The sequence below is a fragment of the Lagenorhynchus albirostris genome, chromosome 3 (genome assembly GCF_949774975.1).
Source record: "Lagenorhynchus albirostris chromosome 3, mLagAlb1.1, whole genome shotgun sequence".
Taxonomy (NCBI): Eukaryota; Metazoa; Chordata; class Mammalia; order Artiodactyla; family Delphinidae; genus Lagenorhynchus; species Lagenorhynchus albirostris.
This window is the reverse complement of record NC_083097.1, coordinates 156,427,269-156,499,357: the sequence shown is the minus strand read 5'-3', so window position 1 is coordinate 156,499,357 and position 72,089 is coordinate 156,427,269. Positions and strand designations below refer to the sequence as shown.

At 42.5% G+C, this 72,089-nt stretch overlaps 1 protein-coding gene across 6 annotated transcripts; it reads right to left on the bottom strand.

Annotated features, from left to right (window-relative positions):
- Positions 1–27,409: 27,409 nt before the first annotated feature.
- Positions 27,410–64,420, bottom strand: LYPD8 (LY6/PLAUR domain containing 8). Of its 6 annotated transcripts, XM_060144508.1 has the most exons (8): positions 40,203–40,362; positions 39,532–39,558; positions 38,839–38,915; positions 34,734–34,834; positions 34,217–34,336; positions 32,235–32,390; positions 30,578–30,715; positions 27,410–28,462 (listed from the first exon to the last, which is right to left on the bottom strand). In XM_060144508.1, exons 2-8 carry the CDS (start codon positions 39,556–39,558, stop codon positions 28,224–28,226), a joined length of 858 nt encoding a protein of 285 aa, XP_060000491.1. In that variant the 5' UTR covers positions 40,203–40,362; the 3' UTR covers positions 27,410–28,223. The 6 variants fall into 6 exon arrangements, with proteins under 6 accessions (XP_060000491.1, XP_060000495.1, XP_060000493.1 ...); XM_060144512.1 differs by lacking the exons at positions 38,839–38,915; positions 39,532–39,558; positions 40,203–40,362 and adding exons at positions 42,727–42,756; positions 64,247–64,344; XM_060144510.1 differs by lacking the exon at positions 30,578–30,715 and having other exon boundaries at positions 40,203–40,361.
- Between the last annotated feature and the right edge of the window lie 7,669 nt (positions 64,421–72,089).

Here is a 72,089-nt window from a genome sequence, read left to right as displayed (position 1 = left end):
TACAATTCAATGGTTTTTAGTATAGTCTCAGAGTTGTACAATCATCACTACTATCAGTTTTAGAACGTTTTCCCCACCCCAAAAGAACTGTGCACCTTTAGTCATCACCACCCTGTCCCCCTACCCCCCACCACCAGCCCTAGACAAACATTAATCTACTTTCTGTCTCTATATATTTGCCTGTCTGGACATTCCACATAAATGGAATTATACAATATGTGGTCTTTGTGTTTAGTTTCTTTCACTTAGCATAAAGTTTTCAAGATTCATTTATGTTTTAGCACTTATCAGGACTTCATTTCTTTTTATAACTGAATATTATGCCACTCTATGAATAGACCAGATTTTATTTATCCATCAATTGATGGACAGTTGGGTTGTTTCCACTTTTTGACAATTACGAATGTTTTTATGCTGTTATGTTATGAATGTTATATTGTTAGGTTGTTATGAACATTCATGTACAAGTTTTTGTGTAAATATATGTTTTCAAATATCTTGAGTATATACGTAGAAAAGGAGTTGCTGGGTCATGTGGTGACTCTATGTTTAACTGTTTATGAAACTGTAGACTGTTTTCCAAAGTAGTTGTATCATTTTCAATTCCCACCAGCAGTGTATGAGGGTTATAATTTCTCTACAACCTCACCAACCCTTGTTATTCTTTGTCTTTTTTATTATAGCCATCCAAGTGGGTGTGAAGTGGTATCTCATTGTGGTTTTGATTTGTATTACCCTAATGGCTAATGATGTTGAACATCTTTTCACAGGCTTATTGGCCATTTGTATATCTTTTTTGGAGAATGTAAAAGTATTTTGTTAACTAATTTTCTTTTTGTTTATTTTAATAGTTAAACATAATCATGTTTTAAAGCCTTATCTGAGAAAAGCAATGCCTTAAAATCACACATCAATAATGAAATGAAACTATGCTCCGAATAACTTTACTGATATTGTTCTTTGCACTCAGAAGTGCCAGTGTTCTGTGAATGTCTACAGACACTACAGAGTGAAGTGCAGAAAACACAGGAATAATGTGTTTAGGTCACATTGTACACTGAGTTTTGTGATGGGTGACAAGAACACAATTTTGTGTCTTATTTGGGGAAGTTTAAAACAAAAGATAAGATCAGTCTACTGACCGAGTGGCAACTTAGTCTTGCTTCATCTGCCAGGTGTCCTGCAGAACTTTCACTAGATTATAAGGAAATACTTTTTCAAGACCAGCAACAGCAGCAGTACCCACAGCCTTTTTGGAGGGAATTTTAAAGGCTTTCCTTTTTGGGCAATCAATTTTCAAAACTGAATTGCTGACAATATTATATGCATTTCAAAAAGAAGGCTAGCTACATTTAGGGTAGTGGCAGAAACCTTCTTTTCAAAGAAAAAAAGAAAACAAGCAAACCTGAACAACTGAAGCAATCTCAAGCAACTCTTTATTTTGATGATATATTTTATAAGTAAACAAATATCCAGGGGATTAGAAATGTATATATCTGGGTGAAATCAGGCATGAGAAACAATAGAAATTTTTAGTGTGCGTAACATTTCAGTTTGAGATGATGAAAAAGCTCCAGAGATGAACAGTGGTGATAGTTGCACAGCGCTGTGAACATACTTTATGTCACTGAATTGTTCACTTTAAAATGGTTAAAATGGTAAGTTCTATGTTATGTATATTTTACCACAAAAAAATTTAAAGAAATAATATAATTCATTTTATTTTATTTTTGTAACATCTTTATTGGAGTATAATTGCTTTACAATGGTGTGTTAGTTTCTGCTTTATAACAAAGTGAATCAGTTATACATATACATATGTTTCCATATCTCTTCCCTCTTGCGTCTCCCTCCCTCCCACACTCCCTATCCCACCCCTCTAGGTGGTCACAAAGCACCGAGCTGATCTCCCTGTGCTATGCGGCTGCTTCCCACTCGCTATCTATTTTACGTTTGGTAGTGCATATATGTCACAGACCTACTAGAGAATGGACTTGAGGATATGGGGAGGGGGAAGGGTAAGCTGTGACAAAGTGAGAGAGTGGCATGGACATATAATTCATTTTAAAAGACAGTGTTAATGCTTAGAATCAAAGCTAAAGGGAGAGCTGAAATACAGCCAAGAATGAGAGAACAGAATGTCCCCTACTGGAAACGCCTGGCATGGACACTAAGCATGAATAAGACGGTCGTAGTCATCTGTGAGTGTCAGATCCTTGACTATAAGCTTTGCATGTTGTAAAAGGGAGGAAACAGCTCAATCCCAGTCAGTTCAACCACAGACCAAAGTCTTTGTTTTAAAAAATAGACCTTGTGTTTCAGCTTCATCTGCCATTCTATGTGAAGACATACAAATAAGCTATGACATGTTTTATGAATAAAATCTATTTGGATTTCTTGAATATATATATTTTTATATATAACCAAAACTTAAAGAACTCAAGGAAATTGGAAGACCTGGGATATTAAAAGACCTGGAAATTTAGAAAATTTGAATCAGAAATCAGCTTATTGGCATTCAAGAGTCTGTGGGTGGAAATAGTACACAGAAAAATAGACAAATAGCAGAGAATGTGAGAATGTGGAGGGACCAAATTGAGAGGAAAACACTAAGACACCAATGGATGGAGGGCCAAGATATGAGCAGAACAAGAAACCCAAGGGTGGGGGTGAGGGTACAGGGGGGAAACATTTACATCCATCCCAGTAAAGGTCTGGAGATTTAAACCATGTGCTACTTCCTTCCGCCAAATGAGTGAAGCTTGCTAGTGTTGCTGTTAAATTGTTACTCTACTAGAAGCCTTACTACTGGTTCAGGAGCTTCCAGACCCTGCTGAGAGCAGAAATTGAACAGACAGCCTATAAATCAAGAATCTTAAAAGGTTTCTACATTCTAATTAAATACTCCCACTTCAGGGAATCTATTCTATGCAGAGAAAGCTTGTGCACTACTGTTTATCCCAGAACTGCATGGTTGTCACCCAAGACCCTGAGGGGTCACAGAAGGAAAACTATGGGCATGGTTGAAGGATGCAAAGTGCCTTTAACAGCAAAGGTGGCAGGACATCTAGGGAAGGTCATGCAAAGCAGGAGCTGAGAGCACCTGAGCTCAGGCAGAGATCCCCATGCCAGGGTTCCTAAAGCACCCCAGGAGCTCAGATACTGAACACATGGCCCTTGTCAAGTAAAGATCCCAGCAGAATGAGAGGTCTTGGAAAATGGAGCCATGTGCCTGCCTCCTAGCCAGGTACAAGTACCTAGTGCCAAACTACCCTGCCAGATGGTTAAGACCTACTTCAGGAAGGGGAAGATATCTCTCTCCAGCAGTCCACTGTCTGGAACCCACTCTGGGAAGCATCCCTGTCATGACCAGTAATTAAGAGCAACCAATATTCCCAATCAGAAGATAACGAGTAAACTACAGGACACCTATGTGATGGAATTAATACCATCATGAGGAGGTACTAATACGTATGCAGCAAAGCTCATGGGACATTATTAAGATTAGAGATCAGGATACAAAACTCTATTTAAACAATTGAAGTCAACTGATTCAAAAATAAGTAGAAGAGACTAAAAAAACATACTGAAATTTCAGGAGTGATTATCTGAGCTTATGGTAGTTATTTTCTTCTTTTAGTTGTCTATTTCATTTTTAAAGTTTAAAAGAATTTTGCAGAACTTACATAAGCTTAATAAAGCAATTTATTTTTAAAATATTTGTAAATAATTCATGTTTTTGAAAGTAAAGGCTATTTCCAAGAAAGCATTCTCGATGGTGACAAATGTTGAGGTACACTCCAGGATGGGTTACTGGCGGTGAGACCAGGACTGTCTGTACATACCCAGGGCAGAGCTCCTGGGCACACGATACCCTCATCATGCATGGCTGTTGTGATGACTATTATAGGGGAAAACTGAAGGTCAGTGGAGATTGGAAGATGAGAAGGCTTGGAGGGCTAGCTGGGTGCAGATTGTGTGGTGTATCTGCCCCAAGGTAACAAGGGTTTAGCCATATGCATAGCAAACCAAGGAAGAACATTTGCGAAGGAGGTGGGTGGAGGCTGGGCAGGGCTCACACACCAAAGGAGCTCTGAGGCAAGGAGAGGCGCAGGAGTCAGTGCAGGAACCTGGATCTGGTGCCTATCTCAGAGCATCTGAGGCAGCCCTGAGCAGACCACTCCAGTGGCAGCATAGGGAAGTGGCCAGAATGAGTTCAGACGTGGGAGAAGATCCAGGTTGGCTGGTGGGACTGAGGGAAATGCACCGGTGGGAAGGACAGAGGAGCAGGGGCCCTCTTCCCTGTCTAGAAGTGCACACTGGCCAGGCTGGAATCAAGGGGGAGGAGAAGAGAAGGGAGAGAAGCAAAAGGGTGACCAAACCAGGCCTCTGTGAGCTGCAGCAGGCCTCTGCCTAGCATCCTCCCCTCTCCTGCCCGCTTCATCACTCTGGTCAGAAAACTATAGTGCCTATGGATAAAAATACTACATTATACAGTTAACATTTGCAAAGAGCATAGATCTTATGTTGTGTTGTTACCACACATAAAAAATAATAATTTTGAAGGGGGCAGGAAGAAACTTTGGGAGGTGATGTGTATGTTTATGACTTTGATGTTGGTGACGAACCCTAAACTCACAGAGTTGTATATGTTAAATACACATAGCTTTTTACATGTCAATCATACTTCAATGAAATGATTTTCAAAAAAAAAGAGGAAGAAGAAAGAAAGAAAACCAGTTCTTCAAGAATCCACAGGGCACATACAACCTGCTGGAGGCCTGCAGCTCTCCCTGTCCCCTCCCAGGACTCAAGGGACACAGATCCATGCATGCCCACACATGCCCCCACACAAGCCCTCCCACAACAGGTGGTCTCCACTGCGGAGCTCCCCTACTTGGTGTGTTTCAAACTCTGCCTCCCCACTGCCTGAGCTGCTGCTTTTCTTTCTAGTCTTTCCTCTTCTTTATTCCTGTTTCTCAGCCATCTAGGCCCAGCTGCTCTTGCCCTTTCACCTCCAAAATCACCTGTCTTTACATCTAGGTCTGGGGATGAGCTCAGGAGCTTTCAAACTCCCTGAAATTATACGCGTAAGTGTGTGTATGAGAACAACAGGCACTGAACAGGGTGGCCTTGCCATTCCCCTCAGGTTGACTAAACTTTAGCAGGTTTCCTCCAGACCCTAGGCCCCTGACCTCCCTTTTCTCAGAGCATTTACTTTAGAAAACTTGCCATTGTAAATCATTTCTCTTTACAAGAGATGTACATCTTTTTAAAAGCCTATTGACAATTTTACAACCCAGAAAAGTTTTTCTCAAGGTTTTGGAGCCATCCCTTTGAAATGTCATCATCGATGGAGACAGCACGCCTATTTCCCAGTCTCTCTGGTGAGTGGGTGCCTTGCTCGGAATTGCAAAACTACCTCCTGACACAAAGGCAGAAGTTTGTTTTACCTCAGGATAAAGCCAATTAGCAAACACAAATGGCTCTGGCTTCTCTCTAATGTACTCCAGTACTTTCCCACTAAGTCACCCGAGCACTTAAAAACTCTTCCCCCTCTGCCTCAATGGAGTTGAGTTCAGACTGAGTTCTGGCCTCTCTCCCCTATGGTGATAGCTATGAATAAAGTATTGGTTGCCTGTTTAACCTTCTCTGATGCAATTTTTGCTTTGAAAATACATAGATGCCTTCTTCTGAAGAGAAGAGCTTGGCTTCCACCAGACTCTCCCATGGGCAGTGACAATAGCTGGGTTCTCCAGTACCCACTGGCACCACTCCTGGGATAAATAACAAACTCTGTTTCAAGTCCATGCTTTATTCTGCAGGTTTGGGAAGTAAAATGTGCTGTCTTTTCTCTAGGTGTCCATTCATTCAAAATTCATTCCTCCCACCTGTTGTGGGCCAGACATACCCCAGGGATAGTGGAGCTCAGGCTATGAACACAGAAGCAAATGCACGCCTGATACACTGGAGGCTGACCAGTGTAGGGGAAGGAAACTGAGTGAGGGAAGTGGGGGGAGGGGGTCCCCTAGACCATCCCCTTTCTGTCCCTGCCTCTCTGAAACGGACATTAGAGCCAACCTACAGAAATGGAGAGGTGAGCCCTGCAGACACGTGGGGAGGAATGTTCTGGCAGAAGCACTCTGAGTACAGAGGGTCTGAGGAGGAAGCAAGTGTGGTGTGTTCTGGAGATGTCAGGAAGACTGGGGCAGAGTGGGGTGAGGCAAGGTGTGGTCTAAGAGAGACTCGTGGGCAGCAGTGCAGGGCCACATGGGCCAAGGAAGGAGCTGTGGATTTTATTTTGAATCTCTGGGAGGTTTTGAGCAAGGGAGTGTTCCTGATGACCAGAGGCTTTAGAAGGATCTGGGTGGTCTATGCAGAATGGATTGCAAGAGGAAAGGCATGTGAGAGGATAGGTGGTGATGGCAAATGGAAAGGGCATTGTTTTTTAATGCCCTAACTTGGTGAAACAAAAAGTTGGCAAATTAACGATAATTCTCATAGTTAACATTTATTGAGCATCTGTTATATGCCAAACACTGTTCCAAACACTTCCATGTATTAACTTCTTTAATCCTCATATTAACACTATTAGGTGGGTTCTACTGTGACTCACATTCTATAAATGAGGCTAAAGAAGTTACAAGGCTATGAAGCTAGTACATGGTAGAGTTTCTAACAGACGGCACAAGCAGACCCGGATAGGCATTCATTGGGAAACACCAGTGGGAGAAGTCAGGAGTGACACAGGGAAGGGAAAGTCACTGGTAAAGTGTGGGTTACTGAGCCAGCTACTACTCTACAGAGCCCACTTGAGACTTAGGCCTACCGAGGGGCACTTCTCTACCAGCTCTCATCCCACGGTAATGGAGGCTGGTCTCAGTATGAAGTCCCCAGCACTTCCAGCTGGCCCTGACTATGTGTGGAATGGGCCTGTTGAGCTCTCAGGTAGAGAGCCACATGGAGAATCTAGGTGGGTAGTCTTGGAGATCTGGCACCACATTCTCACTCTTTGTTTATTTTTCCCTGCAGCTCTTCCTCAAAGTTCTTTTTACTGGTCTCTAAAACCAAGAATCTGGGAACTTCCTCTCCATCATTGGGTCCCATCTCCTTCTTTCTTGGTCTCTGTCTGCCTCAGCTTTCACCAAGAGTCCAAAGGATGCAAAGGAAGCAAAAGTCCAAGGCATCTCCACAGAAGGTGATGACTACATCATGTCTCACTGAACAAATCCCTGAAGAGAGTGGAGGGCAAAGGCACCCAGTGAGGAGCACTTGAGTGTTTGGTGTGTGTTATATAAATGGGCCAAAGATGGCCTCTGTGTATCAGCTCCTAGGTTGTTTATTTCTTCACAGCAGGCTGCTACCCTTAGCTTAGAAGCCTGTGATCATGAAATTCAAATTTTTAATTATTTTTAAAATAGCCCAAACAAGCAAAGTTTTAGACATTCAGAGATTGCCTTTGTATACCTCCTTGAAACCTCATCCAACATCATTTAGATAAGGTCTTGCAGTTATAAGGCCCCAAGCTACTAAAGCACTTCAGAGTTCTCTGATCTAGAGACTCTCCATCATGTTGCTAAGTGACATCACCTAAACACATAAGTCCCTCCTCTGATCCCCTTCCCCCTCAGGAGTTCCTTTGTCTTCCTTCCCTTCTGGATAGGGGCCCCCATGCCATAAGCCTTTGGACAACCTCATACTGGGAGAGATTTCCACTTGCATGTGGCCTTATTCATCCACTGTCAATAAAGCCTTTTATGTGTTACTGCTTCCCCACGGTCACCTTTTTCCTTGATCAGCCCCAAATCCCTTGAATGTTCTGAAGTGTGGGTAGCAGAAAGGATACATATTTTGCTGGAGGAGAAGTGGGAAGGACAGACCCCACTCCTTTCCCTATTTTTCCATCCACCGTAGCAAGGGATGGGAGCCCCTCACAAATGGGAAGGGAGGCAGAGTTAGGGTCTGGTCCCTGGCCTCCCTACCAAGAAGGAGAGCAAAGCAAAGAGTTCAGACTCCAGCCATATGTCCGACTGACTTTTGCTGATTGTATGTGATGAGATAAATTACTGTGTGTCCTGGACAATACCCCTGACCGTGTGCGAAAGGCAGCAATAAGTTTACAAGATGGATGGCTCAGTAAATATGGAAATGTAGGGTTGCCTGGAGGGAAACAAAATGCTCACATAAGCAGACATTTGATCATAAAATTATCATGTCCAATAATGTTGTTCCAGGGAAATCTGGAGCAGAACACCCCAAAATCCAATTGTGTTGACTACTGATCAAAAGTCAAAAATAATATACCATAAACAAATGATGGTGTGTCCCTGTATAATGAAATGAATGAACCTCTGCTACATGTAGCAACATGGATGAAACTCAAAAACATTATACTGAGGAAAAGAAGTCAGACACAAAACAGTACACAATGTATGATGTCATTTATATAAAGCCCCAAAACAAGCCAATCTATCTAATCCAGTTGTTTTCAATTGGGACAACTGGCCTCCCAGGAGATATGTGACACTGCCTAGAGATATTATGGGTTATTACAACTGGGGATGCTACTGGCTTCTAGTAGGAAGAGGTCAGGGATACAGCTAAACATACTAAAAGACACTAGACAACAGGACAGCCCCCCACCACAGAGACTCATCTAGCGTCACATATCAATAGTGTGAGGTTGAGACCTCCAATCTAATCCATAGTGTCAAAAAGCAAATCAGGGTTGTGTGGGTTGATGATTGACTGAAAGAACATCAAGATCCCCTCTGGGGTGTTGGATATATTTCACTTCTTGATTGTGGTGGTCATCACACAATTATAAACACATGTCAAAATTCACTGAACTGTGTATCTCAGTTCACTGTATGCAAAGTATAACTTAATAATGTTGATTTTTAAAAATAACATAGACTTCTGTATAACTAAAGACAGTGAGGCCACTTACCTAGGTGTCTCCCAGTATATCTTCCCAAATCAATACAAAAAAAGAAAAAATTAAATCTACACAAAACCATGCCATCAGCATAATTTGAAGGCAGAGAATGTCAAAATTTCAAAGGAACTGTAAACTAAAAGAAGAAAATATTAGAGTTGATAAATGAATTCAGCAAAATTGCAGGATACAAGATCAACATACAAAAATCAATTGTATTTCTACACACTAGCAAAAAACAATCCAAAAGAAAAGAAATTAAGAGAACAATTCCATTTACAATAGCATTAAAAAGATTTAAAAACCTATGAATAGCCAAGGCAATCTTGAGAAAGAAAAACTGAGCTGGAGGTATAATGCTCCCTGACTTCAGACTATATTACAAAGCTACAGTAATCAAACAGTAGGATACTGGCACAAAAACAGATACATAGATCAATGGAACAGAATAGAGAGCCCAAAAATAAATGCACACACTTATGGTCAATTAATCTATGACAAAGGAGGCAAGAATATACAATGGAGAAAAGACAGTCTCTTCAATAAGTGGTGCTGGGAAAACTGGACAGCTACATGACAAAGAATGAAATTAGAACATTTTCTTTTACCATATACAAAAAATAAACTCAAAATGGATTAAAGGCCTAAGTGTAAGACAAGAAACTATACAACTCTAGAAGAACTCATAGGCAGAACACTTTTTGACATAAACTGTACAAATATTTTCTTAGATTTGTCTCCTAAGGCAAAGAAACAAAAGCAAAAATAAACAAATGAAACCTAATTAAACTTAAAATATTTGCACAGCAAAAGAAACCATCAACAAAACAAAAAGAAAACCTACCACATGGGAGAAAATATTTGCAAGTGATATGATCTATAAGGGGTTAATATATAAAATATATAGAGTTCACACAGCTCAATATCAAAAGAAAAAAACAACCCAAATAAAAAATGGGCAGAAGACCTGAATAGACATTTTTCCATAGAATGCATACAAATGGGCAATAGGCACATAAAAAATGCTCAACATTGCTAATCATCAGAGAAATGCAAATCAAAACATCAATGAGGTATCACCTCAAACCTGTCAGAATGGCTATCATCAAAAAGTCTACAAATAACAAATGTTGGCAAGGCTGTGGAGAAAAGGGAACCCTAGTTCACTGTGGGAATGTAAATTGGTGCAGCCACTATGGAAAAGAGTATGGAGGTTTCTCAAAAAACTAAGAATAGAAATACCATATGATCTAGCAGTTCTACCACTGGGTGTATATCCAAAGGAAAGAAAAACATTAATTCGAGAAGACACATGCACCCCAATGTTCATAGCAGCATTATTTACAATTGCCAAGATATGAAAGCAACCTAAGTGTCCATGAACAGATGAATGGATAAACAGTGAAATACTGCTCAGCCATAAAAAAGAATGAAATTCTGCTATTTGCAACATGGATGGACCTGGAGGGTATTATGCTTAGTGAAATAAATCAGACAGAGAAAGACAAATACCATACGTTATCACTTGTATGTGGAATCTAAAGAATAAAACAAACTAGTGGGGCTTCCCTGGTGGCGCAGTGGTTGGGAGTCCGCCTGCCGATGCAGGGGACACGGGTTCGTGCCCCGGTCCGGGAAGATCCCACGTGCTGCGGAGCGGCTGGGCCTGTGAGCCGTGGCCGCTGAGCCTGTGCGTCCAGAGCCTGTGCTCCGCAACGGGAGAGGCCACAGCAGTGAGAGGCCCGCGTACCGCAAAAAGAAAATAAAAACAAAAACAAAACAAACTAGTGAATATAACAAAACAGAAACAGACCCACAGATATAGAGAACAAACTAGTGGTTACCAGTGGGGAGAAGAAGGGTGAGAGGGGCATGAAAAGGATAGAGGATTAAAAGGTACAAACTACTATGTATAAAATAAATAAGCAACAAGGATATATATTGTCCAGCTCAGGGAATATAACCAATATTTTATAAAAATTTTAAATAGAGTATAATCTATAAAAATTTTGAATCACTATGTTGTACACATGAAACTAATATAATATTGTAACTCAACTATTTTTCAATATTAATTAATTAATTAATTTTTTAAAAAAACTAGGAATAAATTAGGCAAGGAGGAACAATACTTGCACACTGAAAACTACAAAATATCACTGAAAGAAATTAAAGAAGGCCTAATAAATGGAAATACATTCCATGTTGATGAACTGGAAAACAATATAAGATAGCAATACTTCCCAAAGTGATGTACACATTCAATGCAATTCTTATCAAAATCCCAACAGCCTTTTTTTTCAAAAATGGAAAATCCAATACTAAAATCCATCTGAAGTAGTAAGAGAGTCAAATAGCCAAAGAAGTCTTGGAAAAAAATAAAAGTTGGAGGCTCACACACCATCTAATTTCAAAACTTTCTACAAAGCTATTAATTATTGCCACTTACTACAAAACTTACTACACATCAAAACAATATGGTACTGGCATAAGGATAGACATATATATCAATGGATTAGAATTGAGAGTCCAGAAATATGCTCATAAACTATAGTCACTTGGTTTTTGACAAGACTATTTAATGAGGAAAGAATAGTCTCTTCAACAAATGGTTCTGGGATCACTGTATATCCCAAACAAAAGAATGAAGTTGGACCCCTACCTCACACCTTATACACAAATTAACTCAAAATAGATCAGAAACCTAAATATAAGACCTAAAACTATTAAACTCTTAGATGAAAACATAGGGGTAGATTTTCATGACCTTGGCAATGGTTTCTTAAATATGACAAAAAGGCACTAACAACAAAAGGAAAAGGTGATGAATTGGACTTCATCAAAATTAAACACTTTTGTGCATCAATGGACAGTATCAAGAGAGTGAAAAGACAACCCACAGAATGGCAGAAAATATTTGTAAATCACATATCTGGTTAAGGATCTAATAGCTAGAATAAATAAAGAACTTTTACAACTGAACAACAAAAAGACAACACAATTTAAAAATGAGCAAAGGACTTGAATAGACATTTCTCTGAAGAAGATATATAAATAACCAACAAGCACATGAAAAAATGTTCAACAACACTAATCATTAGGTAAATGCAAATCAAAACAACAGGGAGATACTACTACATACCTAATACTTAGAATGACCATAATTTAAAAAAAAAAGTATTGACAAGAATGTTGAAACATCATGTTTCAAGTGGGAATGTAAAATGGTGCAGTCACTGTGGAAAACAGTTTGGTGGTTCCTCAATAAGTTAAAAATAGAATTGCCATATGACCCAGAAATTCCCCGTGTGGGTATATACCGTAAAGAATTAAAAACAGGGGTTTGAACTTGTGCCTGATATGTGCATAATAACACTGCCATGATAGTCATAATTGTTACTGAACCAAACTTGGGTCCAGTCATCCACACATAGTTAAGCCGATCTACTGACAACGGCTTATGGTGAAGGAAAGTGCAGCATTAATTGTAAGGCACCAAACAAGTAGTCCGCACAGCTGATTCTCAAAAGACCTGAACTCCCCAATGGGTTTCAGGGAAGTTTTTTTTTTTTTTTTTGGCTGCATTGGGTCCCAACTACTGTGTGAGAGCCCTCCTCAGCTGTGGCAATTGGGGGCCACTCTTCATTACAGAGTTCAGGCTTCTCACCGTGGTGGCTTCTCTTGCTGTGGAGCATGGGCTTCAGTAGTTGCAGGCTTCTGTAGCTGTGGCTCACAGGCTCTAGAGCACAGGCTCAGCCGTTGTGGCGCACAGGCCTAGTTGCTCCATGGCATGTGGGATCTTCCCGGACCAGGGCTCAAACACGTGTCCCCTGCACTGGCAGGCAGACTCCCAACCACTGTGCCACCAGGGAAGCCCCCAGGGAAGCAGTTTTAAAGGCAAGGTGAGGGAGGGGAGTCTCAGGGTGTGTGATCAGCTTATTCACAATTCTCTGATTGGCTGATGGTGGGGTAACAGGGTGGTGTCACAGGGGTTAACATTATCAGGCTCCAGCCAGTCTGGGAGCTATGTGCCCATGGGCATCATGCAATTAACTTCTTCCATTTGGTAGGGGCTTTAGTATCTGAAAAACAAGTCAGGAATGTGCATCAAATACTGTTATATATGTACTTCAGGGAGAAACTAAAGATTCTGAGACTCCCATATGGCTGATTTACTGTTTAAATTGTCACTAGTTCTCCTGGCCCAACTGCTATTTTTGTCACTACATATTCACATCCTTTCAATCTTTAATTCTTGAACCAGGCTTTGGTGACTAAGGGGAGGCTTTGGTGATTCAGGGGAGGCCTGGGAGATTTTCTACAAATGAGAGGAAGACAGAGGATTTGGCGGGGGCAGGGGGGTGGTGGTCTGTCTCAGGAAAGCCTCTTAGGGTCCTGCTCAGTTAAAAAAGGTGGCAAAAACTCAAATGTCTGTTAACAGAGGAATGGCTAGACAAAATATGTTATAACCAGACAGTGGAATATTATTCAGCCATAAAAAAGAATGACACACAGGTACATGCTACAATAGATGGATCTTGAAAACACTATGGTAAGTGAAAGAAATCAGATACAAAAGACCACATAGTAAATGATTCCATTTATATGAAATAGCCAGAATAGGCAACTCCATAGAGACAGAAGACAGATTTGTAATTGCCAGGGGCTAGGGAAGGAGGAGAATGAGCAATGACTGCTTAATGAGTATGGGCTTTCTTTCTGGAGTGATGAAGGTATTCTGGAACTAGATAGTGGTGACAGTTGCACAACATCGTGAATGTACTTAATAGCACTGGCTACAATGGCTAATTTTTTTTTAATTTGTTAATGCAGAGTTCTTGACTATAGGATTTTATCCATATATCTATTCCTACATTAGTTATAGAAAGAGAACTATAGTTTTCATTTAACTGATTAGGAAAACACAGTATTTCAAAAAATAGAAACAAATGACTCACATAATATGGGATGTTAAAAACATAAATATTCTAATTTCCCAAAGTTTACCTTTTGCTAAAAGATTATTAGAAATATTAATATTATAATAATTAAATTGACCATTATTGGCATTTATTTAATGTTTAGTAGCTTGTTAAGTTGTGCAGATTAGTGACCAATTGTGCATTATTTCATTTAATCCTCACAAATCCCCAATAATGTAGATTTTTTATTAATTGTATATCACAATCATCTTATGAAGATTGAATGAGATAAAGTATGTACTGTACTTTTGTAAACTTAGAAGTGAAAGATATACTCCTGATATGATTATAAAATTTGTTTCTGCACCTATTAAATCAAAATGAAAAAAACAATTTAAAACAAAGAAACAAAATTTCCTAGAAAAGTAGAAAAAGGACATGAACGGACAAAATATGTGAGATCTATATAAAATCTTAGTGGTCTTTAAACATTTGAAAAAATATTCATCCAACTCCATAATTAGAGAAATGCAAATTAAAATACCACTGAGGGGCTTCCCTGGTGGCGCAGTGGTTGGAAGTCCGCCTGCTGATGCAGGGGACACGGGTTCGTATCCCGGTCCGGGAGGATCCCACATGCCGTGGAGCGGCTGGGCCCATGAGCCATGGCCGCTAGGCCTGCGCGTCCGGAGCCTGTGCTCCGCAACGGGAGAGGCCACAGCGGTGAGAGGCCCACGTACCGCAAAAACAAACAAACAAATAAACAAAACACCACTGAGATACTATTTCTCACCTGTAGACTAGCAAACATTAAAATGTAAGACAACACATTCTTTGGCGAGGCCGTGGTGAAACATATCCCCTCATAAACTGCTGGTGAGGATGCAGAATAACACAGCTCTTCAAGAGCAGAATTCAGTAAACCTAACAAAAAAAACTATTATATGCAGATACATTTCTTTGACTCACTTCCAGGAATCTACCCTGAAGATGTACCTCTAGCAATATAAAAATACATATGGACAAAGGTATTCATTGAAACATTGTGATTTCAAAATATAGGAACAACCTAAATGCCCATACAGCATGAAGAGGTTAAAAAGACACACTCTGGAATCCTGAGCACCCCTAGAACAGGACGGGAGACTCCATGAACAAGTGCAGAGCGATTTCCAGGATATATTGTGAGGTGAGAAAATCAAAGTTGCAGAAAAGTAATTTATAATAGGCTGCTCTGTGTGGGCTGCTCTTAACTGGTTGGTGTCTATTAATCCAAGATGACCAGATGGGATGCCCTGGACAAAAGACAGGTCCAAGAGAGGCCTCAGTCCCCAAGGAGGTCCTTCACTGATGGGGACTGTGCCCCCTCCAAAGTGCAGACAGGCTTCTTCTGGAAGGGCACCCTGGGCCCTCAAGCAGAGCACAAAGCCTCTGTAGCTCAGCCTGAACCATTTCCATGCTCCCGGGTGTGCTTGGGTCTCAAAAGGGGTGGTGTTTGGGTGGGGGGACAGAGAATCCTTTTGTCAAGAAGGTCTCTGACCCTCAGGAGGAAAATACATAATAAACAAGCAAACAAACAAATAAAAGCTTAATTCATCCAGATAAAACAGTAAATAATTTACAGAGAAACCATAGAAATTATTCATTTTAAGAAATGAAAAAGTTAAACTTTAGTTCTGTTCTGTGTCCAGTTCAGAGGGGAAGAAAGTGGAAGCAAGTGAGATGGGCTGGGGGAACACAAATTACATAGTGAACTCCAAGAAAAAAGACAAAAAGTGAAACGAAGAGCTGAAGGCAGGAAGAAAGACAGCTGGGAGTATGCTCTTAGCCGACACCAGGACTGAGTGCCCCAGGGCAGGGACAATGGGTCTCAAGCCGGCCCCTCAGTTGAGGAAGAAGCTTGGCCTTGTCCAGGCTCCCAGGCCAGTGTGCTCACTTGAGATCTCAAGTTCTTCCAAGTTCTCCGTTGCCCCTTCACACCCGCCTTGAAGCCTGAAGAGGATGATGCCTGAACCCAAGCCCTCACCGTGGATATAACGTTCTAAAGGGACACAGATGGGAAGGAATCTGAGGGATCCTGAAGCCAGGAGAGTCGACTTGCTCAGGGACCCAGCCACCCACACCCAGTCAGTAAGAAAGCAGTAACAGCTCACCTTGGCTCTTCCTTGATTTTCGATTTTCGTGGTGAGGGAGAACTTGATCCGATCCCAGGACCTGTGTAGATAGCTGTGTGTAAGGCATCTGGCCTTTGAAAGCCTCAGTCTGCTCAGCTGGACAAATAATACCCTACCTCCTGAAAATAAAGTGTGACACAAAGCCAGCTGCTCAGAGGGAGCGTTGACTTTGGTATCATCACCACCGTTACCATCCTTGTGGCTTCTGATATTGAGTTGATGCCAAATCACACAGAAGTGGGGTCTGGGCTTATTGGTGTGTCTCGGGGACCCTCGATCCCCTGATTTAGTCTTCATATCTACCTCTGTCACAGACTCTTGCTCGTTTTCTCACCTACCATCTGGTTCAATTTCCTCACAATCTCCACATCTAGGTAGCATCTCCAATAAGGTGTAAAGTGATGGTCATTACAATTAGTTCATGGGAAATAGGTGGCTCTAAGCACCAAGAGAGTGGCTGCAATTTGAGACTGCGACAGTCCCTGGGGAAATATGGGCAACAGGGGACCCTGCTTTCTCTGTGTCAGCCAAGCCCTGCCACCACTATTAATCTACATATGACTTCCACCTCTGAAGCCAGGGTCAGGGACCTACCTCCAGCTTCAGGGTTGATGTTCAAGGAAGCCCCCCCACCTCATCCTTTTGGAATTGTGAATCACTACATTGTACACCTGTAACTTACATAATATTGTACATCAACTATATTTCAATAAAAAATAATAATGGAAAACCACTTCTGGGAATGATTCACTGTGAGACCTTGGCATCAGAGATCCAACTGGTCACTATTCCCTTTCCTAGGATGCTATGCTTGACCTTACTTCTCTTGGTAACTTGGCTGATGGGAGCACTCTTGTGTTTGAACATTTTTTTTTTTATTGGAGCAAAATTCCTTTACAATATTTTGTTAGTTTCTGCTGTACAATGAAGTGAATCTGCTATATGTATACCTATATCCCCTCCCTCTTGGACGTCCCTTCCAACCCCTGATCCCACCCATCTAGTTGTCAAAGAGCACCGAGCTGAGCTCCCTGTGATATACAGCAGGTTCCCACTACCTACCTATTTTACACATGGTAGTGTATTTATGTCAAAACTAATCTCCAAATTTGTCCCACTCTCCCCTTCCCCCTCTGTGTCCACATGTCTGCTCTCTACATCTATGTCTCTATTCCTGCCCTACAAATAGGTTCATCTGTACCATTTTTCTGGATTCCACATATATGTGTTAATATATGATATTTGTTTTTCTCTTTCTGGCTTACTTCACTCTGTATTACAGACTCTAGGTCCATCCACATCTCTACAAATGACCCAATTTCGTTCCTTTTTATGACTGAGTAATATTCCATTGTATATATGTGCCACATCTTCTTTACCCATTCATCAATTGTTGGACATTTAGGTTGTTTCCATGATCTGGCTATTGTAAATTGCGCTGCAATGAACATTGGGGTACATGTGTCCTTTTGAATTATGGTTTTCTCAGGGCATATGCCCAGGAGTGGGATAGCTGAGTCATATGGTAGTTCTATTTTTACCTTTTTAAAGAACCTCCATACTGTTCTCCATAGTGGCTGTATCAATTTACATTCCCACCAACAGTGCAGAAGGGTTCCCTCTTCTCCATACACTCTCCAGCATTTATTGTTTGTAGATTTTTTGATGATGGCCATTCTGACCGGTGTGAGGTGATACCTCATTGTAGTTTTGATTTACATTTCTCTAATAATTAGTGATGTTGAGTATATTTTCATGTGCCTCTTGGCCATCTGTATGTCTTCTTTGGTGAAATGTCTATTTAGATCTTTTGCCCATTTCTTAATTGGATTTTTTTTTATATTGAGCTCCATGAGCTGTTTGTATAATTAGGAGATTAATCATTTGTCTGTTAATTAATTTGCAAATATTTTCTTCCATTCTGAGAGTTGTCTTCTCATCTTGTTTATAGTTTCCTCAGCTGTGCAAAAGCTTGTAAGTTTCATTAGGTCCCATTTGTTTATTTTTGTTTTTATTTTCATTACTCTAGGAGGTGGGTCAAAAAATAACTTATGGTGGTTTATGTCAAAGAGTGTTTTTTCCTATGTTTTCCTCTAAGAGTTTTATAGTTTCCGATCTTACATTTAGCTCTTTAATCCATTTTGAGTTTATTTTTGTGTATCATGTTAGAGAATGTTCTAATTTCATCCTTTTACATGTAGCTGTCCAGTTTTCCCAGCACCACTTATTGAAGAGGCTGTGTTTTCTCCATTGTATGTTCTTGCCTCCTTTGTCATAAATTAGGTGACCGTATGTATGTGGGTTTATCTTTGGGCTTTCCACCCTGTACCAGTGATCTGTATTTCTTTTTTTGTGCCAGTACCATACAGTCTTGATTGCTGTAGCTTTGTAGTATACTTTGAAGTCAGGTAGCCTGATTCCTCCAGCTCTGTTTTCCTTTCTCAAGATTGCTTTGGCTATTCGGGGTCTTGTGTGTTTCCATACCAACTGTAAATTTTTTTGTTCTAATTCTATGAAGAATGCCATTGGTAGTTTGATAGGGATTGCATTGAATCTGTAGATTGCTTTGGATAGTATAGTCATTTTCACAATATTGATTCTTCCAATCCAAGAACATGGTGTATTTCTCCATCTGTTTATATCACCTTTGATTTCTTTCATCAGTGTTTTATAGTTTTATGAATACAAGTCTTTTGCCTACTAAAGTAGGTTTAGTCCTAGGTATTTTATTCTTTTTGTTGCAATGGTAAATGGGAGTGTTTCCATAATTTCTCTTTCATATTTTTCAACATTAGTGTATAGGAATGCAAGAGATTTCTGTGCATTAATTTTGTATCCTGCAACTTTACCAAATTCATTGATTAGCTCTAGTAGTTTTCTGGTGACATTTTTAGGAATCTCTATGTATAGTATCATGTCATCTGCAAACAGTGACAGTTTTACTTCTTCTTTTCCAATTTGGATTCCTTTTATTTCTTTTTCTTCTCTGATTGCCGTGGCTGGAATTCCAAAACTATGTTGAATAATAACGGTGAGAGTGGACATCCTTGTCTCGTTCCTGATCTTAGAGGAAATGCTTTCAGTTTTTCGCCATTGAGTATGATGTTTGCTGTGGGTTTGTCATATATGATCCTTATTATGTCGAGGTAGGTTCCCTCTATGCCCATTTTCTGGAGAGTTTTTATCATAAATCGGTGTTGAATTTTGGCAAAAGCTTTTTATGCATCTCTTGAGATGATCATATGTTTTTTCCCTTAATTTTTTAATATGGTGCATCACATCAATTGATTTGCATATATTAAAGAATCCTTGCATTCCTGGGATAAATCTCACTTGATCATGGTGTAAGATCCTTTTAATGTGTTGTTGGATTCTGTTTGCTAGTATTTTGCTGAGGATTTTTGCATCTATGTTCATCAGTGATATTAGCCTGTAATTTTCTTTTTTTGTGTGATGTCTTTGTCTGATTTGGTATCCGGGTGATGTTGACTTCATAGAACGAATTTGGTAGTGTTCCTCCCTCTCCAATTTTTGGAAGAGTTTGAGAAGGATAGGTGTTAATTCTTCTCTAAATGTTTTATAGAATTCACCTGTGAAGCCATCTTGTCCTGGACTTTTGTTTGTTGGATGATTTTAATTATGGTTTCTGTTGCATTACTTGTGATAAGCCTTTTTATATTTTCTAATTCTTCCTGGTTCCATCTTGAAAAATTGTACCTTTTCAAGAATTTGTCCATTTTATTGGCATATAGTTGTTTGTAGTAGGCTCTTATAATCCTTTGTATTTCTGTGGTGTCAGTTGTTATTTCTCTTTTTCATTTCTAATTTTATTGATCTGCATTCTCTCTCTTTTATTCTTGATGAGTCTGGATAAAGGTTTATCAATTTTGTTTATCTTCTCAAAGGACCAACTTTTAGTTTTACTGACTTTTGCTATTGTTTTCTTCATTTCTATTTCATTTATTTCTGCTCTGATCTTTATGATTTCTTTCCTTATACTCATTTTGGGTTTCCTTTGTTCTTCTTGTTCTAGTTGCTTTAGGTGTAAGGTTAGATTATTTATTTAAGTTTTTTCTTGTTTCTTGAGGTGAGAATGAACTGCTCTAAACTTCCCTCTTAGAACTGCTTTTGCTGCATCCCCTAGGTTTTGGGTCGTCTTGTTTTCATTGTCATTAGTTTCTATGTATTTTTTTTTCTTCGTTGACTTCTTTGGTGATCTCTTGGTTATTTAGTAGTGCACTGTTTAGCCTCCATGTATTTGGTTTTTTACAGTTTTTTTTCCTGTAATTGATTTCCAATCTCATAGTGTTGTGGTCAGAAAAGATGCTTGATACGGTTTCAATTTTGTTAAATTTTCCGAGACCTTATTTGTGACCCAAGATGTGATCTATACTGGAGAATGTTCCATGTGAACTTGAGAAGAAAGTGTATTCTGCAACTTTCAGGTGGAATGTCCTATAAATATAGATTAAATCTATCTGGTCTATTATGTCATTTAAAGCTTGTGTTTCCTTATTTATTTTCTGTTTGGATGATCCGACCATTGGTGTAAGTGGGGTGTTAAAGTCCTCTACTGTTATTGTGTTACTGTCGATTTCCCTGTTTATGGTTGTTAGCATTTGCCTTATGTGTTGAGGTGCTCCTACGCTGGGTGCATAAATATTTACAATTGTTATATCTTCTTCTTGGATTGATCCATTGATCATTATGTAGTGTCTTTCCTTATCTCTTGTAACAGTCTTTATTTTAAAGTCTATTTATTGGATACAAGTATTGCTACTCCAGCTTTCTTTTGATTTCCATTTGCATGGAATATCTTTTTCCATCCCTTCACTTTCAGTCTGTTTGTGTCCCTAGGTCTGAAGTGGGTCTCTTGTAGACAGCATATATATGGGTCTTGTTTTTGTATCCATTCAGCCAGTCTGTGTCTTTTGCTTGGAGCATTTAATCCATTTACATTCAAAGTTATTATTGATATGTATGTTCCTATTACCATTTTCTTAATTGTTTTGGGTTTGTTTTTGTGGGTCTTTTTCTTCTCTTGTGTTTCATGTCTAGAGAAGTTCCTTTAGCATTTGTTGTAAATCTGGTTTGGTGGTGCTGAATTCTCTTAGTTTTTGCTTGTCTGAAAAACTTTTGATTTCTCTGTCAAATCTGAATGAGATCCTTGCTGGGTATAATAATCTTGGTTGTAGGTTTTTCTCTTTCATCACCTTAAGTATATCCTGCTACTACCTTCTGACCTGCAGAGTTTCTGCTGAAAAATCAGCTCAAAACCTCATGGGGATTCCTTTGTATGTTATATTTTGCTTTTCCCTTGCTGCTTTTAATATTTTTTCTTTGTATTTAATTTTTGTTAGTTTGATTAATATGTGTCTTGGTGTGTTTTTCCTAGGATTTATCCTGAATGGGACTCTCTGCACTTTTTGGAATTGCATGACTATTTCCTTTCCCATGTTAGGGAAGTTTTCCACTATAATCTCTTCAAATATTTTCTCAGACCCTATCTTTTTCTCTTCTTCTTCTAGGACCCCTATAATTCAAATGTTGGTGCGTTTAGTGTTGTCTCAGAGGTCTCTGTGATTGTCTTCAATTCTTTTCATTCTTTTTTCTTTATTCTGCTCCTCAGCAGTTATTTCCACCATTCTGTCATCCAACTCACGTATTCATTCTTCTGTCTCAGTTATTCTGTTATTGATTCCTTCTAGTGTATTTTTCATTTCAGTAATTGTGTTGTTCATCTCTGTTTGTTTGTTCTTTAGTTCTTCTAGATCTTAGTTAAACTTTTCTTGTATTTTCTCAATCTGTGCCTCCATTCTATGTCCGAGATTCTGGATCATCTTTACTATCATTACTCTGAATTCTTTTTCAGGTAGGTTGCCTATTTCCTCTTCATTTATTTGGTCTTGTAGGTTTTTACCTTTCTCCTTCATCTGTGACATAATTTTTGTCATCTCATTTTTTTTTTTTTTTGGTGGGTGCGATTGTGTTCCTGTCTTGCTGGTTGTTTGGCCTGAGGTTTTCAGCACTGGAATTTGTAGGCTGTTGGGTAGAGCTGGGTCTTGGTGCCAAGATGAGGACCTCCAGGAGACCTCACTCCAGTGAATATTCACTGGACTCTGAAGTTCTCTGTTAGTCCAGTGGTTCAGACTCAGAGTTCCCACTGCAGGAGCTTCAGCTCAACCCCAGGCTTGTAAGCCAAGATCCCACAAGGTGCATGGGGCAGCCAAAAAAAAAAAAGAAAAAAGAAAAGGAGCAGAACAATAACAAAAGTAAAAAATAAAATTAAATTAGAAAGCAAACATGTATGTTAGAAAGAATAAAAAAGTATATATATAGATGAAACAACTGGAAGGTAAAACAGAACCACAATAGTAAAAAAAGAAAAGAAAAAGAAAAAAAAAAGCAGGAAAAAAGGCCTTGGCTGTGGGGGGTGGGGAGGCGGGGCTTAAGTAGGGGTAGGGTTTAGGTGGTGGATGGGGCCTATGCTTAGGACCCACAGGGCCAGAAAATGCCCTGAGGGGGTAGGGGGTGGGGCTTAAGCTCAATGCAGCCAGAGAGAACCAGGTGTGCCTCTGGCCTTGGAGGGGAGAGGATTGGGTCCAGGAGCCCAGCAGGCTTCCCAGGGCCAGGTGGGTGGGGGAAATGCCCAAGGCACCTCCCCTGATCCCCTGACCCCACATGGTCCCTGCTGCCCACCTCTCCTCCTCTTCCCCACTCTTCCCTCTGTCCTACACCCTTAGTATCCCCACAGCCGAGGGGGCCTCAGACGGCAGAGGACCAGGCGCAGGAGCACAGCAGGCTTCCTGGGGCCTGAGTGGGTGGGGGAAACACCCTCTGCACCTCCCCTGATCCTCCAATCCCAGAGACCCCCCCACACCCGCCTCTGCTCTTCTTCCCCCACCTCCCTCCTATGCCCCTAGGACCATTTCGTCCTGGAAGGGGCCTCTGAGGGCGGAGGACCTGGACCAGGAGCCCTGCAGGCTTCCTGGGGCCTGACTGGGCCAGGGAGATGCTAGGTGCACTCCCCCATGATCCTCCAAGCCCCTGAGGGTCCCTCCAGGCATGGGAACACCTCCCCCCTCTCAGCTACCCCTCAGGGGCACTTGCTTGTCCTGTCCAGCCTCCACTTCTTCTCTCCCCTCACTCTCCCCTCATCCTACCCAGTTGCTTGGGGGTTACTACCATCTCCTTGGGTGTTGTGGTCCCTCACCAGTATCCAGCAGGTGCCCTAGGTGTGGGGAGATGGGACCTCCACATCCTCCCCTGCCACCGCCTTGACTCCACCCCTGATGGGAGCACTTTTGGGTACACCAGAATCCCTGGAATTACTTGATCCAAGTAGCTGGTCTCCCCAGCATAAGAGCAACCATGTCCCGAGCCCACAGCCCATCTTGCTTGGGTCCTTCCTTCTCTCAACCTTCCTCACTCCCATGCTCACATCTACAGTCACACTTGGATGCTTAAGGCTCCTGCAGAATATATCAAGACAGCATTCTTCTCATAGTCCCCTGGGGCATATTCACTCATCCAGTTAAAAACAGATATTGAAAAGATTCATAGTGATTAGTGGTTTTAGCTTTGGTTCAGTTCATATTTCAGATCAAGAATTATCTGAAGATCTAGTTCAGATGGTAGTTCAACTGAGAGGTGTGTGAACAAAGAATATTGCCTGCCACTTCAGTTAACAAAGGATGTTGTGACCATAAAGCCATCAGCCACTGCACCCACCCTTCTCCCCATCCCCACCACCCCACCCCGCCATAGTGTATCCTGAGGGGAATTCAGGAAGGAGAAAAACAGGATTCTGGCCTTAGATAGTTAAGGTGCATATCAAAGGGATAATTTCAGTGAGCCCAGACTGTTGCATCTTCTCATACATAGAAAAGCAGTAACGTCATTAACTTGAGATGTCTGTTTTTTGTGATTAGCAGCAATCTTTTGATGTCCCACAATATAGTTTTATTTCAGCAAAATCTCCAATATATCTTGGCTCTTTCCTGTCGACTGAAAAAAATGCACAACGTGAGAGTTGTGAGTTAAGTTTTACTGGGCCCCAAAATGAGGACTATAGCCCAGGAGACAGCATTTCAGATAGCTCTGAGGAGCTGCTCCCAAGAGGTGGGGGGAAGGTCAGTATATATGTGATTTTGGTGAAGGGGAAGCATGTGCAATCAAGCACATAGTTTTTACAGAAGCTTTCTGCTAGTCCCATGAAGGTCACTGCTGGTGACAAGGAGCAGACGTCACCATGAAGGATTTTAGTGCTTTTCTGGTTTTGAGGAGATACAAGAATTGGGCTCATAAAATCGTCTCTTGAAAATATCTAACTCTCTGAAGACTTGTTCCGCCAGCTTTTCCAGAGTACAGAGGGCCTCATTCCTGATCTCCACACTGAACTCCTTTCAGGGGATGTTGAAGGTCAGCAGCTGCAGCAGCTCATAATTTGATCGTTGTAAAGGTAGATGGCAAGTGCCAATTTGTAGGTGACATCCCTTATCTCTTTGGAACAGTCCCTCAGAGAGATCTGAGAGGCTGTATCCCAGGCTTAAGTCCTCAGTAAGTCTGTCCAATAAAACATAATTCTCAGCTTTTAGGTTGTGCATTTTCTTTCAGTTGACAGGTGCTATATCCAGGCCACAAAAAAGAGAACCCCACACCCTCCTTCTGTCTTCCTGGCCCAGGAAGTGAGTGGGGTGGGGAGAGGAGGACAGGGTGGAAGGGCTTGGAACCTAGTGGAAACAGTCCCCTGACCTCCCCCTTCCATGGGGGGGGAGTTGTTGCTGGGAAGAACTGACCTCCCCAGAGCCTATGTTGCCCATAGCCTTGTGTCCAGGTGGTGCCAAATAGCAGCTCAGCTCAATGGAATATGAGCAGAAGAGCTGCCTGTCACTTCCAGGTTGGGACAGTGGAGATGCAGGTGGGAACCTGGGGCTGGAGTAGAGTGGATTCCAAGGAGAGTGGGGGACCTTGGGGGTCTGAGGGGAGAGGGCTTCTATATCTTGACTGGAGGAGTGGTTACATGGGCACATTTGTCAAAACTCATTAGTTGGTACACGTACATTTTATTGTATGTAAATCATACAATATATGAATGAAGCTAATTCTAAAACAAATAAAATAACCTGGGCAAAAGAGCTTTACCAACTGTAAAGAGCTGTGAAAATCAGTGATTCATGATTTGTCCAACTGTACAATGTGAGTATAGAATTCTGTGGACCTCCTCAGATACAGGGTTTACGCTGGAGCCCAGGCTGGGACTAAGGAAGAATTGGCAGCAAAGGGCTTTATCTGGGTGGGAAGTCCTAGACCCTGCCCAGAAGACAGGAATCCAGAGTTAAGTGTGGACAGCCAAGGAAAGGAATGTAGACATTGAGCAGGAGTGGTGCTCTGCCCTGGTCCCTACTCTGGGTGAGGAGGCAGGAGCCAACAGTGCAAACAGAAGTGCATAGAATGGTGTGAATTACTCTCAATTACAGCAGCAGGGCAGAGCATTTGCCCTGGGCATGTCCCTACTACTTCTCCATTTAAACTCCCTCCCTGTACTGTCTTTCTGCTGTCTTTCTACCTGCACCCTACAGTCTGAGAACCTCCCAGGATGGAAAACCAATCCTACTCCTACTTCTGTGCTTACCTCTGCCGTGGCCCTTTTCAGCCCTCGGTCTAAAGCCCAAGTCTTTCCAATGTGTGGAACCTCCTGGGATCTAGCCCTGCTCACCTTCCAGCTGCCTTCCCAGTCCTCAGTCCTGATTTCCATTCCTGTGTGACTCTTTGCAGTTCCCCCAAAGTACCACTTCTTCTCATCGAGCCTGAGCGGGGGAACTTCCAGGAGGTTCTAAGAACAGGTCAGCTCTGGTGGTGCCCTTGGCTGCCTGGAGTCAGCAGCCACGTGAAGATGTAAGCAAGCTGTGCTGTGGCCTGTGCAGTCATGGTGGCAGCAGCCATAGAGATCTGGGGAGGGGGTGAAAAGGGAGAGGGAATCCTGAGACACGGAAGCAGCTATAACTTTGGTGAGGTCAGCATGGTCTGAGGGAAGTGGGCCAGGGCTGCACTCTTCACTCTTTCTGGTAGTCCACCCTCTCCCTAGAGGATGGGGAGAGCTTTTCAAACTGGAGTCATCTGCATAGACTAGTATTTACTCCTTGACAAGGGGAACTATGTTGGCAGCTCTTACAACCACAGGCATCAGGCATTATCACTATCTCTCTAGTAGTAGGAAACTGAGGCACAGAGAGATGACATCTGTTGCCCAAAGTTCCAGGCCTGGAATTTGAAGCTATGCCTCTGGCTCTAGAGGCCATGCCCCTTACCACCAAGCCATACTGGCTCTGATCCTGGCACCTTGATCCTGCAAAGTGCATGTGGATAAACTACTTCCTCCCAGGCCATGTAATTGAGGCCTGGCCCCTGGGGCATGCTGCATGGCCCTCTAGACTCTCTGCATGTCAGCAAGCTGGATGCAGAACCATTAACTAAGAGCCCAAGAATCCCAGAGGATGGGAGAACCATGGAATAGAAGGAGTCTGGCCCCTTCCTCACTCTCAGAGGGGAGCTGCCCAGGACAGCTGCCCAGTCAGGAACATCTATATGGGTTTAAATAACTGAGAAATCAACTTTCCTTGTATTAAACCCCGATGTTTTTGGGTTTTTTTTTACTAAGATCTATTTGTTACAGCAACACACCTTAGCTTATTTTTAGTTGCAAAGGAGAAAAACAGTAACTTTATAGTGGAGAAACCTGGCAGATATGACCTTAACCAAGCAATCAAGATTAACATCACCAGTTGATACGACATATCAACATCATGTAACTCCTGATAAGATGCACTGGGGCTCTGTACCCATGTTCCATTTCATGCAAGGCTACAAGACACATCATTTCTGTGGGATTCTTGCCAAAAAGACATAGCCTCAATCTTGTCCTAAGAAAACTTCAGACAAGCTCAAATTTCTGAAAAACTGGTCAATAAAATAAATACTCCAGAACTGTCACAGAGTGTGGGAGACTGAGGAGACATAACAACTAAATGCAAAGAATTGGATCCTGGACCAGAGAAAGGACGTTCGTGAAAACTGGCAAAAGTCAAATGAGGTCTATTAGTTAGCAGTATGGTTTCAACGCTAACTTCCTGGTTTTAGTAATTGCAGTGTGGTTATGTAAAATGTGAATGTAAGAGGAAGGTGGGTGAGGGGGTACTAGAACTCTCTGAACTATTTTTGAAACTCTTTGAGAAATCTAAAATTATTTCAAAATTAAAAAACTAAAATAAATAAATGAAAATGAATGTGGTGATGAGCTACCATCAGATGGCCTTTCTGGTGGCTTTGGTCTTAATCATCATCAGCAAGCCTGGACAATAAAGACCCACACTGGGTTACACCTTTAAAAGTTTTTATTACAGAAAACCCCATTCTTCCAAGTCCAGCTCAAGGCCCCCCTTATTTACTAAAACTGGGCTTCTGTGCATATTGGATTGAATGGTTTTCTTGCTCCCTGGGTATCTGCTGTGGAGTTGAGGACTCTGCCTTTGATTGTAGTTCTCTGAGAGGAGGGGCTGGGCCTCTGTAGCCATGTTCCATTCTGCACAAGGCTTAGAGACACCTAGTCAGCAGGGCACTGACAGCATTATGCCCCTGCCTGGGAGGTTAGGCAGGGGAATCTGACAACTTTCAGCAACCCCTGTGCACCCACTTTGGGTCTGGTGGTGACAGTGTCCTAGACAATGTCACTGTGGGCCCGAGACTACAGCCAGTTCAATTGCTGAAGAGCCAAATATCAGTGCTGGGGTCAACACAGGGCATTATGGCTGCCCCCCACCCCCCAAGTGTGAGGATGGGGACAGTGGCATGTTGATCCCCAGAAGTGCAGGGCTGTAAGCAAAAGATGCCAGCAAGGTGGAAGGGTCTGCTTCTCAGAAGCAAATTAGACAGGGATCAGGGAGGTCCTGAGAGCCCACACACAAAGGTGCAAAGATTTCAAAGGCAAGTAACTGGGAAGTGGTGCTGGACAGTGGCTTGAAGGAAGCCCAGCCCAGAACATATCAGGACAGATTTGGTCATTGAATGAATCAATGCTTTAATAATAAGGAATAATGTGGCTATCACAGGGCATTACCTGGAAGGCTGTGACTGCTACTGCTACTCACTGAGCAGTTAAACAGGGGACGGGAGGGTTTGAGGGTGCAGATCTCAGAGCAGCAACCTCAGCAGGAGAAGGCTGCCAAGGGTCAAGGGTGTGAAGAAGCCTTTAGAGCCAGTGTCACTGGTGGAGCTCGGGGGAGTGGGAGTGGGTGTTGAGGAGGCATTGGAGCTGTTTTCACACTCAAACTTTAGGAAAGTGACTCCTCCAACCGTCCGATTTCCAGTAGCCAGGAACTCACAGGTGGAGTTGCTGACATTGGAGCAGCCTTTCAGCACGAGCTTCATCTCTGTGAATTCAAAAGAGACAGTAAGGACTTCACAGCCCCTTCGCCCTTCCTCCCCAGTCTTCTCAATGACCTGCAAGAGCTGAAACAGGTCTGTTCCTGACACAGGAGCTTGGAAGAAGGAACCCAGGATCAAGAACACCAAATGGTAATGGCAGAGTGGCTGTGGAGGTGAGGGCCTAGATACCCTTTCCAAATCAGTCCTGGAGGAAACCAAGGCTCCTGGAGGTGGATGCGAACCTGAGCTCACGGGTTAGGGCCAGAGCTGAACCTGAGACTGAACTCTTCAGTGTTTTCCTGAGTAGCTGGCAGGTGGTGAAATCCAGGGACAGGCTCAGACCCTCCGTAGTCCTCTGCTCTCAATCCAGGAGGGAGTCAGCATTTCAGACCTGCTCCTGGCCTCCCCTCTTCTAGGCTCTGCTTTCCATCCCCACTCCTCTCTGGACCTGAGTTCTCTCTGCCTGAGTTTTCCCTGAGAAGAGGGAAAAACAGCCAGAGGGGATGCAGAGAGACCCCTGTGTCTTAACTCTAAATCTGTGTTGTGATGTGTTTAACCCCGTTTTAAGGTGCAGGTCCTAGGAAAAGACAAGGGAATTTGCAAAGAAGATGTGATTGTGATTGCAGCTACCTTTTACTGAGTACTTACTATGTGCTAGTATTGCTCTGTAGGCTAAAAGTCAAACAGCCCTGGAGGAGAGGCAGCTCACAGGGGAGGAAGGGGCTGGAGGAGGTGACTGGCTACTTGTTAGAGGCAGGGCTGCAATTTGAGTTCAAGACTGACTCCATACGTGCTCTGAGAAGGAGGGGGAAGCCTCCACATCCCAGTAAAGAAAGCAATTCGTTGCTGCTTTAGAGCAAATATCAGTGCTGGAGGTTGAATTAGAGTGTGTTAGGAAGATGTGTTGCCTGGCACATGGCTACAGTATTTTTTTTTAGCATCTTTATTGGAGTATAATTGCTCTACAATGGTGTGTTAGTTTCTGCTTTATAACAAAGTGAATCAGCTATACATATACGTATATCCCCATATCCCTTCCCTCTTGTGTTTCCCTCCCACCCTCCCTATCCCACCCCTCTAGGTGGTCACAAAGCACCAAGCAGATCTCCCTGTGTCATACAGCTTGGGCAAAAACAAAAACAAAATCCTACATTTATGGTGGCTTTGATCTGTCTGGCTTTCAGATTAAGTCAAAGGTGGCGCAGTGGTTGAGAGTCCGCCTGCCGATGCAGGGGACACGGGTTCATGCTCCGGTCCGGGAAGATCCCATGTGCCGCGGAGCGGCTGGGCCCGTGGGCCGTGGCCGCTGGCCCTGTGCGTCTGGAGCCTGTGCTCCGCAACGGGAGAGGCCACAACAGTGAGAGGCCCACGTACCGCAAAAAAAAAAAAAAAAAAAAAGCCTTTTTTATTTATTGGTTTTATATTGTATGATGGTTAATTTGTATCTCATAATGGTTAATATCAAATTACTTTTGTAGAAAAGAACAGTTGGTTGGTTTTTTTTTTTGAGAGAAATCATCAGTATTGTTTATTTTCAAGTTTACAATGACTTTTTTTTAAGTATGAAATGCTGTCTTGGTTGTACACCACCACCACAGGGGAATAGATCATGGCTAAAATGTTAAATAGATTTTTTTTTATTTTGTTGTTGTTGTTGTTCTTTTTTCAATTAGTTGGATATTAAAGCCCCGTTTGACTCTTCCTTCCAGGTGACCCAAGCTGTCATAATCCAATACCTCTCAGTGACATGCAGAGAAGGGAAGTATACATATAAAAGGAAATAAAAGTCAGACCCACCCATACCTACAGAACAGCTCACTCTAGTAAAGAAATAAATGTCAGGAGTGACATGATGCCCTTAAACGAGCCTGGCTTGATTGCAAGCCATAAGAGAACAGGGTTCAAGAGACCGACAGCCCAGGAGGAATGAACTCTGGACTGAGGTGGCAGAAATAGCCACCAGCTCAAAGCTACATTGACAGCCTCACTATCTCAAAGGCATCCTGACCTTATTCCCTCTTCTTACTAACCTCCTCCAGGCCTTTTTTGTTAATCCAGAATTTATGATCCAAGGCATGACATGTTTTAAACTCAAGTCCCATAAAAAGGAAGTGACATACCATTCTTAAATTCTGCAATTAGACTGACACATCTTTCTTCTTTATAACATTTCCGGGTTGTCTCATTACAGGAAGTTTCACTAGATCCATAACATGCAGAGCACCCTGTGTTGCTGGACACCTCTTCCTGTGGGGGATCTGGGTAGAGTAAGAGTCATTAACTCAGAACAGTGTTATCACAAATATCACGGTACTGCCTTGGGTGGAAGGGGAAAGGCAGACAAAGACGCTAGCCAGAGAGACCTCTCAGGGTCTCTCTGCATGCTCAGGAATCTCAGATCCTGCCATAAAAATACCAGTCATCCCATCCCATGTCCCACCAAAATATTTACAGCACACAACCTCACAGACCTGCCCTTACAGGCCATCCAGTCTTCAAGAACTGTGGTCAGTGAGGGTGTTGGGATGAGGAGGGAAAGGTAAGATTTTGAGCTAAAACCAACCTATAGCTAATGTCAACGGTAGCCAGCTATTCTGAACATTAGCCAACAGGTGTGTGACTATTACTAAATCTAGCTCTGAACAAATGAACACAGCCCATTATTTAACAACGTGACTTGGATAAAAAGAAAATTACATTGAGACTCAGCTCTGCTATTAATGAACCATGCTCTATGACTATGGCCACATTTTCTCCTCTTCAAAAAGAAGGCTTTTTTCCCTGGTGGCGCAGTGGTTGAGAGTCCGCCTGCCGATGCAGGGGACGTGGGTTCGTGCCCCGGTCCGGGAAGATCCCACATGCCGCGGAGCGGCTAGGCCCGTGAGCCATGGCCGCTGAGCCTGCGCGTCCGGAGCCTGTGCTCCGCAACGGGAGAGGCCACAACAGTGAGAGGCCCGCGTACCGCAAAAAAAAAAGAAGGCTTTGATCTAAGCCAACAGTTCTCAAATGGTGGTCCAGGGACTCCTGGGGATCCCTGAGACCCTTTCAGGGAGTCCACTAGGTCAAAATCATTTTCATGATAATACTAAGATGTTCTTTGCTTCTTTTACTCTCTTTCTCTCATGAAAATACAATGGAGTTTTCCAGAGGCTACATGACATGTGAGATTGCAACAGACTAAGAGAACAAGCAAATCTGAGAACCCAGCTGTATTCTATTAAACCAGAAATTAAGGAGCTTTGAGAAAACATGGAGCAATGCTATTCTTCCCACTAAATATTTTTTGTTTTGGAAAATAGTTATTTCTATGTAAAAACAAATGTTATTAATGGTAACATGTAATGAGTTTTATTATTTTTTAGTCAACTAATAAATCTTTTTAAAATTTCTTAGCCTTATTTTTAATACAGTTAATATTGATAGATATAGTCCACAGAAACAAACGTTATTTGGAGTCCTCACTAATTTTTAAGACTTAGAGTCTTGAAAGAGGTCCTGAGGCCACACAATTTGAAAGCTACTAATGAGCATCTAGTACCCTCCCACACATCTCGGAGCGCTGTGATTTCTGTCTTTACTGAGAAAGGGGAAAGCATGGTAGTAGCGCTGGTTTTCCTCATTTGTTTCTCAAGTAGTTGTTGTATGTCAGCAGTTAATGTTACCCAAATATTCACTGAAGTGCCTAGACTTAAGATGTCCACCCAAGAGTGAGAACCATAGGTAGTGCAGGAAGGGACAGAGCAGGGAGGACAGAGGAAGGATGTGGCCAGCACCCACCTATGGTGTCGTTGGTGTCATTGCACGCCTTTCCTTGGCAACACTGGCTTGCAAAATGGAAGGTTTCATTAGCAGATACGTGGACTGTGAAAGTCTCAGCCACGCTGCAATTATCCGCAGAGCAGGCCTTATCCTCATACCATGTGATGTTTTCTCCTACACAAAGGCAAACACAAACTGTCAGTCCTGGGTACAGAGCGTTCAGGGAGGGCAAAGGTCCTGAAGAGCAACTGCTTTAGGCAAGGGCAGAAAACACACCCTCAGCTCAATGCAGTTTGGGGGACACTGGAGAGGGTTTCCTGCAAAAAGAAAAATCCTTCTCCGTGAGGTAGTTCCTTTGTTTAGCAAGAGATTATCAGAGAAGCAGCTTAAATTCCAGGTGAAAGGCTGATGGGGAGCTTAGAAGTGGGTGGTTCAGGTTGACACACCCAGAGCCCACTGAACAGTCTTAGCATCTAAATATAGACAAGTAGATGTGATGGGTCTATGTGCAACACGATGTTGAACCTGAAGTTAATCAAGCTTCTAGACCAGAGCTATCCAATATGGTAGCCCTAGCTCTATGTGGCCACCTACAAATCAGTCCTCAGTCACACTAACCATATTTCAAGTGACCAATAGCTACATGTGGCTACCACATAGGACAGCATTGACATAGACATTAACATCACTGAAGAAAGTTGTACTGAACAGCATGAGTGCAGTTTACAGGAAAGACCAGGAGTAGGGGAACAAGTGAAATGACATTACAAAGAAGCAATCAAACAAAGCCAGAATATAAGACAGCTACAGGATAAATGGCCCCATTTCTCCAACAAATCAATGGGATTGAGCAAAGAAAGTGATATTCGTTATTATTAAACAAATTAGACACAATAGACCTAACAGCAAAATGCTATGTGAGGATTTTGTTTGGATCCAAATTCCAATGCATCTACTAGAATACATCTTTGAAACACTTGGAACATTTTTAAGGTGGCCTGGGTATTATAAGAAATTTTTAAATTATAGCTAATTTTCTTAGGTGTGATAATTGTATTGTAGTTATATAAAAAGGGGAAAAAAGTTCTTATCAGAGATGAATAGTGAAGTGTTTATAGGGGAAATAACATGCTATCTTGGGTTGCTTTAAAATATTATGGGGAGAGGGTAAATTAGGAGTTTGGGATTAAAATATACACACTACTGTATATAAAATAAATAACCAACAAGAACCTACTGTATAGCACAGGTAACATACTCAATATCTTGTAATAACCTATAATGGAAAAGAATCCATTTTCCTAAAATGGAAAAGAATTCATATATATGTGTGTCTGTGTGTGAATCACTTTGCTGTACACCTGAAACTAACACAACATTGTAAATCAATTATATTTCAATAAAAATTTTAAAAATAAAAATAAAATACTATGGGGAAAAAATAGCAAAATGTTAATTGTTGACACAGGATGGTGGTTACACGGGAGTTCATTATAGTCTTCTACCTGCTTCTGTGTGTGTTTGAAATGTCCATAATAAAAAGTTTAAAATAAGTCAAAATGCTCTGAGAGAGAGGTAACAATCACGCCAGCAGAACACCCTAGAAGGAAGTCTGAGTGAAAATATGTTGGATCTGGAACAGGAAGGAACACTGAGAAGAGGGAAAGGGGGGCAGAAAATGGAAAAATGAAAACACCTAGAGCAAATTGCCTGCTTTGTAATGTAGCTAAGAGCTGCCCCTGCTTCTCACGTTCACTAATACAGGTCTAGCATGAAGTCTGAGTCAGGCGCCGCAATTCCAAGGAGCCACAGGGCTTGTCTGCTTGCTTGGCTCTACCACTGTTACTGACTCCTGCATGCTGCTTCTCCTGAGAGGCGCCTTCATGACCCCCTCTCTCCTTGCACAGCCCAGCCTTAGCCTTGCTTTCCTGGCCAACCCCTCCAGCACCTGCCCTGTGCAAGTTCCAGAAATGGGAATGATGAGCATCCCCCAGGCTCACCTAGAGAAAAGTTCGTCAAGAAAGTGGTACAGCTGATACTGGCATTTGCGGGACACTCAACGGCATTTCCGTCAACACAGGGGTCTGTCAACGAATTACACTGCACACAACTCAAGGATTCTGGGAAGACAAGATGTTCGGTATCGTCAACATTCAGGAGACATTTACAGAGTGTGCTCTGGCCAAAGCACTGCACTCACCTCAGGGTAAAAGAATAGCCAGGATGGCATCCCTTCCCTCTGGGGTCCCCCAAACTTTAAGCTGTGAGATGGAGCCACCCCCATTAAGTTTATCCCCACTGTCCACCATTCCCCATTGGGAAGACCCAACCTTGACCCACAGCACTGAGTGGTACCACAGGGGGCAGTGTGCACAGAGAGGTCTCATGGCCTCCACTGCCCACACCTTGACATGAGAGGTCACATGAGGGGATCCCAGGGCACCAAGAGTGAGAAGACCGTGGTGAGGTGGAAAGAGGGGTCTTCATTCCAAAAGGGGGCCATGTGGTTTCCCTCACCTACAGCTGCAACCGTGAGCATGACGATGATACCAGCGAAGAGGAAGCCCTTCATGGTGCTGGACGTATGTCGTTGAGGATGAGGACTGTGGCCGCGGAGCCTTAAGCCAGAAGAGACACAAAGAGGGCAGTCTGGGGAATCAGAAGGCTGCTGGGGAGTGATATTCCCTAGGATTGCAATCAAACTTCAACAGACCCAGCCCATCCTTGTGACAGAAGGAATCAGCATCCTCAGCGGGGAGCACCGAGCCAAGATGTAGATTCCACCCTGCCCTTATACCCACAAAAGTCGGGTTTTCCCAATCCTAGATGCCTGCAAAGGCGTCCACACACAAGTACAAAACACAGCCCAGGGCATTTCCTACAGAGCCACTATGGGTACAAAATGGGCAGAAAGATGACTGCCAACCCCACTGAGGATGGGAGACCAAGAAGAACGCTGGGGTCTCATGTCCCAGAGCATAATGTCCATCCTGTAGGTGGTATCTTGCCACATTCACATAATGCACATAGGAGCTCTGTCTCTGCCATCGCCACTCCAACAAGCAGGCACATATTGAGCACTTACTCTTGTTCCAAGCACTTATGTGCATTGATTCATGTAATTCCTCCACCCAGCAGGCAGGTACTATTTTTAGCATCACCTTATTTCAAAGGGGAAATCAAGCCCCAGAGAGGTTAAGTAAAGCACTCAAAGTCAAGGTTGCACTCCTGGGAGGGGTTAGAGCTGGATTTGGCCCAGGCCTCTAACCACACTGACTCTAGCACACATGACCCCCAAAGCCCCGGACCTGGACATGCTCAACCTACAGAGCTCAATCAGAAGCCCCAGCACACTTCTGACTGGTCTGTCATCAATCTCTCTGCACATGAAAGTCATCTAATAGCTAAGGTTTAGCTGTATTTATTAAGATCCTGGGAGTTTGGGGTTAGCAGATGTACACTCTTATATATAGGATGGATAGACAACAAGGTCCTACTGTATAGCACAGGGAACTATATTCAATATCCTGTGATAAACCATAATGGAAAAGAATATTTTTTAACATCTTTATTGGAGTATAATTGCTTTACAGTGGTGTGTTAGTTTCTGCTTTATAACAAAGTGAATCAGTTATACATACACATATGTTCCCATCTCCTCCCTCTTGCGTCTCCCTCCCTCCCACCCTCCCTATCCCACCCCTCCAGGTGGTCACAAAGCACGGAGCTGATCTCCCTGTGCTATGCGGCTGCTTCCTACTCGCTATCTATTTTACATTTGGTAGTATGTATAAGTTCATGCCAGCTGGGACAAAGCGAAAAGAATATTTTTTAAAAAAGAATGTCTATATGTGTATAACTGAGTCACTTTGCTATGCAGCAGAGAGTGGCACAACATTGTAAATCAACTATACTTCAATTAAAAAAAAAGATCCTGAATCAGAGCTCCTAGAATTTTAATTTGCCCGTGTATCAAAAACCATGGAAGGGAAATGTCTGGCTCTGCACTGAGCCCTTATTCATCGTTAGCTCATTTATACTATGAATAGTAACCAGGAGCTACCTGTGGCTACTTACCTTTGGATTCATTGAAGGAATAAAAAGGAAAGATACTGTTTCTCAGTCACCAGCCATGTTCCAGTGCTCAGTGGCCACATGTGGCTGGTGGCTACTGTATTGGTCAGTGCAAGTATGGAACAAGTCCCAGGGCACAGTGCTGCTGTAAAGATTTTTGCCCACTCCACAGCTGAGAAAACTGCAGACGGAGGGATAATGGAAGCTGCCCAAGCTCACCCAGCTTGTAAGACGAAAAGTGGGACTCCATTCAGGGTCCTTCCAGGTCCAAAGCCGAGTTGTACCATAATAGCTGCCACTTACTAAGGAGCAACTGACTTTCATTAGGAGCCACCGCCTGCATCTCACCTCACCACACCACATACACATGCTCCCCCACATACACACCACACCACACACACACATACATACACTCCACACCCATACATACACACACCACACACACACACACACACACACACACACACACACACACACTATGATCCCCTAGTTAACTGATTAAGAGTCGGTGAAAAGAAAGAGAAATTAGCCCCAATGGAGGGAGACAGACAGCCCATCAATTATCTAATGGCCCCAATATTTAGAGATCTTAGGAGAAAAATTAAGTATGTTTGGTTTGAAGCTTGTGGCAGATGTTCTGTGCATTGCACCCTGCATCCCCCAATGCCCAGTCACCACTCCAGGCCCAGAACCCCAGTAGAGAGAGAGGTTCAGGGGTTGGGCCTCCTGGGAAGGGCCTCTCAAGCCTTGTAGGTGTAAAGGAAGAGGAGATGGGAGGGCAAGAAAGGAGGGAAAGAGTCCACAGCAGCCACATCAGTTAAGTGCACAAATCACCTCGGCCCTGCGGTATAGACCTGATGATTCGCCTCATTTTCAGAGGGAAATAATGGAAGCCCAGAGAGGTCAGGGCCCTACCTAGGGACATGTAGCAGAAGAGGCAGATCTTGGAGGTGGTGGGACTCAGGGCCCTGTGCACCACCTCTGCAGAAGAGAGGAGCCAGTGAGCTGGGGGTCAGGGCAGGGGCCCCATAGGGAAAATGAGACCAAGTACATCTGTACACCCCTTTGCAAAGTCCTTCCTATTCATCCTATTGTTGGACATTTTCGGCTGTCTGAGAGGGTCTTACCTCAATTGTTCTCATCTTACACAGAGGAGCAAGAGCTCACAGAAGCTGTGAGAAGGACGCAGCACCACACACACACACACACACACACACACACACACACACACACAGAGCAAACCCCAGCACCTCTCCACTCCAGCCTTCCCCTTCCCAGGCACTGCTGGAGGAGCAAGAGAATGCCAGGAGAATGCCCTGGACCCCAGCCAGCGCTGAATGCCCTTCCCCTGCTTTCAGCTTCTCCCCGGCTGGGTCCTGTCTCACAGCCCAGACCCAGTCCCTTACCTTCTCTGCCTGGCCCAGAGATTGCCCCGAAGAAGGTGGATCCTGGCAGAAGGTTGGAGAAGGTGTGTGAGGGCCCTTATATAGCAGGTGGCTGCACAGTCAGAAAGCACGGCTGCCTACAGGGAGGGGCTTCTGGGCCAGACTGGGCCCTGCCCAGCCCTAGGGACATAGGTGGCTTAATCCTAGGCAGCTATGATGTTGGTCAACTCTCTGAAGCCTCCAGGAATTGGGAGAAACTTTGGTCAAGACCTGCCTTTGGCAAAATGTGCAAGAGAGCAAGGTGTGTCCCTGGCACTGTCTCATGTTGGCTGTCACCCACCAGATGGATTCTATGACCGGTTAATGTGTCACAAGCATCCCCTTATCCCAACCTGGTAAAGCTCTCACCTTGATTAGCCCATTTACAGCTGAGGAAACCAAGGCACGTAAGAGAAACATAACAGATTTGCCCAAGGTTACACAGCTGGGACAGGGTCAGAACTCAGAATCAGGTTACATGGGGTTTGTGTGGCTCGGGAAAGGGTCTCAGGTACCCTTGGGAAAGTGTTTGAACTTCACTAAGTCTCAGGGTCCTACAGACAAGACGAGGATAAACTCACTGGGTAAACTTACAGGGTAGAGGGACCACAAAGTCCCTGCCTGCAGGATGCCCTGTGCACCTCAGTGAGGGGCCTACAGCTACAGCTGCTGCAGCTTCCAACACCCCAGGCAGTTTGTCTGGCAGTGCTGTCTGGGCAGCCACTGTTGGTGAGAGCTCAGGTCAGCCCAGGATTCTCCCAGCCCCGCCCTCACATTGTGCTGTGTGTGCTCCTGGCTTTGAATGTGGATTTGAGTTCCCTTCTCTCCTGCTGTTCCTGCCACTTCAGATATTCACACTCACTCACACACACGCAGGCACATGCACACTCTCTCTCACACACACACACACACACACACACACACACGGGATGGGTGGGGGACTGAGGATTCAGGGGTTGGGGGTACGCATCACACCAACATCTCCAGCCTACAGTTAAACCTTAGAGATCCCTGCTCTTGAAAATACTCCTTGTTCACTGCTGTTCACTCTGTGCTGGTCTGTGGCTCAGCTCTCCCTCTTTCCCCAAACTCATGCATTTATTCAATATTTTTGGAGGACCCACCATGCATCAGGCCCACTCCAGGCATTTGGGAGGTATTTGAGCAAAGAGACAGAGACTTTGCCTTCCTGGAGTGTAGTCTAGAGGGGGAGACATGACATAAACAAAGCGATAAATAAGCAAATTACAGGGTAGATTAGAATGCGGTGACTGCTCTGGCAAAGAGACAGAGAAGAGCAAAGGTGAGGGATCAACCATACTGGGGGAAAAGGGGGCACATGATTCAATTTTAAATAGAGAGGTCTGCATTGGTCTCATGGAGAAGGCAAAATTGGGGTCATTTCTACAAGCAGAGCCTCTGGCCATCTCTTGTTTTCTCCTTTCTTCCTCTTCTGTCATCAGTCTGACTACAACAGCAATTTCCAAAACAAAGGTAGCTCTCTCCCTGACAGAATCCTATTCAATCTTCACCATAGCCAGCTGGCAGGGCCCAGTGGGGGAAGTGAGAGCAGGAGCAGCCAATGGGATGTGGGTGGGGGAGGGTCTGAGGATAGAGGAGTTGAAGAGCCCACATAGGCTGCCTTTGAGATAACAGCCCTGGGTGTGTGTGGAGGGGGGTGGGGTGGGGGGGTGTTGTGCTCCAGTGTCTAGCCAAGGACAGACCGGAAAATCAATCTGATCAATGTTAATTCTTTTCGGAAGGTCTGGGTCTGAATACAGACTTTGCTCCTCATGTCCTGTAAGTTACTTACTAACCTGGCTTGCTGGTCCTGAGCTTCCCATCTGTAGAAAGAGAACAACAGACTGAAGAAACACCTGCTGATTATTTCATCCTGGAATCCTTACCCTGTTCCATTGTGTTTTTTCCAGTGTCATCTAACAGTAATGCCATGGGGGCATTTGATCTTGTGTGATGCAGTGGCAATCCCTGAGCTGGGCTGTGCATGACCACTAACAGCAGGCCTGGGTCTGCCCCTCCCAAGGCCCTGGGCAAGATGAGTATCATTATCCCTTTGACAGATGAGGAGACTGAGCCACAGAGAGGCCTCTCTTCCAGGTCTTCAGGTACCAGGGCCAACACAGCTTATGTAGGACCAGCCTCTGCCCATAGAGTTGAGAACATCTACCCAGCTCTCCTCCTCCCTGTTCCAGGGTCACCTCTCTGTCATCACTGCGGGGCTATCAGGGTCCAAGGGCTGGGGTCAGTCACAAGGTATTACAAGAAGACACCCCGCTAAAGCAAACCCTCCTGACTAGCCAAGAAGTCCAGGGACCCAAGAGAGACAAGGTCTCAACACACATCCCAACTTTTGCTCTTAAACTAAGCACAGTGGGCACACCTCAGTCACCCTGGCTCCATTATCCCCTTAGAAGAAGACAAGGCTGGCTGTCCTTATGACCACTCTGTGGGGCAATCTGGGACTCACTTGGATCCTGGAGAGTTATCCTAGGGTGTGAACCAGAACCACTGTGGGAAATGGGCTTCTCCCATTTCCCTCGATCATTAGCAGACAAAGCTTTGAGGTGAGTTCTTAGAAGAGTCCACTCTGTTTTGGAATAAACATGCAGAGATGTGCAGCCTCAGGGCAGGATGGCCAGAGCAGGAACTCCAACAGGTGTCCAAGCCGAGAGCTAAGCAAAGGGTTCAGTCGAGAACCTCCACCCCTGCTTCGTCTGCTCTCCATCTATGTTTGCTTCTGGGAGCTTTCGTTGACTGGCTTGTTCCTCCACCTTGGAAACGTGAGAACAGGCTAAAAATAATGAAATTGCTGTCCCTAACTGCAGGCACCATGCAGGAGAAATGTGCATGACCTGAGAGATAGTCCATGCTCTGTGTAAGGTGGTAAGCCTCTGAGTCTTGAGTTCCCCTTTTGTCAAATGGGAAAAGCATTGCCACTCACTCCTTAAGAGTAATTCTGAGAGTTAAAGGAGATCTCTTGGACAGACACTTAGTATACATCCATCATGTTGTAGGGACTCCAAAAAATGATTACTCCCACTACAGTTACTGCTCCTAGAGTTTGCACCAGTGACACCACAGCCTAGGGGGACACACCAGGTCACATAGGGCAGGGGTTAAGGTGGGGCCCGACCTCAGAGCATGCTGCTGCCACCTACAGATCGATTAAGCCTGTACCATTAGTTGCAAGTTCTCTGAGTCTCAGTTTCCTCACCTGAGAGAAAAGGGACATCCACAATATCCAACTTTTCATAAAGATTAAGAGGAAACACATGGTGCTCTTTGCATGGGGTATACACTATTATAAATTTGGTCCAAGGACATTTTGCTATGATTACCATCAACTCAGTCACTGACAGTTTTCCTGGGCTTTCTTTGTGGCAGGCAACAAATCAATGTCTAGGACCAAATCAGTAATCATCTCAGGACATTTTCAATATGACCATCTCTCAAAAAACTCCAGGCTCTAAATATATTTTAAGAGTCATGTACCAAAATGTTCATTGCAGCTCTACTTACAATAGCCCGGAGATGGAAACAAACTAAGTGCCCATCATCAGATGAATGGATAAAGAAGATGTGGCACATATATACAATGGAATATTACTCAACCATAAAAAGAAACGAAATTGAGCTATTTGTAATGAGGTGGATAGACCTAGAGTCTGTCATACAGAGTGAAGTAAGTCAGAAAAAAAAAGACAAATACTGTATGCTAACACATATATATGGAATTTAAGAAAAAAAAATGTCATGAAGAACCTAGGGGTAAGACAGGAATAAAAACACAGACCTACTGGAGAACAGACTTGAGGATATGGGGTGGGGGGAGGGGGAGCTGTGACAGGGCGAGAGAGAGTCATGGACATATACACACTACCAAACGTAAGGTAGATAGCTAGTGGGAAGCAGCCGCATGGCACAGGGATATCGGCTCGGTGCTTTGTGACCACCTGGAGGGGTGGGATAGGGAGGGTGGGAGGGAGGGAGACGCAAGAGGGAAGAGATATGGGAACATATGTATACGTATAACTGATTCACTCTATTATAAAGCAGAAACTAACACACCATTGTAAAGCAATTATACCCCAATAAAGATGTTAAAAAAAAAAGAATTATTGCATCTGACATTATAAAACCAGTTTGTCTGCCTGATCTACTAATGTGAACTTCCACTGGGTTGGTGAGAAAGAACAGACAGGCCTGGTTTGACACCTGTCTACACCAGTTATGAGCTGTGCAACCTGTTTAGGATTCTCAGTATCTCCATCAAAACAAAGGGACAGAGATGTTCATGGTTGCTCATTCACATAGTGGCTGACACACAAAGAATGGCAGCTGCCTTCCCCCCATCCTTTCTCTGACAATTGAACCTTAAATGTCCTCATTTATTCAACAAATATGTGTTTGGGCATTTACTCTATGCCAGACACTGGGTAGTGTGGTTACAAAGTTAATGAGACATATGACTTCCTCGCCATCCCTAAAATTTTAAGCTAATAACAACTACAAACAAACAAGGAAACATTTTTTAAGTAAATAGACAAAGATAATTGCAAATTGAAGATTTGTTATGGAAACAAAATGGTAACTGAGTTAGGAAAGAATAGGGTTGAGGCGGGAAGACCTCTCCAAGAGGTGAGAAGGAAACAGGCAAGGGAAGAGGGAGGTCAGATGTCTCCCAGAACAGAGCAAAAAACATGAGCAATAAAGGTTCCTCAGTGAAGAACATGCCTTGCTGAAGGAACTGGCAAAAAGGCACACCAGTGTATTGAAGAATCACAAGGTTACATCCACACCTTACTGAGCTCATTTCAACATTTTATGTTGGCTCTTCTCACAAACAGCTTAGATGAAGTGCAAAGAGTACCAGGCTTTTTGACAGAAAGTGAGAGTTCAAAACCTAGTTTTGCAATTTACTAGTCAGGTGCTAACTTTTATCCATGAATCACAATTCCCTTACATAAAATGGTAAAATTAGTAATACTTACCTGGGAGAAAATGGATGGTGACTCCCTGCCCTTCATCCATGAAATAGAATGGGAAACAATTAATTTGTCACTGGTTTTATCATTCCTAATGAATGTGGTAGGTGAGCACAGGCTCAGAAACAAGACATCCCTTACAGACCATGTCAAGGTTATTGTGTCCATTTGGAGCAAAGTCATGCTGACTGGGAGACTATACTTGCTTAATATAGGATTGAATTACATTGTCTTGAGAAGAATATTAAGACTCAATTTTGCTTTCTAGGTAATGAGTGAGGTAACCTGCAATTTTCCCATTGTTGAAGAGTCTGAACTGATCCCAGCTAACCCCCTCCCCCACTCCGTAGCTCATTCTTCCTCTCTTCAGAACCAACAACCCCGGGCAGAGGACAGCCTCCATTAGCAGCTGGCCAGAGCCCAAGGTGATAGCATTGGTGAGATTCCAGAAGGGAACAAGGGATGAGATTCTGGGTCTCTAGGGATGCAGTGGAGTTGAGTTTCCCTGGGGAGTGGGAAGGAGGGAAAGCAGAGATAATACTGGAGGCTTCATAGGAAACAGAGGGAGATAAATCAGGGAGGAGTGAGAAGAGGTAGACCCAGAAGAAAGAAGAATCATCCAGGACCCTCCTTCCCTCCTTCTGCTTCCTCTTTGAGACCCAAGACAGAAGTGACTTGACTCAGGCTCCTTCTGGATGTATCGGTCTACAGCACCCAACAACCTGTCACTGAATGCACCTCCACCAGTGAGCAAAACTGCCTTGCTTCAGAGAGGTGTTACAACCACTTTCTCATCACTCTGATGACAGATGGTAGTGCTGTTCTTGTTTGTTACTTTTCAACATAAAATCTAGAAAATCTATGGCAGCTTCAAATATTTGCTTGGGAAACCGGGGGGGCAGACAATTCATTCTCTTATTCAGTTTGTCCTAAAGTCAGAAGCTAGAATGGTGAAGGGCCAAGAAGAACTGGCAAGCTTAAAGGAAGAAAAAACAAGTACAAGGGCAGCTGAAGACAGACAATACATAAGGCTATTTCCTGCATCTTGCTTACAAGGCTGCGTCTATATGCTTACTGGTACAGGGACAAGCTTTCCATGCCTTTGGGACTCATTCAAATGGCATACTCCTATAGGGAATACCATGCTATTTCAGAAATTAAAAATGAGTTTTTAAAGGGTGACACAGTGAAAGGCCTATACTGACGCTGGTGGCAATAAGGAAGTATGGAATATAAGGCTGGTTTCTATTTCTGGTTTTCATAGGCGGTGTGATTTTGGTCAAAGTCCTTCCCTCATATGTGCCCCAGGAAAGACACTGATAAGTCCAGAATTCAGTCTAGTTTCAATTGTATTATTTTAACAGAACCAACTGGTCTGAGGCTTCAGTCCCCAGAATTTGAATCTCTGAGTACAAATATGGTTCTTGAGATTGGGCAACCTGACCTTAGTGCAGACCATGTGCAAACCCATCACACAAAGCCTTTTAAAACTATCTCATAAGTTAAAATGTATTTGAAAAGTTCATAAGGGAAAAATAAAGACAAAATCCTTGACAAAAGAAAACATGGTCAAAGAAACCTCACATTTTACAAACTGGGTTCCACTTCAGTAATGGCAACATTAGAAGCTCTGTGGATCCCCTCCCCAATGAAATAAGCATAACTGGTGAGAATTATTAAAAATATAACCATGTAAAAAATCTCTGAAATTGTATATACATATATATGTGTGTGTATGTATATATATATATATATATATATATATGTATAACTCAAATAGCAACCATAAGTTGGAGTGTGGCTATACTAATATCAGATAAAAAGGATTTAACATGAAAAAGTATTGCTGGAGATATATGGGGACTTTTATAATGATAAAAGTATCAATCCATCAGGAAGATATAAGGGTTATGAACAGATGTGTACCTAAAGAATACATGAAGATGCCAAACAACTAGCAAGATAGGAACACAACCCCACCCATTAGCAGAGACACTGCCTAAAATCATAATAAGGTCATAGACACCCCAAAACACACCACTGGACGTGGTCTTGCACACCAGAAAGGCAAGATGCAGCCTCATCCACGAGAACACAGGCACCAGTCCCCTCCACCCAGAAGCCTACAAAAACCACTGAACCAACCTTAGCCACTGGGGGCAGACAACAAAAACAATGGGAACTACAAACCTACAGACTGCAAAAAGGAGACCCCAAACACAGTGAGTGAAGCAAAATGAGAAGACAGAGAAATACACAGCAGATGAAGGAGCAAGGTAAAAACCCACCAGACCAAACAAGTGAAGAGGAAACAGGCAGGCTACCTGAAAAAGAACTCAGAGTAATAATAGTAAAGATGATCCAAAATCTTGGAAATAGAATGGAGAAAATACAAGAAACGTTTAACAAGGACCTAGAAGAACTAAAGGGCAAACAAACAATGATGAACAACACAATAAATGAAATAAAAAATTCTCTACAAGAAAACAATAGCAGAGTAACTGAAGCAGAAGGATGGATAAGTGACCTGGAAGACAAAATAGTGGAAAAAACGACTGCAGAGCAGAATAAAGAAAAAAGAATGAAAAGAATTGAGGACAGCCTCAGAGACCTCTGAAACAACATTAAATGCACCAACATTTGAATTATAGGGGTCCCAGAAAAAGAAGAGAAAAAGAAAGGGACTGAGAAAATATTTGAAGAGATTATAGTTGAAAACTTCCATAATATGGGAGAGGAAATAGTCAAACAAGTCCAGGAAGCTCAGAGAACCCCATACATGATAAATCCAAGGAGAAACACTCCAAGGCACATATTAATCAAATTATCAACAATTAAATACAAAGAAAAAATATTAAAGCTGCAAGGGAAGGGCAACAAATAACATACAAGGGAATCCCCATAAGGTTAACACTGATCTTTCACAGAAACTCTGCAAGCCAGAACGGTGTGGCAGGACATATTTAAACTGATGAAAGGGAAAACCTACAACCAAAATTACTTTACCTAGCAAGGATCTCATTCATTGTCAAAAGAGAAATTAAAACTTTTACAGACACGCAAAAGCTAAGAGAATTCAGCACCAACAAACCAAATTTACAACATGTGCTAAAGGAACTTCTCTAGGCAGGAAACACAAGAGAAGGAAAAGACCTACAATAACAAACCCCAAACAATTAAGAAAATGGTAAAAGGAACATACATAGCGATAATTACCTTAAATGTAAATGAATTAAATGCTCCAACCAAAAGACACAGACTGGCTGAATGGATACAACAACAAGACCTATATATATGCTGTCCATAAGAGATCCACATCAGACCAAGGGATACATACAGACTGAAAGTGAGGGGATGGAAAAAGATATTCCATGAAAATGGAAATTAGAAAACACTGGAGTAGCAATTCTCATATCAGACAAATTGACTTTAAAATAAGGACTAACACAAGAGACAAAGAAGGACACTACATAATGATCAAGGGATCAATCCAAGAAGGAGATATAACAATTATGAATATTTATGCACCCAACATAGGACCACCTCAATACATAAGGCAAATGCTAACAGCCATAAAAGGGGAAATTGACAGTAACATAATAATAGTAGGGGACTTTAACACCCCACTTTCACCAAAGGACAGATCATCCAAAATGAAAATAAATAAGGAAACACAAGCTTTAAATGACACATTAAACAAGATGGACTTAATTTTTATTTATAGGACATTCCATCCAAAAACAACAGAATACACTTTCTTCTCAAGTTCTCATGGAACATTCTCCAGAATAGATCATATCTTGGATCACAAATCAAGTCTTAGTATATTTAAGAAAATTGAAATCGTGTAAAGTATCTTTTCCAACCACAACACTATGAGACTAGATATCAAAAACACGAAAAAATCTGTAAAAAAATACAAATACATAGAGGCTAAACAATAAACTGCTAAATAACCAAGAGATCACTGAATAAATCAAAGAGGAAGTCAAAAAACACCTAGAAACAGATGACAAAGAAAACACGACAGCCCAAAACCTATGGGATGCAGTCAAAGCAGTTCTAAGAGGGAAGTCTATAGCAATACAATCCTATCTCAGGAAACAAGAAACATCTCAATAAACAACCTAACATTACACCTAAAGCAATTAGAGAAAGAAGAACAAAAAATCCTCAAAGTTAGAAGAAGGAAAGAAATCATAAAGATCAGATCAGAAATAAATGAAAAAGAAATGAAGGAAATGATAGCAAAGATAAATAAAACTAAAAGCTTGTTCTTTGAGAAGATAAACAAAATTGATAAACCATTAGCCAGAGTCATCAAGAAAAAAAGGGAGAAGACTCAAATCAATACAATTAGAAATGAAAAAGGAGAAGTAACAACTGACACTGCAGAAATACAAAGGGTCATGAGAGACTACTGCAAGCAACTATATGCCCATAAAATGGACAACTTGGAAAAAATGGATAAATTTTAGAAAAGCACAACCTTCCGAGGCAGAACCAGGAAAAAAATAGAAAATGTAAACAGACAAATCACAAGCACTGAAATTGAAACTGTGATTTAAAATCTTCCAACAAACAAAAGCCCAGGACGAGATGGCTCCACAGGCAAATTCTATCAACATTTCGAGAACAGCTAACACCTATCTTTCTCAAACTCTTCCAAAATACAGCAGAGGGAGGAATACTCCCAAACTCATTCTACAAGGCCACCAACATCCTGATACCAAAACCAGACACTGATGTCACAAAGAAAGAAAACTACAGGCCAATATCACTGATGAACACAGATGCAAAAATCCTCAACAAAATACTAGCAAACAGAGTCCAACAGCACATGAAAAGGATCATACATCATGATCAAGTGGGGTTTATCCCAGGAATGCAAGGATTCTTCAATATACACAATTCAATCAATGTGATACACCATATTAACAAATTGAAGGGGAAAAACCATATGATCATCTCAATAGATGCAGAAAAAGCTTTTGACAAAATCCAAAACCTATTTATGATTTTAAAAACCCTCCAGAAAGTAGGCATAGAGAGAACTAAACTCAACATAATAAAGGCCATATATGACAAACTCACAACCAACATCATTCTCAATGGTGAAAAACTGAAACCATTTCCACTAAGATCAGGAACAAGACAAGGTTGCCCACTCTCACCACTATTATTCAGCATAGTTTTGGAAGTTTTAGCCACAGCAATCAGAAAAGAAAAAGATTCCAAGTCGGAAAGCAGAAGTAAAACTGTCACTGTTTGCAGGTGACAAGATACTATACATAAATAATCTTAAAGATGCTATTGGAAAACTACTAGGACTAATCAATTAATTTCATAATGTAGCATGATACAAAATTAAGGCACAGAAATCTCTGGCATTCCTATACACTAATGATGAAAAATCTGAAAGTGAAATCAAGAAAACATTTCCATTTACCACTGCAACAAAAAGAATAAAATATCTAGGAATAAACCTACCTAAGGAGAAAAAAGACCTGTATGCAGAAAATTATAAGACACTGATGAAAGAAATTAAAGATGTTACAAACAGATGGAGAGATATACCATGTTCTTGGATTGGAAGAATCAACATTGTGAAAATGACTATACTACCCAAAGAAATCTACAGATTCAATGCAATCCCTATCAAACTACCACTGGCATTTTTCACAGAACTAGAACAAAAAATTTCACAATTTGTATGGAAACACAAAAGACTCCGAATAGCCAAAGTAATCTTGAGAAAGAGAAATGAAGCTGGAGAAATCAGGTTCCCTGACTTCAGACTATACTACAAAGCTACAGTAATCAAGACAGTATGGTACTGGCACAAACACAGAAAGATAGATCAACGGAACAAGATAGAAAGCCCAGAGACAAACCCACGCACATATGGTCACCTTATCTTTGATAAAGGAGGCAGGAATATACAGTGGAGAAAAGACAGCCTCTTCAATAAGTGGTGCTGGGAAAACTGGACAGGTACATGTAAAAGTATGAAATTAGAACACTCCCTAACACCATACATAAAAATAAGCTCAAAATGGATTAAAGATCTAAATGTAAGGCCAGACTGTATCAAACTCTTAGAGGAAAGCATAGGCAGAACGCTCTATGATATAAATCACAGCAAGATCCTTTTTGACCTACCTCCTAGAGAAATGGAAATAAAAACAAAAATAAACAAATGGGACCGAATGAAACTTCAAAGATTTTGCACAGCAAAGGAAACCATAAACAAGACCAAAAGACAACCCTCAGAATGGGAGAAAATATTTACAAATGAAGCAACTGATAAAGGATTAATCTACAAAATTTACAAGCAGCTCATGCAGCTCAATAACAAAAAACAAACAACCCAATCCAAAAATGGGCAGAAGACCTAAATAGACATTTCTCCAAAGAAGATATACAGATTGCCAATAAACACATGAAAGAATGCTCAACATCACTAATCATTAGAGAAATGCAAATCAAAACTACAATGAGGTATCACCTCACACCAGTCAGAATGGCCATCATCAAAAATTCTAGAAACAATAAATGCTGGAGAGAGTGTGGAGAAAAGGGAACACTCTTGCACTGTTGGTGGGAATGTAAATCGATAGAGCCACTATGGAGAACAGTATGGAGGTTCCTTAAAAAACTACAAATAGAACTATCATATGACCCAGCAATCCCACTACTGGGCATATACCCTGAGAAAACCTTAATTCAAAAAGAGTCTTGTACCAAAATGTTCATTGCAGCACTATTTACAATAGCCAGGACATGGAAGCAACCTAAGTGTCCATCAACAGATGAATGGATAAAGAAGATGTGACACATATATCCAATGGAATATTACTCAGCCATAAAAAGAAATGAAATTGAGTTATTTGTAGTGAGGTGGATGGACCCAGAGTCTGTCATACAGAGTGAAGTAAGTCAGAAAGAGAAAAAAAATACCGTATGCTAACACATATATATGGAATTTAAAATAATTTTTAGAAAAAGACCGTGAAGAACCTAGGGGCAAGACTGGAATAAAGACACAGACCTATTAGAGAATGGACTTGAGGATACGGGGAGGGGGAAGGGTAAGTTGAGACAAAGTGAGACAGTGGCATGGACATATATACACTACCAAACGTAAACTAGATAGCTAGTGGGAAGCAACCACATAGCACAGGGAGATCAGCTCGGTTCTTTGTGACCGCCTGGAGGGGTGGGATAGGGAGGGTGGGAGGGCGGGAGATGCAAGAGGGAAGAGATATGGGAACATATATATATGTATAATTGATTCACTTTGTTATAAAGCAGAAACTAACACACCATTGTAAAGCAATTATACTCCAATAAAGATGTTTTAAAAAATGGGCAATAGATCTGAACAGAAATCTCACAAAAGTTATGCAGATGAGAAACAAACATATGAAAGTTTATACAGCATCATAAGTCATTAGAGAAATGCAAATTAAAACAACAATGTGATGCCACTACACACCTATTAGAATGGCTAAAATCCAAAATACTGACAACACCAAATGCTGACAAGGATGTAGAACCACAGGAACTCTCATTCAATTGTTAGTGGGAAAGCAAAATGGTAGGAGTAGGAATTATATCAATAAATCTACAATATACTTAATAACATATGTATGTTCAGGGTACTGGGTCAGGCACCAGAGATCCTGTCTTGTTAACAGCTAATATTTTTGAATGCTTATCTTTCTCCAGGGAAGTTTATTTTTGTTAGCTGGAATCCTGTACATAGATTATATATATACTCATTAAATACTCATAGAAACACCGTAGGGTAAACCTTATTATTATTTCTATTGTAAGATATGCAAACATGAGTCTCACAGAGGTAAATTAACTTGCTGAATGTAAATGATATAAAGATGTAGAGAGCCAGTGAATTTGGAGAACAGAAGCCATTATCCTGGAGGATAATGAAAAATGCCAGACCTTCTCTCCTAAGGCTGGTAGGGATTCCCAGAAACACAAAGAGGAGGAAGGGAGTAAGTAGATAAAGACATATTTGAGTATGCTGACATTTTAGGGACTATCCACTAAGATGACCTACTTTATGGCCAACTTTTTCTGTCAAGTCAATTTCCAGGAAATTCCAAGAGAGTTTTAAGACATCAAATTATTTCTGGAGAGAAATCTAGAACTTGGTGAGAACAGCCCCATAAGACGCAGGTCATGGGGTTCAGATGACGTTAGCCCCTTATTCCACTCTCAGCCTTCCATTTTCATTTAGACCTTATGAAGATGTGATCAAAGTGCTTAGCATTCAGTAGGCCTCAATAAATCGTAGCTGTTAGCACGTAGCATAGCTTATGATGTTGTGTTCCATTATATTACTGTTTATCATTGCTACCTGGGAGTTAAATTATAAACTCAGTCTGCAATGGGCTGAACCATATATTTGTAAATTCACATCAGACAGAATATCTTCTGGGCCAGTAAGAACTTTTCAAACTCTTTGATCATGACCAATTTTAAGAAATAGATTTCACATTGCAACCCAATACATACACACACCGAAATCAAGCAAGACCCCATGGGGCCTTCCCAAGGACAGAATCCCTATGTCCTCCACCTCTTGTTTGTAAAATACTTCTAGCCTCTGAGACCTTCCTGAGTTCCAAAGAGCAAATTTAATCAGAAAAGTTAACCAGTCAAGCAAGACAAAATAATAATAGTTTAGCCATAAAACAAAGTCAAGGATTGTTAGTTCCTCCTCAAGGGCTATAGATAATATCCAGAGCCATATCCTTGAGTTGTTTTAGAGATACCAAAACCCCCACCAGTTGGAAAAAGTTAACCAGAAGGTTGATGATTGTGATATGCAAAACATCACACTGTTATCTAACCATCAGCCAATCAGAAAACTGTGAACAAACTGATCATGCACCCTGTGACACTCTCCCTCACACTGTGTTTAAAAACTCTTCCCTAAAAGCCATTGAGGAGTTTGGGTCTTTTGAGCATGAGTTGCCCATTCTCCTTGCTTGGCACCCTACAATAAACGCTGTACTTTCCTTCACCACAACCAGATGTCAGTAGATAGGCTTTGCTCCATGTTAGGTGAGCAGACCCAACTTCAGTTCAGTGAAAACACAACTTGAATAAGTTTCATAAAATAATACTTAATCCTTAGTACAAGCAATCTAATATTCTCTATTCTATTTCCTCTTTTGTTTTGTTTTGCTTTGCTTTATTTTGTTTTTTCTATACTGATGGACAGAAAGTATGGCAATTATGATCACAGACTCTAGGGACAGCCCAATTGGGTTTAAATTCTACTTCTGAAGTTGAAGGATACAAAATTGACAAACAGAAATCAATTGCATTTCTATACACTAAGGATGAAATAGCTGAAAAAGAAATAAAGAAAACTATTCTGTTCACAGTAACATAAAAACAATAAAATACTTCAAAATAAGTTTAACCAAGGAAGTGAAATATCTGTACATGAAAACCACAAAACTTGCTGAAAGAAATCAAAGAAGATGCAAACAAATGGAAAGACATCCTGTGTTCATAGATCAGAAGAATTAATATTGTTAAAATGTCCATACTACCCAAATCCATCTATAGAGTCAATGCAATCTCCATCAAAAAACCAATGACATTTCTCACAGAAATAGAAAAAACAATCCTAAAATTTGTATGGAACCACAAAAGACTCCAAATATCAAAAGCAATCCTGAGAAAAAAGAAGAAAGCCAAAGGTATTACACTTTCTGATTTTAAACTATACTACAGAGCCACAGTAACAAAAACAGTATGGTACTGGCACAAAAATAGACACATAGACCAATGGAACATAATAGAGGGCCCAGAATTAAACTCCTGTTTATACAGTCAACTAATACTCAACAAGGAAGCTAAAAGCATCCAATAGGGAGAGGATAGTCTCTTTAACAAATGTTGGGAAAACTGGACAAACACGTGCAGAGCAATAAAATTGGACCCCACAAAATTACTCACAAAAATTAACTCAAAATGAATGAAAAACTTAAACATAAAACCTGATACTATAAAACTCCAAGAAGAAAGGTTAGGGAAAGAAAAACCACTCCTGGACAGTGGTTTTGGAAATGATTTTTTAGGATATGATACCAAAAACACACACAAAAAAGCAAAAATCAGCAATTGGGACTACACAAAACTTAAGAGCTTTTGCAAAGCAAAAAGCAAACAAACAAACAAAAACCACTTACAAAATAAAAAGATAACCTACAGAATTGGAGAAAAATTTTGCAAACCATATATTGGATAAGGGGTTAATATCCCAAATATATAAAGAACTCATACAACTCAGAATCCAAAAAATCCAGTTAAAAAATGGACAGAAGAACTAAATAGACATTTTTCCTAAGAAGACATCCAAATCACCACAGGCACATGAAAATATGCTCAACATCACTAAACATCAGGGAAATGCAAATCAAAACCACAATGAGATACCACCTAACACTTATTAGAATGGCTATCATCAAGAAGAAAAGAGATATGTTGTCAAGGACATGGAGAAAAGGGAACCCTTATAAACTGTTAGTGGAAATGTAAATTAGTTTAACCACTATGGAAAACAATATGAAGGGTCTTCAAAAAATTAAAAATAGATCTACCATATGTGACCCAGCAATTCCACTTCTGAATGTATACCCAAAGGAAATGAAAACAGGATATCAAATATATATGTACACTCCCATGTTTATTGCAGCATTATTCACAAAAGCTAAGATATGGAAACAATCTAAATGCCTATCAACAGATGAATGGATAAAGGAGATGTTTTATACATATATATATATAACATGTAATGAAATATTATATATATAATGGATATTATATACATATTATATATACATAATGGAATATTATTCAGCCATGAGAAAGGAGGACATCCTGCCATTTGCAAAAACAACATGGATGGACCTTGAGCACATTATGCTAAGTGAGATAAGTCAGACAGAGAAAGACAAATACTGTATGATATCACTCATATGTAAAAATTTTAAAAACCTAACTTGTAAAAACAGAGAATAAAATGGTAGTTACCAGGTGTGTGTGGGGGGGTGAAGAGACAGGACAAATGTTGTTTAAGGCTATAACTTACAACAAGTAGTAAATAAGCACTGGAGATACAATGCACAATACAGTGAATATAGACAACAATATTGTATTATTATAATCATCAAACTTGCTAAGAGACTAGGACTTAATTATTCCAACTACTTAAAAGAAAGGATAATTATGTAATGTGATAGAGGTGCTAATTATCCTTACAATGGAAATCATATCAATGTATGGAACCAAAATGTTGTAACTCTTAAATTTACAAAATATTATATGTCAAATATATTTCAATATAAATAAATAAATATCCCAGTTCTGCCAGGTATTAACTCTGTGACTTAAGGGCTCTGTGCCTTAGTTTCCCCTTGTGAAAACTGGAAATAATAATAGCCCTACTCATAGGGTGGACATGAAGATTAAATGAGGAAATACATGTAGAGCACTTCAGACAGAGCTTGACAGTGAGGGATGTTTACATGTTTGTACAGTGACAATAATTAGTATTTGTAAAAGCTAGTCAAGACCCACTGTATTGACTTTATGACTCAGTAACAGGTCAGAGCCAGTAGTTTAGAAACCATAGTCTAGGGGCTTCCCTGGTGGCGCAGTGGTTGAGAGTCCACCTGCTGATGCAGGGGACGCGGGTCCATGCCCCGGTCCTGGAGGATCCCACATGCCGCGGAGTGACTGGGCCTGTGAGCCATGGCCGCTGAGCCTGCGTGTCCAGAGCCTGTGCTCTGCAACAGGAGAGGCCACAACAGTGAGAGGCCCGTGTACCGCAAAAAAAAAAAAAAGAAACCATAGTCTATACTATAACCTGGACTGAGACCTTCAGATCTGAATAGGCTGCCCAGCCACACAGCACCCAAGGAGGGCAGTGTCTGCAGCCAGTGTGAGCAGGCTCCCAAGCGAGCAGTCAGCAGAGCTGGACCCTGTCACACAGATGTCACCAGGCTGTCTGCACCCTCACGTCATGGTGGTATCCCCTCTCTGTGATTCACAGCTTACCAGGACACCTTAGGACCATCTGCTACCTTTCAGTCCTTGCTCACTGAATAGAGAGGCTGCATTGGTGAAAAAGAAGCTGCTCTTTATGATAACATAAAAGGGGGATATGTCAGTGGCAAGATTTCCTTATTCTGCTAACTAGGGCCAGAGACAGAGAATTCGGAGCCTACAGTCAGGGAAGAGGAGGTCTGCTGAGGTGCTCTCACTTTCTTTCCAGGGAGAGGGGTGCCTTACATTAATGGAGAAAGCTAGGGGCCAAAGAGCCATTCTGCAAGGGCCCCTGCCAAGGACCACTGCTGACATCGGCTCAGAGAAGGCTGCAGTGTTGATGAGACCTCATGCAACAAGAAAAGTAAGGTGTTAGTAACATTGCATGTGACAGTAGAAAAACCAGTGGGAAGGAAGAACCTTAAAAAGTTGCATCTTTTCCATCTTTGACACTCCTGAAAGTGACCCCCTTGGCCCCAGCAGCAGCGCTTCTCACACCCCTGATTCATACCCCTTCACAGTGCCCAGGCATTTGAATCTAATGCTGGCTTGACCCAGAGGAAGCAGGAGTCCATGAAGACAGCCATTCTGTGTGTCAGAAAGGAAAGTTAACAGCCCTGGGATTACTTCTGTCATCCAGAAAGCAGAAAATTTCTCACAAATGTCAGTGTCACATATGAAGGACCAAGGAGCCAACCTATTGGCCATGATGTGACAATCTGAGCAGCAAATATTAATATATAAGCAAGACTCTGAAAGACCATGAGTTCACAGTGACCCTCAAAGAAAAAAGTTCAGCCAGTGGAAGGTAATATGTTTCATTTCTATCCAGTTTACCAAGTAGGGAAGGGTAATAGCCTGGATAACGGGCCCCAAATATATTAGTTCCTAATCCCTGGAACCTTAGAATGTTACCTTAGATAGCAAAGACTTTGCAAATGTGATCAAGTTAAGGATCCTGCATTGGGATCCTGGGTGATGTGGGTGGACCCTAATTGCCATCACAAGTGTCCTTATAAGATACAGGCAGGAAGAGATTTGACACAGAGAAGAGGAGAAGGTGATGTGTTTGTGAAGGCAGAGATTGGAGGGATGCAGCCTCAAGCCAAGGGATGCCAGCAGTCAGAAGCTGGAAGAGGCAAGAGACGGATTCTCTCCCAGAGCCTCTGGAGGGGTGTGACCCTACCAACACTTGGATTTCAGTCCAGTGAAACTGCTTTCAGGCTGCTGGCCTCCAGAACTGTGAGGGAATAAATTTACGTTGTTTTGAGCCACAGCTGAATGGTAATTTGTTACAGCAGCCACAGAAAGCCGATACAGGAAGTGTTCACGGGAAATGGGTTTTTGCTTCTTCTGCTAGGTACAGACTTACAATGGTTTGACTCATGTTTTTTTGACTTCACAATGGTGCAAAAGTAATACGCATTCAGTAGAAACCATACTTTGAATTTTGATCTTTTCCTGGGCTAGCAATATGTGGTACTATACTCTCTCATGATGCTGGGCAGTGGCAGTGAGCCACAGCTCCTAGTCAGCCATGCAGTCATGAAAGTAAACAACCAATACACTTAGAACCATTCTATACCCGTACAACCATTCTGTTTTTCACTTTCAGTGCTATATTTAATAAATTACAAGAGATAGTCAACACTTTATTATAAAATAGATCTTGTGTTCTTTGATTTTACCCAACTTTAAGCTAATATTAGTATTCTGAGAACATTTTTTAAAATTTTATTCTTTTTTATGGCTGAGTAGTATGCCATTGTGTGTGTATATATATATATATATATATCGCATCTTCTTTTTTTAATATTTATTTATTTGGTTGCATCAGGTCTTAGTTGAAGCACATGGTATCTTTGTTGTGGCATGTGGGATCTTTCTTTGCAGTGCATGGACTCTTCCTTGCAGTATGTGGACTTCTTTCTAGTTGTGGCATGGGCTCAGTAGTTGTGGCACACAGGCTTAGGTGCCCCGAGATGTGGGATCTTCGTACCCCCACCAGGGGTCGAACCCGTGTCCCCTGCATTGGAAAGTGGATTCTTAACCACTGGACCATCAGGGAAGTCCCAGTGTTCTTAACCACTGGTTCTTAACCACTTAACCACTTAACCACTGGACCATCAGGGAAGTCCCAGTGTTCTGAGAACTTTTAAGGTAGGTTGGACTAAGCTATGATGTTTGGTAGGTCAGATGTATTAAATGCATGTTCTACTTATGACATTTTCAGCCTACAGTGGGTTTATTGGAACTTAACCCTTGTAAGTTGAGGAAAATCTGCACACGTCATTTTCTGTATAAGCAGGAGGAGGGGAAAAGATTAGGATCTAACTCTAAATGTACCAAATAGAAGCAGATAAAACAAGATGAACCAGGAGGAGGGGTTTCAATAGTGTGTTCCACAGGGAAGAAGGAGCCAGGTTCCTAAAGAAAGCTCATTCACCTAGATTCAATGCCCTGACAAAGATCCTCTCCCTGACCAAATTCTAGCCAGGCTCCTCTTCTCCACTGGACCTCACCCTGGCCTATAAAGACTTGCACAAAACCCCAACATAGTTTCTAACGGCTCAAGATCACAACCCTAGGATGACCCCAACTTAAAAATCCCTACTGAGAAAACTCAAGGCTGCCAGAAGAATTGACTGCTCCAGCCAGCACCTGTTTCCCAACCTGTGTGGGAGGGCAGGGGCCTAACTTCTATAAGCACCAGTTAGCTAACGCAGATGGGCTTCACATGGACCAATCCCCTCTTCACTATTTTTGTAATTTTTCACTTCCCTGTCTCTGCTCAAACCCCTGGACCCCTCAATTCCCCATCCCTAGTCCCTCATTCTCTCTTTAAAACCTCCTATCACCCCTGTACAAATCAAAGTTGAGTTCAATTCATGCTGGACTCTTTTCCCTACTGAAATTGTATATTACTGATTAAAATCTGTCCTTACCACTTTAGCTAGTCCAGGTTTCTTTATCTTTGACTCCTACACATCCTGGAAATTGGATCCTCCAGGGTCCACTGATTATAACAGAATACTGAGGAGGATTCCAGGGTGTTTAACTCTGCTAGCAGGTCAAGTGTCCATACCACATTGATCAGGATCTTAGATACACAGCACTGGCCAAGTCAACACCAAGAGAACCCAACTGGGGAAAGACTACATTGTAAAAACAAAACAAGAGGGCTTCCCTGGTGGCGCAGTGGTTGAGAGTCCGCCTGCCGATGCAGGGGACACGGGTTCGTGCCCCGGTCCGGGAAGATTCCACATGCCACGGAGGGGCTGGGCCCGTGAGCCATGGCCGCTGAGCCTGCGCGTCCGGAGCCTGTGCTCCACAACGGGAGAGGCCACAACAGTGGGAGGCCCTCGTACCGCAAAACAAAACAAAACAAGACAAAACAACAAATTTATGAGAACAGTGTGGACTTTAAAGTCTTACTGACATGTTTAATGGAGATCACTTAAGAGAGGTAGTTTTGAATCACCTGGAACTACATACATATGTCAGGACCCAATGAGAGCTACCTGCTCAGTTACCCAGACCAAGGACGTGGCTGGAAGGATACCATTTCTGCTTTAAAGTTCTGGTAAGATTACAGCATGATGGGGAGGAGTATGAATAGTGATATTCATGAGACCTGAGGGAGGCAAACCCTAAGAAAGAATAGGACAAAAAGGAAGAAAAGGTAAACAATTATCCATCAATTCCTGGGTTAGAGCAGTTAGAAGCAGTGCTGGTGTCCCCGCCATGGTGGACTTTGCAATCCTATAAAGCTGTGCATACCTTCTCAGTGCACTAAAAGGATTAAATTGTTTCACAGGCAGCTGACACATCAGGCTGTGACTAATTCAACACGTAGAAGTGTTTTGTTCATTTTACAATGAATGCATTTGGGGAAATGTAATTTGTTAAACCCAAGTACAGATATTTAGATGATTGATGATTGTTTGCTATGTTTAAAAAAAGCTAATTGTTAGCATAAGATTAGCGAGGTGGGTATTAAATAGCATGTGTCGGGCCTCAGGCAATACAGAATCCTCTCCACTGATGAACTCTAGGAGGTGTGAGGTGTGATGCACAACTTTACTTTCTCCTTCTTAGAAAGAGAGAGGCTGGGAGGAGGAAGGGAGTTTCCAGAGTTCTGATGGGAAAGGAGGAACGGAAGGCTTATCTGTACTTAGCCCCACACCCAGGCAATGGCCAATGTGACTGGGTGGAGGAGAGAGCCTCAGGATCATCCTTACTTGGGGTGGGGTAGGTAGGAGGGTGGAACACTGGATTTTGTTTCTCTCTCTAGGCAGAGCAAGTGGGGAGAGGTACACAGGTCCCAAGTGCTGCCTCTCCTCTTTGCCCCTAACCCTAATTCCCACTCAGCAACTTCTCAAAGGTGTATTCTTCCCGGGGTTCCATCTGAGCTCAAAGAGCAAGGCAGCTGGGTGGGGGTATCAAATCCAAGATACCATGTCCCGTCTGCCCTATGTGCACCAGCTTGGGGCCTCCAGAGCTCACTGAAGCTGTGAAGGGGCAGAGGTAGGACTCAACAACAAGGCTACTAACTCCAAACCAACCCCAAGACCACAGCTGCCCCCATCACCTGTCCTACTGCTGCATGCTCCTGGCAGACACAGCTTGGATCCCCAGAACCTTCTACAGTGGTCCCAACACATGTTTTATCCATGCTTCACATAGATCTCAGGCCACTCTGGAGATCTCATGAAGCACATCAGGCCCTCCCATCCCCTCCCCCCACCCTTTCCATATGGGTGGCATCTGCTTACAGTAAAAGCCAGGGGCAGGTAAAGGAGCAGGTTAATCATTTAGAGCATTTCCCTGTACATTTATGATGGAGTTACTGTGAAACTCATGGGCCTCAGCATACAGAAGACCATCTCCAGAGAATTCCTGGCAACAACCCTGCAATCAGATTATGGAGCCCTGGTTGAAACAGCTTCCTCAGTAGCAGTGGTGAGGGGTGGGAGGAGTGTCAGTCCTCTCAACTGTTCTTTGGGGTAAGGTTGCTTTCAGCTGGGTCTGACATCTATAAGCTAGAAAAAAATTAACATCACACAAACACACACATTAGGCCCAAAAAACTCAGCCTTCCCCCAGGGGAGCCCCTCGCAAACATGGTGTTTTCTACAGGTTTCCAATGAGCTTTGAGGTGTGTCCAAAGCAAACTTTAATAACTGAAGAACCACCCCCCACCCCACCCACTGAGGAGGACTCAAGGTCACCTTTTCCTCAGGTCCAGAACTCTCCCTCTCCAGAGTGCCATTCTGGTGTCTCCATCTCAACCAGGATATTGATGGGGAACTGAAATTCAACACCACTCCAGCTAAGCTCAACTTGGCTTCTCAAACCTGTTTCTTCTCCTATTCCCTCTCCCATTGTAGGCACTGGTACTGTAATCCAGCCAGTCAGCCACTCCAGAAACCAGAATCATCTTAAATTGTTCCATCTCCTACTAATGTTTCTGGCCTCTTAACTGGGACATACACAGTCCCAAGCTAGCTCACCAGACCACGGTTCTAATTTCTGTTGAGGTTTACCTCTTTATGAGGGAAGAAGATCAAAGAGCTTCTCTCCAGCACCCAAGGAGACTAGCACATATCTGTCCCCTTCTTGGTTTCCACACCCACTCTGTGGTGCCCTCTTCACCCTCAGCCCCACTCCCTCCGCCTCCCCTTCGGCCGCATTTCTGGCATGAGCTCAGACTCAGTTGAGCAGCAATAATCCCCATGCTGGCCAGTTACTCAAACTGGGAAGTGGGTGCCCATGTAGCCTGCCAGTGCTTCCAGCCTGGAAGATTAAGGTGAGGATAGCCGTGTCCATAGTGAGCACCAGCTACAGTCTAACAGGGGAAGACAATTCCAGGCACCCATCTGTAAGGGGAGGCTCAACCGGAAGGGGTATCATTGTGGAGTCAAACAACCTGCCGCTAGGGCCTCCAGTTTATGCTCCCCACAGCCAGCACCCAAATACAATCCTTCCTGCTGGCTGCACCCACATGTGTACCCATCCACGGAAGCTCTGTAACCTCTCTCTTCCCACCAAAACTGCTCTTGGGAGCAACTTGAGATCTGCATTCACAACACTGTGAATCAGAGCCGCTGAATTCCCCCCAGCCCCAGGGACTTGCACATGTGAAGCACCTGTCACTATGGACTTCCAGCTTGGAAGTTTCTAAGAGAGAGGGGCTCCCATCTCCCACCTCCAGGAGAGGCTGATCCAGGCCAGCATACAGCGGTATGCCATGAGGTGGATACAGAGGGACACATGTGTGGCCCAGGCCCTGAGAGGCAGAGGCAGGGGCCTGTTCTTAGCCTCACTCCCTGATCATAGCCTGAGACACACCCCCTCACCTGGCCAGGCAGCAGCACGCAGCGGCACTGTGCAGGGAGAAGCACACCCTTTGCAGGAGGCTTGGGCAGAGCGAAGAGACACCACATGTCTGACAAAGTTCTTTGTAAACTGTGGAGAACCAGAGCTGTGAATGGTTTAGTGTGTGCCCTGTGATGATAATGACAGGAGAGACTGCCATTGTTGAGGGGATGGAAAAGCTTCCTGAAACAATAAACACACAGACATCAGTGTTCATGTTACTTGAGCCCTACAGTGAGCCCATCACTAGTGCTTTCTCCTTTGACTCTGAGAACTGAATGTCCATGCTTCATGGGGGCAGCAGAGTGTGACAAATGTCACCTTTTGCCGAAGCAAGGATTCATGGTCATACTACCTTGCACAGAGTGGGGAATGTCAATCCAACATATACCCAGGAGGGCTAGAACAGAAATAAAGTCACTGGATTTTGGAATCAAAAGAATCTGAATTCAAACTCAGCCCCTAACTGTGCAATAGGTGCTCATGATTTGGCCTTTCCAAACCTCAATGTTTTCATCAGTGTAGTAACAATAATAGCAGTAGCTGCTACTTATTGATCATTCACTACATACCAAAAATGGCACTAAATATTTTACATTTCACTGGATTGTCCAAAGAGCTATGAGTTGGATGTTATCATGAGGGAAATAATATCTTCCTTAGGGTAATGTTATAAGAACCAAATGAGGTAATATATGCAAACCATAGTTGGTGCTTTAAAAACTGCAATTGAGTCCAGCTCTGTGAAAGATATGGCAGGAGGTGGGGAAGAAGCAGGGTAGGAGGAGCTTAAGAAAAGAAGTACAAAACTTAGATGTAAACTTCAAGAAGGTTATAGACAGTTGGGAAGATAAGACATGAGTGCGTGAACCAGAAAACTGTGAGACGCTCTCCCTGCCATGGGAGAGTAGAATTTCTCTAAGGAGGGATACAAACGGATTTTGAGGAAGCAGAGAATAAAGAAGAGGGAATACCAAGCTGGGGGAAAAGTAAGCCAAGATATGAAAACAGGTGGAGACTTTAGGGTCATGTGCTGGTGAGGGCCTGGACAAGAGTACCTGCTATTTCACATTGTACTCTGCTATCTCAGGGCAAACCATGAGTCACTCCCCTGACAGATCTTGGCTCTTCACATAGTTGCAGTCAGCTCCAGCCAACACCAGACTTAGCACTCGTCAAGTCCAAGCTCCTCTTTTTCAGATGAGGAATCTGAGGCTCAGAGAACATACAAAGCTTGGCTGATGCTGAAAGAGAGCTATCTAGGTCTTCTGATTCCCTCTAATGCCCATCGTCCCCACCACTAATTGCCATCAACATCAGGAGAGCCAGAGGAGGCTCACTCTACCTTGCAGCTGCCCCACTTCCCCAATCCTGAGAGGAATAGATAGCCAAAAGCTTGCTCTTGCATCCAAGTAGGGTCTGGGAGACAATACTAATATTTCCAGAGATTCATGGACCCTCCTGGGGTAGATTATACTCCCCTGTCTCATTGATGGCAGGTCACATGACTTGCTAGTGTGTAATAGTTTTCCATTCTCTCTCTCTCTCTCTCTCATATTTTGTCGTAGTAAAATACACATAACAAAATTTACCTTCTTAACCATTTTTGTTTTTTTGCGGTACGCGGGCCTCTCACTGTTGTGGCCTCTCCCGTTGCGGAGCACAGGCTCCGGACACGCAGGCTCAGTGGCCATGGCTCACGGGCCCAGCCACTCCGCGGCATGTGGGATCTTCCCGGACTGGGGCACAAACCCGTGTCCCTTGCATCGGCAGGCAGACTCTCAACCACTGAGCAACAAGGGAAGCCCCTTCTTAACCATTTTTAATTGCACAGTCCAGTGGTGTTAATCACCATGCTCTCTTTTCTCTCCATCATGACAACCAGCAATTCTTTAAATAGGATCTTCTCCATCAGCCTGGGTCCCTGGTTAAAATGACATGGAGAGGAAATGCAACTGACTCAGATAGCATGAGCAAGGAATACATCTTTGATGTTGTAGCTTCCAGCATCTTGGGGTTGCTTGTTACACCAGCAGTACCTAACCTCTCCTGGCTGATACACAGGATAACACACTGTCATCTCCAACTTGCTATTCACACTGCTGTCTAAAGACCATGAAGTTTCCATGTCATAGCATCTGACTTGAACAAAAGTAGAAGATACTGTTTCTACCCTCTAAAATCTCAAGATGCAGGATAGAGACCAGGAATGGAACTAGCTGAAAAGCAAGGGCAAATGCATACAACTGAACAAGTGCATTCATCAGCATGGGCATGTTGAAAAGGACTGATCCTCCAGGCTGCTGAGAAAGGATTTTCTTCAGAAGGGAGTCTTTTGAGACTGGGTGTCACATCCAATCTTCTCAAACTAAAGAGAAAGACAGGGAGGAGGAAAGCCAGGGTAGGGGAAAATAAGTTTCTTAATCACTGACTATCATCTCAGGCAGGGGTTTTATTGCTATCTATCCCTGATAACATGTGGGTAGACATCTATCAAAGAGATGTGATGGTGTCAAGTTGTCCAGTCCTGACCTGGGACCGCCCACCACTTGCACAATCCCTGGCAGGTTGTCTCCAGGAGAACAGGGGCTTAGAGTATCCAAGGCCTCTGCTACTTGCTAACAAGAGACAGATGGTGTTTGCACTTCTTTCAAAGACAGATCTGTGTCATGTGAAGGTGGAGGAGGAAATAAGAGCTCTACAAACATACTCAATCTCTCTTTATTGTACCCATTTGTATACCTGGCAGCTGTCCAACTCATCAAAATCCCACTCTTCCTGAACATGTAAAATGGGTGAAAAATGACTTGGGTCAAAGTTTAAGGAGCCAGGTAAGGGCCCAGAGGTGATAGAGTCAGGCTGAGCATAGGCAGTGTCCACGCTAGAGAAAGGTGACCAACTATGCAGCTCCCCCTCATCTTTGGGACCCTGGTGGACCCACCAATATCTATTATGCTCTTTGTAAGATCCTGAGCATAAGGAAAATATAAAAGCTTACAGTTTTCTTACCTGGACTCTGGAGCCAGAGCACCTGAGTTCAAAGCAGCTAGAACAGTACCTGCAAGACTAGATCTGAAGAAGGTTTAGCTTCAGTTGCTGCCACAGTGCTCTCACCCATCATTTCCCATGGAGCTCATAAGCCAGGAACACAGATGTGCAGGAGTGGTCTGAGTTTGAGGCTTGGAATAAGTGAGATTCAGATGGGGCCATGGGCCCTTGGTCTGTGGAAGTCCCACTTCCCGGGACCTGCAGGGAAAATAAAGAGGCAGTTGTCATATGTGAAGAAACCACTGGACCAACCATGAAGATCCCATCCCTGAGTCCCAGCTTTTTTCTTTAGTTCAAGAGGTAGAGACAGAATTATCAAAAGCCACAGCTTGGGGGCTAGGAGCAAAGTTTCATCCCAAGGCCCACATTTGTTCATCTGAGAAGTGAGCGAGTCAAAGTAAGGATGTACGGCAGAGCATCTGGTGGAAAGGAGCAGGGCTGCAGGGCCTGATGTGCAGGGCATACTGCCCTATCTTGTGACACTTGCAGCAGCCCTGCAAGGAGACCCTAGGAGACCAAGGTTACAGTGCAGGTCCGGGCTGAGGTCTGGGCCCCATTATCAGTCTGCTTCCCTGAGACTGTTCCTCAATGGAAGCCGAGACTCTGGATCCAGCTGTTGTGAGGACATGAGAGGAGATGAGTAAAAGAGAAAATGTCACCCCTGCTGTTTCTGACTACTGGCTTCAAAGCACTTTTCCCCACTGACTAATTCACAGGGCAAGAAAGTGCTTTCTGGCTTTCATCATAAACATGCAAGGAGCTGAAGTGGGGTAGGGGACTTGAACTGGACTTGAAAGGGAGTTAGGTTGGAGATGTGGAAGTTTTCCAGATGGTGGAGTAAGTCTATATGTCAAAACTAAAAGGTCTATGTGGGGGCTATGAATGGATCAGTTTGGACTGGGTGGTGGGTGTGTGAAGGCAAGAGGCAGGAAGACATCTTGGGTTCAAACTATGAAGGTAACTGTCTTAGTTTCCTAAGGCTGCCATAACAAGGTTCCAACAACTTGGTGGCTTAAACAATAAAAATGTATTCTCTCAAGTTGTGGAGACTAGAAGTCTGAAACCATGGTATCAACAGGGTTGGTTCCTTCTAGAGGCTCTGAGAAAGAGTCTGTCCTCTGCCTGTCTTGGCATCTGGTGGCTGCAGCAATCCTTGGTTTGTAGATACATCACTCCAATCTTTGCCTTCATCCTCACATGGAGTTCTTCCTGTGTATGTCTCTCTCCTCTTCTTATAAGGACACAAGTCATACTGGATTGGGGCCCACCTTATTCAAGTATGACCTCATCTTAACTAAACTAGTAACATCAGAAACGACCTTACTTCCAAATGAGAGCACATTCTAAGGTATCAAGGGTTAGGACTTCAATATATCTTTCTTGGAGGACACAACTCAACGCATAACAGGTACATACCCCCGGGTTTCCCCACTCTCTGTGCTCCAGTCCCCCTCTCCAGATCCCTCCAGTTCTGTCCTTTCTGGTGCCCATTCAAGCAGCAAGCACTGCTCCCCCAGGGACACACTCATTCCTGTATGAAAGTGCTCTACTGGAAATATAAATTGGTAGATCTACTCTGAAAAACAGAATGGAGGTTCCTCAAAAAATTAAAAAGATAACTACCATATGATCCAGTAATTCCACTTCTGGGTATATAGCTGAAGGAAATGAAATCAGTGTGTCAAAGAGATATGTGCACCCCCATATTCACTGCAGCATTATTCACAATAGCAAGACATGAAAACAACCTAAGTGTCCATGGATGGATGAATGGATAAAGAAAATGTGGTATGCAACTTAATATCAAAAAACAAATAACTCAATTATAAAATGGGCAGAGGCTAGTGGTTAGGATTCTGAGCTTTCACTGCTGTGGTCCAGGTTCAATCCCTGGTTGGGGAACTGAGATCCTGTAAACTGTGCAGCATGGCCAAAAAAAAAAAATAATGGGCAGAGGAACTAAATAGACATTTCTCCAAAGAAAACATACAGATGGCCAACATACACGACAAGATGATCCATATCACTCATTATCAGGTAAATACAAATCAAAACCACATTGAGAGATCACCTCACACCTGTCAGAATGGCTATCATCAAAAGACAACAAATAAAAAGTGTTGATGAGGATCTGGAGAAAAGGGAACCCTCATGCAGTGTTGGTGGGAAGGTAAACTGGTACAGCCACTGTGAAAAACAGTATAGAAGTTCCTCAAAAAATTAAAAATAGAACTATGATACAATCCAGCAATTCCACTTCTGGGTATTTACTCAAAGAAAACTAAGACACTAATTTGAAAAGACACATACACCTCAATGTTCATAATAGCATCATTTATAATAGCGAAGATACGAAAGCAACTTAAATGTCCATCAATAGATGAATGGATAAAGAAGATGTGGTACATAGATATACAATGGAATACTACTCAGTCATAAAAAAAATGAAATATTGCCATTTGTAAAAACATGGTTGGACCTACAGGGTATGCTAAGTGAAATAAGTAAGACAGAGAAAAGCAAATACCATATAATCTCACTTAAAATGAAACAAACAAAACAAAACAGAGACAGACTTATAGATAGAGAAAACTGGTGGTTACCAGAGAGGAAGGGGGTAGGGGTTGGGCAAAATAGGTGAAGGGGATTGAGAGATAAAAATTTCCAGTTATAAAATAAATAAGTCATAGTTATGTAATGTACAACGTGAGGAATATATATGATAATACTGTAATAATTTTGCATGGTGACAGATGGTTATTGGACTTGTGGTGATCATTTCATACTGTATTTGATTGTTGAATCACTATGTTGTATGGCTGAACCTAACATAATATTGTACAGCAACTACACTTCAATAAAATATTTAAGAAAGGAAAATGAGATATATAATATATTATATATATAGGAATACTATTCAGCCATTAAAAATAAGGAAATCCTGCCATTTGTGATGACATGAATGGACATTGAGGGTATTGTGTGACCTTATTTGGTGTCCGGGGCCACACACTTGGAAGGGGAAGGAGCTTACACCTCCACCTTCTGACCTTGGACACATTCTTTCTCCACCACACCAAACAGCTCTGACACATTTCTGTCACAAAAATTATTTATAGAGAGAGAGCTGAACAGGAGATGGAAGTCTCTGAGGAGAGTGCTAAGGGCTGTCCCTGTCTGTGTGCTGTGAGGGGAGATGATCTGAAACTGAAAAATGATCTAGGACTCAGTGGATTATCTGGACAGAAATGAATGAAGGAGGTTCGGTCCCTGCCCACCCTCTAAGGTGTCCAGGGTAGAAGAATATCTGAGTTCAAAGAGACTACATGCTCCATTCCTGATCACTCAAGGACCCTTATCTCCATATATGTCTCCGCGCTGGGACACGGGGAACCCAGGTCCCCCTTTGCTCTGGTAGCAGCCAGTATGTTGGGCCACAACCATAGAAGAATCCCTGGGACCTGTAACCCTGTCCACAACTCCACCCAGCCAGGAGTGGAAGAGGCTCAGGATGGACAATGAGGGGCTCAGCCCACTGAGGCCTCTCCTGGAGTCCAAGGATAGGCTCCTCACTGGAGCCTCTTCCACTTGATCATTCTCACTATGGCCAACATAGAAGTGGTGTGTGGGATGACAAGGCTGGACTTGAGTGACAGGGTGAGGTAGGATTGCCATGAGCTGGTGTGGTTGGATAGGTTGTTGTGAATGTGTGAGTGGGAAGAGGGAAGAAGTGGGTGGGGAGGGAGGGAGGAAGGGAGGGAGGGAGGAGACAATGCACATGTGTGTGAGTCACCTGCCATGCTCTGGGTCTGATAAGCATTTGGAAGACTCTCCCTACACCATCCTTTCCCACATACATAACCACAACAGGAAATGGTGGTTTAATTCTGAACTCACATATAATCAGCATGCCCTGGCTCCAGCAGGCTCTGGGTACTCCTGAGAACAAATTAAAGTGGCACCCGGGTGAGAGTTCCACTTCTAGCGCAACAGTGTGAAAAGCTCTGCAGACCAGTCAACTACTGAAAATTACTATATTTTAAATGTAAGTCTCTGCAAATGGTCCTAAGGGCATATAGTAAATTTTAAAAGTTATTCAAGAAAATTTACTAAAATTCAGTAAAAATAGTTGAAACATTATTTGAACCAAAATCCATGCTCATCCCCTCTCCCAGCTCAGTGAGATGGAAACTTTACTCCATACTGTTACAGTCAAGAACACAGAGCTCCTTCTCACCCTTCCTCCCAGTCAGAGGACTGTCCTCCTGGGAGAGGCAGAAGTCAACATTTCTCATCCTGCCCTTGGCCTCTTCTTGCTAAGGATAAGTTCCAGGGGAGTGTGGCTGAAAGGTAGGGGTTCCCTTCTTCTTCACAACCAACACTCCTGGGATGGAGGCTCTACCTTGAGAATACTCCAATACTGGAGCCCTGATCACCCCTTACCCAGCTCATGGAACAAGTTTCCATGCCAAGAGAGGCAAGAAAAGTTCTGAGACTGTTGCCCACCACTCCAATGAGCACTCAGCTCCTAATGCAAGCGTGTCACTCGGAGAGAAGCCTGACATTGTTCCCACCTCCAGCACCAGAGTCACTGCTCAGAGATTTTGCCCGGGGGGAGAATCATACCAGAGAACAGAGAAAGAAGCAAACCACAGAACAGAGAGCTCCAAATATCTTCCCAAAGGAACTGACTTCATTTGCAACAGAGTGAGAAATGTTTAAACCTAAGGGTGTTCTAAAAACAGTGAAGGCTGTGGTGAAAGGCAGCTGGGAAGTAAATGATGTATTCATTGGAGATACAGACTAAACTATAGGTCCACTGGTTTACAGAGAGAACAGGAAAAGAGAAAGCTATGAAGAGCCCTCTGGAGTCAGAACAAATTTCAAACACTGACTTTGGGAACTATTTCTTCAAAGGAGACAGAATTTGGTTTGGAGGGAGAGTTGCTTTGGGGGTTGGGGTTTTTTTTGGTGGGTGGATCATCTCAAAGAATGCAATTTTAGTATTTCTAAGGGCAGACAATGGTCTATAATGACTCACATTAAGAATATCCTAAGGTACATGGGGACATGCCTTAATAAATAGAGAAGAATGTTGTATAACTTGCATATCACTTAATAATTGAGTGACCCTCAAGTACTTAAAAAAAAAACCTCTTGTTCTCTTGAGTAATCTAATTTCTAATGTTTACTGAGCAAATCTTTAAATAGTTTAATGAAATTGTAATGCAAGTAATAACTGCACATGTTTAACATATAAAATAGTACAGAAAGGCTAACGAGAGAGAGTTAAAAAAAGACGGAGAGAGCAAGAAGGAGAGAGGGAAAGGAAAAAAAGAGGGAGAGAGAGGGAAAGGTGTAAGGACAAAGGGAAGAAGGCAGGGAGAGAAGAAAGGGAGAGGGAATGAGGGCCTCTAAATGAGTTTCCCTGCCTTTTAGACATGCTCCTTTGAGGTAACCACTTTTAACTGGTTCTGACTTCAATTCTTTTATGGTCACCTCAATATCTCTTGGTTGGGTCAAATCACTATTTCTTGATTAACCAATAGACATTGGTTATTTTCCTACTATAATAGAAAGAATTTAGGTTCTTTCACCACTACTACCTCCTACATAGTTATATTGATATTTTTAGCTGTGTTTTAACTGTGTTTTCAATTATATCTAACAGCAGTAATAATCAATACACTTAAAGCTTTTCACTAACCATAGACAACATTCTCTAGCTCCTCACTAGGCAAGTGAAGTTTTCCAAATCTTCACTCTCCTCTCCACCTCTACTCTCTGTTCCCTCACAAAAGAAGTCTGAATTTGGTTGGATTAGTCTATGAGGCCATTTATTCCCAGGACTCATTGAAAACAATAGAGTAATCTTTGTAATAGCTGGGCATAGTCAGGAAAAAAGATAGTCAAATAAAGACTGCTAAAACCACTGTCATCCCAGGGGGGACTGTGGCCTTACATAAGGTGCATATACATAATGTCCCCTGAGGAGCATCCTTAGAGACTTCCCCCTGTGGAGATGGGGGAAAAAAGAGAAGGAGGGGTAACAGACATCATGAAAATAATCCAGCCAAGTAAGTCACTACACACAAGTAAGCAAGCAAATAACAATAACAAACCCCTGGGATCGGCAGGGGGTGGGGGTAGGGGGGATAGTACTCAGAGTTGCTACCATATAGTATCTAAAACGTGCAATTTCCAAAAAAAATTATGAGACATGCAAAGAAACAGGAAAGTATGACCCATGCACTGAAGGAAAAGCAGGCAAGAGAAACTGCCTGTATGAATGATGTCAGTCAGGGCTCTCCAGAGAAGCATAACCAACAGGTTGTATATACATAGACAAAGATTTATTTTAAAGAATTAGCTTATGTGATTGTGGAGGTTTGGCAAGTCCAATGTCTGCAGAGTAGGCTGCCAGCTGGAGGCCCAGGGTATAGCTGCAGTTCAGGTCTAAATGCTTGCTGGCAGAATTCCCTCATCTTCTGGGAGGTTGTTTTTTTCTAAAAAGGCCTTCAACTGATTGGATGAGATTCATCCACATTATGGTACGTAATCTGCTTTACACAGTCTGAAACTGAGCAGGACTCTGTGGGAACTTTCCAAGTACAAAAGCCTTTCCTTGTCCCCCGTTTCTTGTTTGTAGGGAATGCAGAAAGGAGGAGCAGTCACGGAACAATAGTGCAGCCATAAAGCAGGGTCCTGGTTCCTCCTAAAGAGATATCCATAATAATTATCTTTGAGTTCTTCTTCTACAGGTGCTAAGGCCCCCACCCAGGTGGAGGATGGTAACTGCATGCTGAGCACAGGATTCCTGGAATACCACCGTTACCTCACCACCAATCATTAAGAAGAAAGTCACACACCCTGCAGCCCTCACCCTAAGTTTTGCCTATAAAAACACTCCCCTGAAAATCATCAGGGAGTTTGGATTTTTTGGGCATGAGCCACATGTTCTCCTTGCCTGGTCATGCAAGGAAACTTTCTCTGCTCCAAACTCCAGTGTTTCAGTTTGTTTGGCCTCACAGTGTGCCAGGCACACAAACTTGCATTAGACACCAAGTCTACTGATTTAAGTGGTAATCTTACTTTAAAAAATACCTTCACAAAAACACCCAGAATGTTTGACCAAATATCTGGGTACTGTGGTCCAGCGAAATTGACACACAAAAATCACACAGTGGTCTCATTCTGGGACAGTAGCCTGGTAACAATAGGACAAGTGTTATTTCCCAATGTCATTGACACTAATAAACTGCTTCAAAGATTGTAAAATATGCATTCTATAAGAAGTCTATGATAAGTCATAATGACCAATTTTATTATCCCCACTTAATATTGTGTGTATTTCTTTTATTATTTTTTAATTAAATTTTATTAGAGTATAGTTGATTTACAATATTGCATTCGTTTCTGCTGTACAGTGAAGTGTGTCAGTTATATATATACATATGTCCACTCTTTTTTAGATTATTTTCCCATATAGGTCATTACAGATATTGAGAAGAGTTCCCTGTGCTATACAGTAGGTCCTTATTAGATATCTATTGCATAGCAGTGTGTATTTGTCAAGCCCAGTCTCCCAATTTATTCCTACGTCCCCAACATATAAAAGTAACTATCACATTTCTACTCCTTGTCAACTAGGCACCCATACACATCTCATTAACTCATACTACATCTCCAAGTAAAGACAATAACAAGGTCACACTTCCACCTGATACAACCATCTTACATATAAGGAAAATCACCCTAAGCTGTTCTCCAGAAGAGGATACAAAGTCTTTGGGTTATGTTTACTCTTCCCCTTGATATTCCATAACTTAAATACTATGATGTAATGTTAGCAA

Bases quoted from the DNA above. Each gene is read 5' to 3' on its own strand.
- LYPD8 (XM_060144508.1), bottom strand. From the start codon at position 39,558: ATGGGAAGCTCAGGACCAGCAAGCCAG. The intron at 34,835-38,838 runs GTGGGTCCTCCA...TTCTGGCTTAAG, and splicing joins TGGAGTGGGCCTGATGCATG to GCTCCGCGGCCACAGTCCTC. The intron at 28,463-30,577 runs GTATGTCACTTC...TTGAATTCACAG, and splicing joins AATTGCAGAATTTAAGAATG to AGATGAAGCTCGTGCTGAAA.